This window comes from Podarcis gaigeae (genome assembly GCF_964106915.1).
Source record: "Podarcis gaigeae genome assembly, chromosome: 8".
In the NCBI taxonomy this organism is placed as follows: domain Eukaryota; kingdom Metazoa; phylum Chordata; class Lepidosauria; order Squamata; family Lacertidae; genus Podarcis; species Podarcis gaigeae.
In genome coordinates, this window is record NC_139684.1 from 86,454,273 (window position 1) to 86,524,673 (window position 70,401).

The window sequence follows — 70,401 nt, forward strand, 5'->3', positions numbered from 1 at the left end:
GGGCTGACCAGCAGACATTTCTGGAGGCTCTTCCTCAGCAGCCCCACCTACAGCGCCTTGCAGTAGCCAAGCCAAGAAGTTGCCTTTATCTATTTGCACTTTGACGTGCTTTTGAACTGCTAGGTTGGCAGGAGCAGGGACCGAGCAACGGGAGCTCACCCCGTCGCAGGTATTCGAACTGCCGACCTTCTGATCGGCAGGTCCTAGGCTCTGTGGTTTAACCCACAGTGCCAGTGGTCCACTAAGACCCCTAGATCCTTTTCACATGTACTGCTAGTAAGCCAGGTGTCCCCCATCCTATATTTCTGCATCTGGTTCTTCCTGCCTAAGTGCAGAACCTGACATGTTGAGCTCCTTCATGCCAGTGTATGGATTAGAGACATTCCTGGGATATAATAGAAACTCTGGGTGAGGTTTTATCCTCAGTTAACATGGGCTTAACTGGAACCTGAAGCCTTGCCCTTGTGGCAAGCCCCAGCTGCTACCCCGAGTTGCTGATCTCTAACACATACAACCAGGGCCAGCCCAAGACATTTGGGCACCTGAAGAAAACTGTGAAGTGGTGACTCCCCACTCCTGTCAGGGCCGGTTCAGCTGCAGGTCAGCGCAGAGACTCAGCGATGAGCAGCAAAGTGGATTCTCTCTATCTAAGGAAACAGAATGCAAAGAGAGAAACCTACAGATGACTGGATCCCAGTAATGAGGTTGTCAGAACTGATGATTGAAGTGGGTCTATGCTACATACTGAGTTGAATAGGATCCAAAATGCAGCAGTCTGATTGGTCCTAGAACAATAGGATTCAGAATGCAGCAGTCTGATTGGTCCTAGAACAATAGCGTCCAGAATGCAGCAGTCTGATTGGTCCACAGGAGCCACCCAATCCAGCTCCAGGTGGAAGTGAATCCGCAACCTGATTGGCCTGCAGGTGAATCCCGGAATTAGCCAATCACGTGGGGCCCATTGTGTAAATAATGTATATAAAGCAGACATTCTGGGGGAACTTCCATTCCCCATTACTATGAGCTGAATAAAGAGCATGAAATCCACACTCGACTCTGAGTATATTTAAGTCTAGAAAACCAGTTTCCTCCAAGAGCACCTGGATCTGGTCCACAAGCTCCTACTCAAGAACCTTGCCCAAGAAAGGCAATTTCCCAGGACTGGAGGAAGGTGGGATTGCTACACTTCAAGAAATAAAAATTCAGACACAAAAAGTTGTTTTCTTTGGGGAAATCACCCAAAGAAAGTTGTTGGCAACCCTACAGGAGGGACAGCCTGTGCCGTGTGGCCTTTACCCAACCTGACCCAGCCGCCTCTGCTTTTGTAGCTGGAGTCAGTCCAGGTTGTGCCCTCCCAGGTCAGGTGGAAAAGGCCTGTAAGCCAATAACAACAAGAACAAGAACAACAAGAACAAGAACAACAAGAACAAGAACAACAAGAACAACAACAACAACAAGAACAACAACAACAACAAGAACAAGAACAACAACAAGAACAACAACAACAACAATTTATTTATACCCCACCCATCTGGCTGGGTTTTCCCAGCCACTCTGGGTGGCTTCCAACAAAATATTAAAATACAGTAGTCTGTCAAACATCAAAAGCTTCCCTAAACAGGGCTGCCTTCAGATGTCTTCTAAAAGTCTGGTAGTTGTTTTTCTCTTTGACTTCTGGTGGGAGTGGAGTGGGTCATCCAGGACTCACAGCCAAGGTGGTCTACCTCCCCTCCTCCCCTCCTTCCCTCAGCTCCAACCTATTTCTCAAGAGAAGTTTGCTATTACATTACTTCATACATCAAACTCCAGGCAAAGGGGACATTTCTTGGCTTGGAAACCTGCTGTTGGTTTGGCATCACTGCCAAAGCTGATTCCAGATTTTCAAAAGATGCAAAACACAGAGGGAAGTTAAGCAAATAGATACCATTGAGAAGCAAATTCAGCTGAACAACTTATCAGGAGAGGAACAACATGCAGACCCGGCCAAATACTTAGCAGCTTCTCAGGGGCTCTGGGCCATGGGACAAGGGCCCAGCAGCGCCATGTGTCCCTCTGCCACGTGGCATTTCCCCAAACAGCCTTTTCTTTCACAAGGTGCAGTCAAAGAGGTTGCCACTCAACCCGGAGCAGAAGGCAGCCAGCTTCTGGGTTTTTCTACTAAACGTCTCCCTAGACACACATCTTTGATTTCCATTGCACAGGAGAAAACATAAGTATATTTAATTTCAGGTTCAAAAGCACGTCAAAGTGCAAGTAGATAAATAGGTACCGCTCCGGTGGGAAGGTAAACGGCGTTTCCGTCTGCTGCTCTGGTTTCTCCAGAAGCGGCTTAGTCCTGCTGGCCACATGACCCGGAAAAACTGTCTGCGGACAAATGCCAGTTCCCTCAGCCAGTAAAGTGAGATGAGCACCGCAACCCCAGAGTCATCCGCGACTGGACTTAACTGTCAGGGGTCCTTTACCTTTTTAAGGAAAAGTGGGACATTCTGGGATCAAATCAGAACCTGGGATGGCTTCTGTAAACTCAGAACTGTCCATGGAAAATAAGGACACTTGGAGGGTCTGCATGAAGTTGTTAATGTAAGTGCCGCACTTTTAGTGTGTTTTTTTGGGGGGAAGGTGCTAAGTACCCTTTTTATTTTTTATTTTGTTATTTTATTTTATTTTGTTAGAGCGTTTATTAATTTTCCAATAAAAACATCCAATTAACATTCAAATCATAATCATAATCCAATTTTTAAAAAAACAAACTAAAAAAAAATCCTATTGTCTTCCAAATTTGATTCTGGTTTTACGGCTTCCCACGGCCTGAACTTCAAAGCAACTCTGAATTCTCAGTCCTGCCTCTCATGATATTTCCGTATTTCCATATCCAATTTTATCTCTCCAAACTTCTTTGCCTCTGGCTCTGTGATCTTCAACGTGTCAAAAAACACGAATAATCTTTCCACCTCTGAGTGCAGACTTGTTTATACTATGTTCCCTTCAACTGCTTTTTTCTTCTTCCTCGTGCTGCTTCAGCTGACGGTACTAAGTACCCCTGAGTACCACCAGAAAAACACTGCAGCTGAGAGGTTATTTACTCCTTGGTGGTTTTTGTGTGTGTGTGTGTGTGGGGGGGGGGGTCTCCTCCCTTATACCTTTGCCTCCTCCTCCAGGGGGAAAATCTTCTACATGCAGAAGACATGTAGGGCATGAGGCAACCTGGCTGCAAAAGTCACAAGAGGAGGAATTCCTAACAGATTTCCTTCAAAGAGAATTTCTGTGGATTCTCTTCATGGAATCATGGAATCTTAGAGCCTCAAGGGACCCCAAGGGTCATCCAGCCCAACCCCCTGCAATGCAGGAATCTTAAGCGTCCATGACAGATGTCCACCCAACCTCTGCTTTAAAAAATCCACCCAAACTTCCTTTGAGCTCTTGCAGGGGTTTCCCTCCAGTTTGGGCCAGCAAAGGCTCACCCAAATTCTGTTTGTCTCGTGCATAGAAAACACAGGTCTGAGTTTTTCTTTTCTTCCCCCCCCCCCATCCACAAGATTGTTCTAAACCTAGTAATAAGAAGAGTTTGTTAAAAAAAATAAATCCCAAAGAAGACAGAAAAAGAAAAAAAGGAGGAAAGGCTTTCAGATAAATTCCTTTTCTTATTTTTGTATAAATCTATAAATGCCCCCAACCTAAAATAGTAATATACTGTATATTAATTTGTAAAAAATGTAAAAAAATCCCTTCCAGTAGCACCTTAAAGACCAACTAAGTTAGTTCTAGGTATGAGCTTTCGTGTGCATGCACACTTCTTCAGATACACGGCATGCACACGATAGCTCATACCTAGAACTAACTTAGTTGGTCTTTAAGGTGCTACTGGAAGGAATTTTTTTATTTTGTTTTGACTATGGCAGACCAACACGGCTACCTATCTGCAACTGTAAAAATGTGGAAAAGAAGATCGAGGCAGGAGAAGCAGAAAGGGCAAACTGACTTCTTAGATGGGTTACAGACAAATTTACCAGTTAGAAATATTATGCAGTTCCAAATTCTACGAACTCTCATTTTACATAACCAGACGAAACAAACCCTCCCCCCTCCTTATTGTTGCTACGTTTGATCTGGGGGTTTTTTGGGTTTGATTGCGTTCCAAAAGTAAAACGCTAAGAATAGTTGCGACTCTCCGCTGTGAGCTTAGCCTGCAGCCCCTTGTAGTTCGCCCGGCAAACAGCTCGAGCTTTGGACCCCCTCGGTGTGGAATTACGCAATTGCCACTCGGTTCTATTGTCGGCTGTGCCCGCCTCCTTCTCCATGGATCAGGTTTTGTGGGCACACCAGGAATGAGGCAAGCTGGCATCTGAGCCCAAGCCCGAGCAGGAGACTTCTTTTGAGTTGGGCAAGGAGGCTGGCATGGAGTTCAGCGCAGCCACGGCCGCCCTTCTGGCTATCTGCATCGCCTGCCTGCTGATGTTCTTCAAAGGGAGCAGGCAGGGGAAGAGGGGGCACCTTCCCCCAGGACCCCGGCCGCTCCCCATCGTGGGCAATCTGCTCCTCCTGGACATGAAGAACACGGCGAAGTCAATGTTGGAGGTAAGGTCAGCCCCTTGGGGTGGGGGGGTCAGCTAAATGCTGCTGCCATCCTTTAGGAAGACACCTGTTTGCAATTGAGAAGAGGCTAAGGGAGGGGCAAACCTGAGTTCGAATCCTGCTTGCTGGCCCCTGTGGGAACTGGACGCTGGACCAGCCGGGCCCCCTTGGGCCTGATCCAGCAGGCTCTTCTTACACCTGGACGTCCTTTCTGCACCCCGTGGTTCCGTCTCCCCTTTTCTCCCTCTGCCTCCAGCTCAGCCAGCGCTACGGATCTATCTACACCATCTACCTGGGCTCTCAGCCCTTTGTGGTTCTCTGCGGGTACCAAGTGGTGAAGGAGGCCCTGGTGGACCAAGCCGAGGAGTTCAGTGCCCGCGGAGACTTGCCGGTGATTTTCGACTTCACTCGAGGGGATGGTGAGCCTGTCTGCTTCCTCCGCTTGCAGGTGGGGCGGGTGTGTCTGACCGGGGAGGGGTGTGTGTGTGTGTGTGTGTGTGTGTGTTAATTCCTAAAAAGAGAGGTGCAGGGATGGAGAAGGGGCAGGAAAGGGCGATGAGAATCGAAGGAGGGTCTGAACACCTCTCTTGGAGAAAGCCTCTAATGTTTCTCAGTTTGGGCAAAAGCATAGGCGGCATGATCAGAGAGATAGAGTTGGGCATGTTCAACCTGGAGAAGAGGAGATTGACAGGTGACAGGAACAAGATAGCATCTTCACATCGAAAGGTTGTCCTGTGCAAGATGGAGGAAGTTTGTTATCTGCTGCAATTATTATTATTATTATTATTATTATTATTATTATTATTATTATTATTAATACCCTGCCCATCTGGCCGGGTCTCCCCAGCCACTCTGGGCAGCTTCCAACAGGATATTAAAAACACAATACAGCATTAAACATTAAAAACTTTCCTAAACAGGGCTGCCTTCAGATGTCTTCTTAAAGCCAGTTGTCTATCCAGCCCAATCACCTTATAAACCAGTCCTGGAATCAGCGTGTTTTTGCATGAGTAGAATGTGTCCTTTTATTTAAAATGCATCTCTGGGTTATTTGTGGGGCATAGGAAATCATTTATTATTTTTTCAAAATATAGTCCGGCCCCCCACAAGGTCTGAGGGACAGTGGACTGGCCCCCTGCTGAAAAAGTTTGCCCACCCCTGTGGTAGACTCTCCTTCCTCGGAGACTTTTAACCAAAGGTTGGATGGCCACCTGTCATGTATGATATAGTTGAGATTCCTGCATTGCAGGGGGCAGGACTAGATGTCCCCTTAGGGTCCCTTCCAACTATTGTTGTTGTTTAGTCGTTTAGTTGTGTCCGCCTCTTTGTGAACCCCTGGACCAGAGCACGCCAGGCACTCCTGTCTTCCATTGCCTCCCGCAGTTTGGTCAAACTCATTATTGTAGCTTCGAGAACACTGTCCCACCATCTCATCCTCCGTCGTCCCCTTCTCCTTGCGCCCTCCATCTTTCCCAACATCAGGGTCTTTTCCAGGGAGTCTTCTCTTCTCCTGAGGTGGCCAAAGTCTTGGAGCCTCAGCTTCAGGATCTGTCCTTCCAGTGAGCACTCAGGGCTGATTTCCTTCAGAATGGAGAGGTTTGATCTTCTTGCAGTCTATGGGACTCTCAAGAGTCTCCTCCAGCACCAGAATTCAATAGCATCAATTCTTTGGCGATCAGCCTTCTTTATGGTCCAGCTCTCACTTCCATACACCACTACTGGGAAAACCATAGCTTTAACTATATGGACCTTTGTTGGCAAGGTGATGTCTCTACTTTACTTCCAACTATAGTTCTATATAAAATGAAGGGGGAGGAGGGCAGAGTTTTTGGTTCCTCAGGACGCCCCAATATGTAGTGATGGCAAATAGCTTAGACCAGGGGCGTGCGGTCATTGGACTAAGAGGACTAGTCTATTCCCCTAAATTTCCCCCTGGTGCCTCCTTCCCAAAGCCCGGGAAGCTTCTGCCCAGTTTAGGGAGGGTGGAATGAGGCTCTGATGGGTCCAGAATCCATCCTGCCATCTTCCCAAATCCCCCCCCCCCCGGCTTTTGGACGGAGGCAGCAGGTCTCCAGCATCCTGCCAGAGCTTGGCACCTTCTTTACAAAGCCCAGGACGCTTCTGCCCAGCTTAGAGGGCGAGGCATGATGCTCAAGAGTGCGACGTCAGGACCTCACCACATCACACGCATGACATCTCACGCCCCTCGCAAGCTAGCGCTTAAATGTTCCCCTATGAAAAATTTCACCACGCGACACTGGCTTAGATGACTTCGGAAAAGGAATGGAGAAACTCAAGGTGGTGGAGTGGAGGCGTGATTGTGGGGACTCAGTGGCACCTCCATGTGTAGAGGCAGTCTACCTCTGCATGACATTTGCTTTGGAGAGCAACAGTGGGAGTGAGCTGTTGGCTTTGTGTGCTGCCTGAGGGCATCCTGGAGGTACCTACTGGGCTGGATGGGCTCACCTTGTCTTAAAATAATAATAATAATAATAATAATAATAATAATAATAATAATAATAATAATAATAATAATTGATCTGCTTCTGCCTCCCTGGTACCATACCTGTCAACCTTCCCTTTTTTTGCGGGAAATTCCCTTATTCCAGCGTCGTTTCCCGCTGCTTCCCGCTGCTATCCTGGATTGTTAGATATCCCGTAGACCAGTGTTCCCCAACCTTGGGCCTCCAGTTGTTTTTGGACTACAACTCCCATCATCCCTCGCTAGCAAGACCAGTGGTCAAGGATGATGGGAATTGTAGTCCAAAAACAGCTGGAGGCCCAAGGTTGGGGAACACTGCCGTAGACTGTCCCCAGGACAGGTGAGGCTGCTGATCCCTTATTTTCAAATCTGAAAGTTGACAGCTATGCCTGGCGCTGCCCACACTCTTAAGGGCTCCAGCCATTGCTATCTCTTTGAGCGACGTCTCTTGCCAATGTCTTCTCCCCCCCCCCAAAGGGATTTCCTTGTCTCAAGGGGAGAAATGGAAGGTCTTGCGCCGTTTTACGATACACACGCTGCGCAATTTTGGGATGGGGAAGCGCAGCATTGAGGAACGGATCCAGGAGGAGGCCCAGTACCTGGTGCAAGAGCTGGCGAAGACCAAAGGTGCGTTTGCCGTTCCTTGGGGCAGGTGGGGTTGGGCGGGGCTGCACACACCTGCAAAGTTCTGGCCTTTCCACCTGTCCCTTTTGCAGGGGAGCCCTGTGACCTCACCCTCACCTTCGGCCACGCCGTCTCCAATGTCATCTGCTCCATCATTTTCGGGGACCGGTTTGACTACGAGGACAAGAAATTCCTGACTTTGGTGGGACTGATGAATGACAACTTCCGCATCTTCAGCTCGCCTTGTACCCAGGTGAGTCCCGATCCCTTGGGAAGGCAGAAAGCCAGGTGAGCCTGTCAGCTGGATCAGGCCAAAGGGGCCCCCTCTAGCCTGGCGTCCCCACAGTGGCCAGCTGGGTGCACCGAGGGGAAGAAGTCCACAAGCAGGACTTGAGTGCGAGAGCCTCATTTTCTCCACTTGCAATGTCCAGATAGTGGCATTCAGAGGCAGACAGAGGCGGGTGAACATCCAGAGGACAGGATCACACTTCAAAACAACCTTGACAGATTAGAGAACTGGGCCAAAACAAACAAGATGAATTTTAACAGGGAGAAATGTAAAGTATTGCACTTGGAAAAAAAAATGAGAGGCACAAATGCAAGATGGGTGACACCTGGCTTGAGAGCAGTACATGTGAAAAGGATCTAGGAGTCTTGGTTGACCACAAACTTGACATGAGCCAACAGTGTGACGCGGCAGCTAAAAAGGCCGATGCAATTCTGGGCTGCATCAATAGGAGTATAGCATCTAGATCAAGGGAAGTAATAGTGCCACTGTATTCTGCTCTGGTCAGACCTCACCTGGAGTACTGTGTCCAGTTCTGGGCACCACAGTTCAAGAAGGACACTGACAAACTGGAACGTGTCCAGAGGAGGGCAACCAAAATGGTCAAAGGCCTTATGAGGAACGGCTAAGGGAGCTGGGCATGTTTAGCCTGGAGAAGAGGAGGTTAAGGGGTGATATGATAGCCATGTTCAAATATATAAAAGGATGTCACATAGAGGAGGGAGAAAGGTTGTTTTCTGCTGCTCCAGAGAAGCGGACACGGAGCAACGGATCCAAACTACAAGAAAGAAGATTCCACCTAAACGTTAGGAAGAACTTCCTGACAGTAAGAGCTGTTTGACAGTGGAATTTGCTGCCAAGGAGTGTGGTGGAGTCTCCTTCTTTGGAGGTCTTTAAGCAGAGGCTTGACAACCATATGTCAGGAGTGCTCTGATTGTGTTTCCTGCTTGGCAGGGGGTTGGACTCGATGGCCCTTGTGGTCTCTTCCAACTCTATGATTCTATGATTCTATGAACATAACCATTATGGCAGGGAACCCTTGATATTTCTTCTTTCTTTCTTTCTTTCTTTCTTTCTTTGGCGATCACTCGTAGCCAAGTATACACACCAGTGAATCTTGATGTCTGGTTCTGTTTATCATAAATATTCAAAGCTTGCAATGCAGAACTGGTTTGTGAAACTCTTTTTCTACATTTGTTGGCTGTGGATAGGTTGACCATTGCTCAAGGATGGAGAAATAGGCCACACTTTCCCCTTCACATTCACTTTCAGAAGGCTCTATGTATCACAATTTCAGAAATGTTTATTCATTCAAGGCTCCGCCCAGCCAATAGCCTATGTTGCCATGTACCATATTTTTCCGTGTATAACACGCCCCCATGTATACGACGTCCCCTTTTTGAGGGGACTCCAAATTAAGAAAGTGGGGGATACACTTCTTCTTCTTCTTCTTCTTCTTCTTCTTCTTCTTCTTCTTCTTCTTCTATCACTCATAGCTGAGTAAGATTGTCTTCCATAAGCATGGTTTTAACAATGAGTCCGTAAGTGTGGAGGCCAATTCTGGATCCACACATTCTTCCATGGTGGAGACATTGATTTCTGGGCGGGAGTTGATCACGGTATGGATTTGCCAAGCGTGCCTTCCTCTTAGCACGTTTCTCCCTTTTGTCTTGAGTTCGAGTGTCTTCAAAGCCCAGTTGGAGCGCTTGCAGGCCAGTGTTTCCCAGTTGTCGGTTTTTATATTACATTTTTAAAGATTTGCCTTTGAACCTCTTTTGTTGTCCACCAGCATTATGCTTTCCATTTTTTAGTTTGGAGTAGAGTAGTTTTTGTCTTGCCAGAGTGGAGCATGCTCTAGTTATCTCCCGCATGGAGTACTGCAATGCGCTCTACGTGGGGCTACCTTTGAAGGTGACCCGGAAACTAGAACTAATCCAGAATGCGGCAGCTAGACTGGTGACTGGGGGCGGCCACTGAGGCCACATAACACCGGTCTTGAAAGACCTACATTGGCTCCCAGTACGTTTCCGAGCACAATTCAAAGTGTTGGTGTTGACCTTTAAAGCCCTAAACGGCCTCAAAGGCCCAGTAGACCTGAAGGAGCATCTCCACTCCCATCATTCTGAGGTCCAGCGCCGAGGGCCTCCTGGCGTTTCCCTCACTGTGAGAGGCAAAGCTACAGGGAACCAGGCAGAGGGCCTTCTTGGTAGTGGCACCCGCCCTGTGGAATGCCCTCCCATCAGATGTCAAAGAGATAAACAACTACCTGTCATTTAGAAGACATCTGAAGGCAGCCCTGTTCAGGGAAGTTTTTAATGTGTGACATTTTAATGTATTTTTAATCTTTGTTGGAAGCCGCCCAGAGTGGCTGGGGAAACCCAGCCAGATGGGTGGGGTACAAATAATAAGAACAACTTCTTCTTCTTCTTCTTCTTCTTCTTCTTCTTCTTCTTCTTCTTCTTCTTCTTCTTCTTCTTCTTCTTCTCATTATTTTTATTTGGAAGACGATAATCAGGCATCCGCACAACATGACCAGCCCAATGAAGTTGATGTCGTAGCCCTTGATAGCCCCCTTCGCTATGAAGGGACACAGAGAGGGGGTGTCCTTCAGGGTTTGCAGATGGAGAAGTCCCGTCAATGCTTCCGAAAGAGCAATGGAGGCAGAGGGACAAAGTCTCCGTCCCTTGGAGCAAAGCAAAAGTGCAGAGGCAGAGGATCTAGTCTAGCAACCTCTTCCTCTCTCGGGGAGCAGCCAGATGCCTTCAAGGGAAATGCACAAGCAGAGCATGAACGCAAGAGTAGCTCTCGTGGTTTCCTGCAACCGAGATTCAGAAATACTGCTGTCTCCATTTGTGGAGGTGGCACAGCCTAGTTACCCTGGCTACCTGCCATCAACAGTTCTCTCTTTTTCCACGGATGTGTCTGATCCTCTTTTGAAGCCATGTGGGCTGGGGACCACCACTGATGCTTGGGGGACTTTCAGCATAAAACTGCTGTGTGCCCCCCCATGTGGGCTCCTTTTCATTTAAAGGGCGGCTTGGGTGAGAAGGGACTTTTTCAAAGAGCGTGTTTCATGTGGAGTTAGAGAATTCCTTTCCTCATGTTCCATGACCATTATAAAAGCAGCAGGTGGACTTAAGTCAGCCTGCACCCACCTGATGTCCTCCAGATGTTTGGAGCTCCTACTTCTGCCAAAACACCAGGTGTGTGAAGGCTGACTGAAAACACCTGGATGCTGTTCTGCCTGAGGTCCAGCACCGAGGGCCTTCTGGCGGTTCCTTCACTGTGAGAAGCCAAGTTACAGGGAACCAGGCAGAGGGCCTTCTCGGTGGTGGCGCCCGCCCTGTGGAACACCCTCCCACCAGATGTCAAAGAGAAAAATAACTACCTGACATTCAGAAGACATCTGAAGGCAGCCCTGTTTAGGGAAGCTTTTAATGTTTAACAGACTACTGTATTGTATTTTAATACTTTGTTGGAAGCCACCCAGAGTGGCTGGGGAAACCCAGCCAGATGGGTGGGGTATAAATAATAATAATAAAGAATAAGAATAATGCTGCTCATGTTCTGTCCTAAGGGGATGTAGACAGAATTCCTTTGGACTTCCTTCCTTCCTTCCTTCCTTCCTTCCTTCCTTCCTTCCTTCCTTCCTTCCTTCCTTCCCCTGAAGCCTAGTAAAGTCCTCCCTTGTGTATTTTCTCAGCAAAGTGGAAGCAAGTCTCTTCTGATGGAATGAGGTTTCTCGATTCATTCATTTGTTTCTCAAAAACATCTCTGCTTCCCCATTTTGACATGCCTGGGGATTTTGTTTTTAAGCTGGATTGTGGAAGGGAGACTCTCCCTGAAACACTTGCCCTCTCGCACAAGCGAGTACTTGCAGGGTGGGGGCCTTCCATCTTTCGTCTTCTCCTCCCTCCCTAGTTGTACAACACTTTCCCCCACATCCTGCGTTACCTGCCCGGACCTCACAAGCAACTTTTCGCCAATTTTGAGAAGTTGCGCCTCTTCATTCTGGAGATGGTCAAGGAGCACCAGGCAACCTTCGACCCCAGCTGCCCTCGCGACTTCATCGATAGCTTCCTGCTCAAAATGCAAGAGGTGAGCCCTTGGGCTTTGGGGGGTGGAGAAGGGGCTAAGTCCTTGTCTACATGCTTCTTCTCACCTGGGGCCGGCAGGGAAAGGGTGGGGGGGGGCGTTCCTGGCTGGGGGCATCAGGGCAGCTTCCTGGTAGCCTCATCAAGGGCGAGGCTGTGTTCTGCCATGGACAATGGAGGCCTCGCCTTGCTGCCTGTTTGCTCAGCTTGGAGATAATCTCCCCGTCTTTTGGTGCAGGCCAAGACAGGGGCAGGTGTGGGGTAACCTGAGCCCCGTCCCAGGTAAGCCCTGGATTTGGGACATGTCCAAAAAGGGGTGTTTGTATTGTGCAGCACCATTTGCAAAGCTCAGGTGCCACACCTGCCCTGAAATCCCTCTCTCGGGAAGGACGAACAGCAGGTAGGATCAATGTAATATCCAAGAGATGCAAATCTCCAAAGAAAATAAACCCTTAATGATCCGTGAAAAGCGTATTACGGTTGCAAAGATTAAAAGCCAACAAACAAGGACATAAGAAGAGCCTGGTGGGTCAGGGCAAGGGCCCCTCTAGCCCAGCCTTCTTTAGCAGATGCCCGAAAAGGGAGCCTACAAGCAGGATCCGACCACAAGAGCCTCTCCCCTCCGGTGGTTTCCAGCAACTGAGATTCTGTGGCTTTGCTGCCTCCAACTGCTCAAGCTCCTGGCTAGGAGCCGCAGACAGCCCTCTCTTCCTCCATGAATTGGTCCAGTCCTCTTTTAATGCCAAGCAAGTTAGTGGCCATCATTGCCTCCTGTGGCAAGGAGTTCCAGAGTTTAACTGTTCGCCACAACCTCTGCAAACTATCGCTTCAGAGGAATGTGTGTAACTCAGAAAGCCTTAGGCAAACTAGGATGAATAGCTTCCTTTGCAACACCACGTTCTTGCATAATGTGCTTATTTAAAATGTCTGGATACTGCCTTCCGTTAAAACTTCGAGGCAATACAAGATTGCCAGTACAATACAATACAATACAAGCAAAAGATTAAAAACCAGTTTATTCAACTATGACCAAACAATTATCCATGACCTTGGTGCCCCTGACCAGCGAAGGCCCTGGGGTGTGTGAATAAATACGCTTTCATAAAGTGTCAAAAGTTGGACACCGCTGGCACCTGTTTTTGTTAGACAGCTCACATATCTTTCAAGCTCATTTGCCAGGTATTATAGATCACAAACAAATTAGAGGTGCCTCCTGTCAAGTAAACAGAAATAATAAAGAATAATAAATAATACAGTTTTATTTATACCCCGCCCTTCCCGGTTCAAAAACCGGGCTCAGGGCGGCTAACAACAAATTTAAAACACTTAATTGATGCAACATAAAACACATTAAAATACAGTATAAACTGTGAATAACAATAAATTCAGAATTCAAAAATCAGTTTAGGGGGAATATCCATCCAATAAAGATTAGATGATCACCAGGGATAGCTGGCTAAATTAGTCCTATTTGGGCCAGTGAGGAGACCAGGGGAGAATTAGCTGTGGGATCCCAGAGCAGGTAATCTTCATAAAAAGGGGAGGGGGAGGGAAGGAAGGAGAATAAAAGATCAGGCTAAGTTCAGGTTGAAAGCCAGGCGGAATAGCTCTGTCTTACAGGCCCGGCGGAAGGAAATTAAATCCTGCAGGGCCCTAGTCTCATGGGACAGAGCATTCCACCAGGTCGGAGCCATCACTGAGAAGGCCCTGGCCCTGGTGGAGGATAGTCTGACTTCCTTTTAAAAAAAAAAATATTCAAATTTTAACGATTACAAAGAGAAAAAAGAGAAAAAATAAAAATAAAAAAGACAGAAAAAATACAAACAATTAAAAAAGAACAGATCAAACCTTTACATAGCTTTCTTTCCTTTGCTTATTTCCTTGACCTCCTCACACCTCCCATTTTTGTATTCTAATTCAATTTGTTATTTCAGCAAATCCTTCCAACCTTGTTTTTATCTTAATAATTTGTCTTAATATACTATAATTTTACATTCTCTCTTTCACCAATTCATTTTTACTTAATCCTTTATGTCATTTCTGCTAAAAGCACATAATTTTCTTTTCCCAACATCTTTCTAGCAATCCTTAATTTTGCAATATTTTTGAAGATAAACTTTAATTTTTTTTCCAATCTTCTTCCACCGACTCTTCTCCTTGGTCCTGGATTCTGCCAGTCATCTCAGCCAGTTCCATGTATTCCATCACCTTCATCTGCCATTCTTCCTGGGTGGGTAGATCTTGTGTCTTCCAATACTTTGCGATGAGTATTCTTGCTGCTGTTGTGGCATACATAAAAAAAGTTCTATCCTCCTTTCGCACCAATTGGCCGACCATGCCAATTGGCAGAAGGAGGTTAAATCCTGCAGGGCCCTGGTCTCGTGGGACAGAGCATTCCACCAGGTCGGAGCCATCACTGAAAAGGCCCTGGCCCTGGTGGAGGATAGTCTGACTTCCTTAGGGCCCAGGACCTCTAGACTATGGTTATTCACGGACCTTCAGGTCCTCTGCGGGGCAGACCAGGAGAGGCAGTCCCGTAAATACGAGGGCCCTAAGCTACAAAGGGCTTTAAAGGTCAAAACCAGCACCTTAAACCTGACCCGATACTCCATCGGGAGCCAGTGCAACTCGCAAAGCACTGGGTGAATATGCTCCCATGGCAGGGACTCTGTGAGGAGCCTCGCTGATTCTTTAAAATATTTTTTAAAATATTTTTTCATCTTTTTAAAGTCCGGAATGTTTTGGGTTGCGTGTGTGTTTGTTTGTTGCTAAATCAGCCTTAATTGTGCAACCTAAATTGGCTAAATCGGCTTTAATTGTGCAACCCGAATTTGCTGGTCTGTGACCTCCTCCCTCTTGGAAACAGCGAGGCTCCCTCCATCGCAGTCCATCCAGCCTTCCTCCCCAAGGCATCCCAAGAGGGAGAGGAACAGCCGTCAAAGAAGGCAAGACGGCCAGATTATGCCAGCTGCCAACCTATAATAATAATAATAATAATAATAATAATAATAATAATAATTTGTAGTTATACCCCGCCCTCCCCAGCCAAGACTGGGTTCAGGGCGGCTAACAATCAATAATAAAATGTTGCCTTGGCTGTTACTGTACCCTGTGCCTCCATGGAAAGGGAGGCGTCAAGGCTTACACCCAGACTCTTAACGGAAGGCAGTGGCAGTAATTGGGCCCCGGCAAGAGAAGGGAATTGGTCCCTCATCCCCATGCCATCCCAACCCAGCCAGAGGACCTCTGTCTTCGAAGGATTTAGTTTCAATCGGCTCCCACGAAACCATCCGGTCACAGCTTCCAAGCATCTGGTCAGTGTGTCCGGGGCCGAGTCGGTGTGGCCATCCATCAGCAGATAGAGCTGGGTGTCATCAGCATATTGGTGACAACCCAGCCCAAAGCTCTGGACAATCTGTGCAAGGGGGCAAATAAAGATCTAGCAGATTGAGTTTAATAAGAATTTCCTGCCATGGAGGAGGGTCCAAAGCCTGGGCGATTATATTTCACAGGAAATACGTGCAAGTCTAGCAGGGCGAGGTCACAACTCGATTGGCGAGGTCACAGAGAGCTGAAAAACACCTCTTTGTGTAAAGCTCATGTCCTGGGCATCTCCACCTCTCTCCGCAGGAAAAGAAGGACCCCCTCAGCCACTTCCACATCAACACGCTTGTCATGACCACCCACAACCTTTTCTTTGGGGGAACGGAGTCCGTCAGCACCACCCTTCGCTACGGGATCCTCATCCTCATGAAGCACCCGGAGGTCGCAGGTGAGCTGCGAAGGCCCATCAGCTGCGTTGCTCGTTGATGTCCATTGACCATGTTCACACCCCACCTTCTTTCAAGGTGGAAGAGCGCACGGTTGTCTTCCTCCCCAATTTATCCTCACAACAACCCTGTGAGGTAGGCTAGTGTGCTGGGCCCGGGGGTAACCCGTGAAACACGGTCCAGGACCGGTCCAGAATCCGAAGGTTCTGCTGGGAGTCAGTCCGACAGGGCCAAGGCAGGAAACCAGGCAAGGACAGGTACAGAATCTCAGGCAGGATCTGGCACACAGCAATGTTGCTCCCGCAACCTGGGGCGGGGTCCGACAGCCTTCTATCTTTGTCGGGGTCCTGATCCCCCGGCGACTCACCTCCCTGTTTCGCCCGAAAGTGAACACTCCTTCTGCAAGTACAGTGGTACTTCGGGTTACATACGCTTCAGGTTACAGATGCTTTGGGTTACAGACTCTGCTAACTCAGAAATAGTACCTCGGGTTAAGAACCTTGCTTCAGGATGAGAACAGAAATCGTGCTCTGGTGGCGCGGCGGCAGCAGGAGGTGCTTCAGGTTAAGAACAGTTTCAGGTTAAGAACGGACCTCTGGAACGAATTAAGTACTTAACCCAAGGTACTACTGTACTCAGGTCTATCCTTCTCTCAGACCTTTGTCTCTGCAGCTCGGGAGACTTTGGTGGGTGACTAGACCCAGAGACCACCTCAGCCTCCCCTGACCCAACCGGTAGTGGAGCAGCTGTAAGGGATGGCCCAGCTGATGGCAACGAGGTCATCCCCACATCTGGAGCCAGGGCAGGCTCAGGCCCCTGACTCGGCCCAGCTGGTGTTTGTTGCAAGGGAACCTGTGCAGACTGGGATTCTTCAGGATCAGGCCCCAGGCTTGGTTCAGATGATGCCTGAGGCACAGGATCTGGTGCAGACTGAGTCTCCTCTGGTTCCGAGTCCGAGTCCCAGGCCATCGCAACTAGGCCGAGAGGCAGTGACTGGCAGCCAAGGTCACCCAGGGAAGGGGTGGGAATTTGAACCTTGGTCTCTCCCAGGTCCTAGTCCAACACTCGAACCATTATGCCACGCTGCCTATCACACACCACATGCATGATGCTGATAATATACATACACATAAGCCTAACCCAACACGCACACAGTATTAGGTTTTCTAAGATCTCGAGTGCTGTATGGAAGTGAGAGCTGGACCATAAAGAAGGCTGATCGCCGAAGAATTGATGCTTTTGAATTCTGGTGCTGGAGGAGACTCTTGAGAGTCCCACGGACTGCAAGAAGATCAAACCTCTCCATTCTGAAGGAAATCAGCCCTGAGTGCTCACTGGAAGGACAGATCCTGAAGCTGAGGCTCCAAGACTTTGGCCACCTCAGGAGAAGAGAAGACTCCCTGGAAAAGACCCTGATGCTGGGAAAGATGGAGGGCACAAAGAGAAGGGGAGGACAGAGGACGAGATGGTGGGACAGTGTTCTCGAAGCTACCAGCCTGAGTTTGACCAAACTGCGGGAGGCAGTGGAAGACAGGAGTGCCTGGCGTGCTCTAGTCCATGGGGTCATGAAAAGTTGGACACAACTAAACGACTAAAAAACAACAAAAACAACAACAAAAAAGATCTCGAGGCCCAGAGATGCCTTTTCCATCACCATCTGCTACCAAAATTGAACTGGGATCCTGAGCCCAGGAAGCAAATGCTCTCTGTCACCATGCAAACACACTGGAACCTGCCTTCTACTTCATCATCATTTTTTATTTGTGTGCCGCCTTCCCACAGTTAAAAACAATGCTCAAGGCGGCTTTCAACATGACAAGATTTACACAATTTCCAAAGTCATAAACAATAAACAAAGCACATCAAAAAATACACAACCAAATGGAAAACCATTTCCACATAAATCAAAATCTAAAAGTAAGAATACAGCATTAATATCACAGTTTAACATGATATAGGTAAAAAATAACAGCAATTTAAACTAAAAACAAAAATAAAACAGAACTGAGACCTCTCTGACAAGCAGCGGCGGCGGCAGCGGTCCTTTATAGAGCCCATTATAGAGCCCTAGTCCAGGTGGTGAGTGGCAGGACTGGGGCCTCAGGCGCTGAGCAGGGGAGCCTTACGATGAGCCGGACAATGGGTCCATCTCTCTCAGTGTTGCTGACACCGATTTGATGGATTTGATGAATTATGTTTCCGTGCTGCTTTTCATTCAAATGAATCCTACTAAAGCAGCTTGTTGTTGTTGTTTAGTCATTTAGTCGTGTCCGACTATTCGTGACCCCCTGGACCAGACCATGCCAGGCACTCCTGTCTTCCACTGCCTCCTGCAGTTTGGTCAGACTCATGTTCGTAGCTTCAAGAACACTGTCCCACCATCTCGTCCTCTGTCGTCCCCTTCTCCTTGTGCCCTCCATCTTTCCCAACACCAGGGTCTTTTCCAGGGAGTCTTCTCTTCTCATGAGGTGGCCAAAGTCTTGGAGCCTCAGCTTCAGGATCTGTCCTTCCAGTGAGCACTCAGGGCTGATTTCCTTAAGAATGGATACGTTTGATCTTCTTGCAGTCCATGGGACTCTCAAGAGTCTCCTCCAGCACCATAATTCAAAAGCATCAATTCTTCGGCGATCAGCCTTCTTGATGGTCCAGCTCTCACTTCCCTACATCACTACTGGGAAAACCATGGCTTTACCTATACGGACCTTTGTTGGCAAGGTGATGTCTCTGCTTTTTAAGATGCTGCCTAGGTTTGCCATCGTCTTTCTCCCAAGGAGCAGGCGTCTTTTAATCTCGTGACTGCTGTCACCACCTGCAGTGATCATGGAGCCCAAGAAAGTAAAATCTCTCACTGCCTCCATTTCTTCCCCTTCTATTTGCCAGGAGGTGATGGGACCAGTGGCCATGATCTTTGTTTTTTTGATGTTGAGCTTCAGACCATATTTTGCGCTCTCCTCTTTCACCCTCATTAAAAGGTTCTTTAATTCCTCCTCACTTTCTGCCATCAAGGTTGTGTCATCTGCATATCTGAGGTTATTGATATTTCTTCCGGCAATCTTAATTCCGGCTTGGGATTCATCCAGCCCAGCCTTTCGCATGATGAATTCTGCATATAAGTTAAATAAGCAGGGAGACAATATACAGGCTTGCCACACTCCTTTCCCAATTTTGAACCAATCAGTTGTTCCATATCCAGTTCTAACTGTAGCTTCTTGTCCCACATAAAGATTTCTCAGGAGACAGATGAGGTGATCAGGCACTCCCATTTCTTTAAGAACTTGCCATAGTAGTTTGCTGTGGTCGACACAGTCAAAGGCTTTTGCATAGTCAATGAAGCAGAAGTAGACGTCTTTCTGGAACTCTCTAGCTTTCTCCATAATCCAGCGCATGTTTGCAATTTGGTCTCTGGTTCCTCTGCCTCTTCTAAATCCAGCTTGCACTTCTGGGAGTTCTCGGTCCACATACTGCTTAAGCCTGCCTTGTACAATTTTAAGCATAACCTTGCTAGCATGTGAAATGAGTGCAATTGTGCGGTAGTTGGAGCATTCTTTGGCACTGCCCTTCTTTGGGATTGGGATGTAGACTGATCTTCTCCAATCCTCCGGCCACTGCTGAGTTTTCCAAATTTGCTGGCATATCGAGTGTAGCACCTTAACAGCATCATCTTTTAAAATTTTTAATAGTTCAGCTGGAATATCATCACTTCCACTGGCCTTGTTATTAGCAGTGCTTTCTAAAGCAGCTCACAAGCAATAAATAGCAGTAACACGACCGGACATAATAGAACATCACAAATACAGCATAAATCATATAAAATAATGAACAAACCATTGGTGAAACAGTTGCTATCTTAACAAAGGGGAGCTATTGGGTTGTTTTCATTTTCATTATGTATTTCGTGTTTTTATATTGTGATTTTATCCTGTGGACCTCCCTGAGACCTGTAGGTAGAGGGCAGTATACAAATGAAATTGATGATAATGATAATGATGATAATATTAACAACAACAATAATGATAATGATGCAACAGTAGAGCTAGGGAGGCTTCAGGTAGGTTGGCAGGGCAGCCCCAATTTAGTCTTCAGTTTTATGGTTAAGCTTTACTGTTTTACAGCTTGGTTTTAGTGTTACTTTTGCCAATGCGATTGCCTTCATCGCAGCTCAATGGTTTATGACTTAACATTTCACTGCCAATTCCAGATGCGCAAGTTATAGAATCATAGAATCATAGAATCATAGAGTTGGAAGAGACCACAAGGGCCACCGAGTCCAACCCCCTGCCAAGCAGGAAACACCATCAGAGCACTCCTGACATATGGTTGTCAAGCCTCTGCTTAAAGACCTCCAAAGAAGGAGACTCCACCACACTCCTGGGCAGCAATTTCCACTGTCGAGCAGCTCTTACTGTCAGGAAGTTCTTCCTAATGTTTAGGTGGAATCTTCTTTCTTGTAGTTTGGAACCATTGCTCCGTGTCCGCTTCTCTGGAGCAGCAGAAAACAACCTTTCTCCCTCCTCTATGTGACATCCTTTTATATATTTGAACATGGCTATCATATCACCCCTTAACCTCCTCTTCTCCAGGCTAAACATGCCCAGCTCCCTTAGCCGTTCCTCATAAGGCATCGTTTCCAGGCCTTTGACCATTTTGGTTGCCCTCCTCTGGACACGTTCCAGTTTGTCAGTGTCCTTCTTGAATTGTGGTGCCCAGAACTGGACACAGTACTCCAGGTGAGGTCTGACCAGAGCAGAATACAGTGGCACTATTACTTCCCTTGATCTAGATGCAATACTCCTATTGATGCAGCCCAGAATTGCATCGGCTTTTTTAGCTGCCGCGTCACACTGTTGGCTCATGTCAAGTTTGTGGTCAACCAAGACTCCTAGATCCTTTTCACATGTACTGCTCTCAAGCCAGGTGTCACCCATCTTGTATTTGTGCCTCTCATTTTTTTTGCCCAAGTGCAATACTTTACATTTCTCCCTGTTAAAATTCATCTTGTTTGTTTTGGCCCAGTTCCCTAATCTGTCAAGGTCGTTTTGCAGTGTGATCCTGTCCTCTGGGGTGTTAGCCACCCCTCCCAGTTTGGTGTCATCTGCAAATTTGATCAGGATGCCCTTGAGTCCATCATCCAAGTCGTTGATAAAGATGTTGAATATGACCAGGCCCAAGACAGAACCCTGTGGCACCCCACTAGTCACTCTTATATAATATAAATATATAAATATATAAATATATTATTATTATTATTATTATTATTATTATTATTATTATGATGTCCACAGCCAAGGTCCAAGAAGAGATCAGCAAGGTCATTGGTCCTCACCGCAACCCATCGACTGAGGACCGGGCGAAGATGCCATACACGGACGCCGTGATCCACGAGATCCAGAGATTCGTTGATCTCATCCCCCTGGGGGTCCCCCACGCTGTGACCAAGGACACTCACTTCCGTGGCTTTGTGCTCCCAAAGGTGCTTGGGAATAAAAAATCCCACCTTCCCAAGGGATGAGAAGTTTATCTTTGGGCTGCTGATGGTGGGATGGGGAACAAACGCTTTCTGATTGGTTCTGGCTGTGTTCACGCAAAGTCCGACATCCTTCTGTTCCTGTCTCAGGTCACGGTTGTGGCTTGGAGATGGTTCTGCATGGCGCTGCTGTTTCATGAGAGGATGAGGAGAACCCCCCCCTTTCTAAAGAATGTGCTCTCGTTTTGAACTCTGTTTCCCATCTTGAGTAGGGTGAAATTCTGAGCCTTTGTGCCACTCCAGGGTAGCTCCTGGAGAGAAAAACCTCTCCTCTAGAGAAAGGCGGTGGAGAACTCTGGTAGCAGCAGCAGCAGCAGCAGCAGCAGCAGGGCCTCCCAAGGCAGGGGTAATATGTGAAGGAAATAAGCAGCTATCTTATCTTTAAAAGACATCTGAAGGCAGCCCTGTTTAGGGAAGTTTTTAATAATTAATGCTGTACTGCTTTTTAACATTTGATTGGGAGCTGCCTAGAGTGGCTGGGGAAACTCAACCAGATGGGCGGGGTATAAATAATAAATTAAGAACGTAAGAACAGGCTGCTTGCAGTGGTGTAGCGTGGTGGGTGCAGGGGGGGCCGGCCGCACCGGCCGCAACATCTGGGGGTTAGGGTTAGGGGGCGCAAATCCACGGGTTAGGGGGCGCAAATTACTTGCCTTGCCCCGGGTGCTGACAACCCACGCTATGCCACTGGCTGCTTGGATCAGCATTACCTTCCAACATTTCTCTGATGAAAACAGGGACGTCCCGTTCCATACTAACAATTTTACTATTTATACTCCAAGCATCTGATTGGGTTGCCCCAGATATTAACACATAAAACATGAAACATTAAAAAAACTTCCCTATACAGGATTGCCTTCAGATGGCTTGGGGGTTGGATAACTCCACACCTTCCGACGGAAATAGGGACATCCTAAGGAAAAGGGACGCAGGTGGCGCTGTGGGTTAAAGCCTCAGCGCCTAGGACTTGCCGATCGAAAGGTTGGCGGTTCGAATCCCTGCGGCGGGGTGCGCTCCCGCTGCTCGGTCCCAGCGCCTGCCAACCTAGCAGTTCGAAAGCACCTCCGGGTGCAAGTAGATAAATAGGGATCGCTTACCAGCGGGAAGGTAAACGGCGTTTCTGTGTGCGGCTCTGGCTCGCCAGAGCAGCGATGTCACACTGGCCACGTGACCTGGAAGTGTCTCCGGACAGCGCTGGCCCCTGGCCTCTTAAGTGAGATGGGCGCACAACCCCAGAGTCTGTCAAGACTGGCCCGTATGGGCAGGGGTACCTTTACCTTTACCTTTAAGGAAAAGTGGGACATTCCGGGATCAAATCAGAAACTGGGATGGCCTCTCTAAATCAGGGACGTCCCTAGAAAATAGGGACACTTGGAGGGTCTGGATCCGGCCAGTGGCTCTCACAATGGCAACCAGATGTCTGATATGGGAAAACCAGCAATGGATTTTCAGAAGCATTTTCCATCTCTGTAGTCCTTTTCAGGGGAGGCGACCAGAGCAGCAGTCAAAGTGGTATGAGGGTACTTTCAGCGCCTGGCTGGATGGGAGCCCACATTCTGGGGCGTTTCTGGCCTCGCCAACTTGCTTCTCTCCTTTCCCCCCAACAGGGCACCAACATCATGCCTCTTCTTCACTCTGTCCACAAAGATCCCACCCAGTTCAAGAACCCGGAAGCTTTTGACCCTACCCACTTCCTGGACGAGAAAGGCGGCTTCCGCCGAAGCGATGCCTTCATGCCCTTTTCTGCTGGTGAGTTCCTAGTCGGGGGGTGGCAAGATAGGCAGTGGGGAGCAGGGAGGTGTAAGGAATGGGCCCTCGTCTTGCCCCCCTGGATTGTGTTGTAGACAAAAACTGCCCTTTTCCCCTTATGGGGTATCCAAGAGCCCGTTAGAATTCCTGCTCCGTGGTGGCTGGCTTCAGGAGCTGCCCGCTGCCATGGCGCCCGCCATTTTGCCTCACCGGAAATCCCCATATGATGTGTCTTGTGCCGTTGAACCCATCACGCAACATTCATTCCCTACTAATAAATCTACAACACTTCAAATATAAATCCAGGGACATTAAATGAAATCCGGGGACATTCCGGGGACGGATTTTGTCCGGGGACAGATTTGTAAATCGGGGGACTGTCCCTGGGAAACGGGGACGTCTGGTAACCATGCTCCAACATTTCTCTAATGATAGTAGGGGCGTCCCATTCCATAATGATAATCTCACTATTTATACCCCACACATCTTACTGGGTTGCCCCAGCCACCCTGGGTGACATCACAACAACTTTCTAGTGCTGCCAAAACAGGGTGAAATCTGGAAGAGAAGGGTGAGTCTGTATATTCCGAGAAGAAGTATTACCTTGAGCAATTAGGGTTGAGCAACAGAAGCTTCTGGGCCAAGAAATGTGATCTGGGCCTTTCGTTAAAGATTAATGAAATCCGAGGACATTCCGGAGATGGAATTTGTCCAGGGACATATTTGTAAATCCGGGGACTGTCCCCAGAAAACGGGGACGTCTGGTAACCATACGCTAGAGAGCAGTTTATGTACAGAAATTTAGCTGCTGAAACTCTTGCTGACAAATGCAAAGCCTCAAAGGAACTGTTGACTGGTTTGTTTGTTTTTTCTCTTCAGGGAAACGCTTGTGCCTGGGAGAAGGTTTGGCGCGCATGGAGCTGTTCCTGTATCTCACCAAACTTCTCCAGCGCTTCACCTTCCAGCCCACCTGCCCCCGCGAGGAGCTGGACCTCTCGCCCCTGTCCAGCGGCACAGGGAACGTCCCTCGCCCCTACAGATGCCGCATTGTCCCCCGCTGAGCTGCCCCTCTTGCCGCTCGCCCCCCATCTCCCCAGAACAGCCTTCCCCGGTGGGGTGAGGCTCTCCCGGTGTTTCTGGGGGCGCCACCTTGGGGAAGGCTCTGTCCTCCTTGCCAACCGTAGCCCAGGTGACTTTCTTTAACTATAGCTGGAACCTGGCTGGATCTTTTGCAGGGGGGGGGGGAGGGCTGGGCATTTTCTTAGCACAATGCAAGATGCAGAAGGGGGTGGAGGGTTCTGAATGTGCCCACCCCCATGCAGGAAAAGAGAGACTTGGACTAGATGCTCCATTGACCTGACTCAGTGGCAGGCAGTTCCAGGGGTGCCAATGCAGCTTTGCATGCCTGAGGTGGGGCAGGCACAAGTCGGGGCGTGGGCGGCTTTCATTTTCAAAATGGTGGGGTTAATCTGGTGTAGGCCCACTTTACGCAACCCAGCTTGCCAGGGGCTCACCCAGGCAGCGACATTTTAAAGGGACAGCGCCAATCTTGAGAAAAGCACCCCAGAACCCTCTGTAATGTGACAACGGCTCCCGGGACCCTCTGCCCAAATACTGCTCTGGGGTACGAATTCCTTCCCTCAGAGAGCCATGATTGCTTTCTGGAAACTGCAGATCGTGCCCAGATTCCCCTTGCTCCTCCACATTCTTGCCCTGCTCAGCAGAAATATTAGGTCGGGTAATCTCAGGTGTGCTCTTTCTCAAGAAGTCGGTGTAAGCATTTACTAATAAAGGACTCCCTCCCTCCAAGGTCTGAGAGCTGGGTTGGTCCTTGCAATTGTCTCCTCCAGGCCGAGACGGGCATGTCTTCAGCAGCAGGAGGGCTGTGGCAGGAGCGCAGGAGCTCACCAGCAGGAAAGGGCAGGTTTTGCTCCCAGATGACCTGCTGGTCTGGTGTTTGCTGCCCCAGCGATGGGCTGGCGGTGACATTTAGTGCTGTGCCTTATAAGGGGCCAGCCAGTGGTGTAGCATGGGGGGGGGTGCACAGGGGCATTTGCCCCAGGCGCAGAATGGCTAGCGGCTGCAAAATTTCAACACCCAGCAGGGCCTCACTACAGCTGCGCTATTCCTTCCCTGTTCTCAGTTGAAACAGCTTCTCCATGTGAGCCTGGAAGTGGCCTCTCTAGACAACAACTCTTCTTTTCTTACCTTGGTGGCTGCAATCTCCTGGGCGACTTGGACACCGTTAGGCAGTTGAATGCGTGGTCCCTGGTACTGGCAACCCACGCTATGCCACTGGGACCGGCTTCTGCCAGCTGTGGACCAACTCCCTTTCTGTATCTTGGTATTCAGGGCACTTCCAGGTGGCCTGTTTGTGGAACACTCATTCTGATTTGGGGGTGGGGCGGGGGTGTGTGCTAGATGCTGTTAAGGACACAAGAACGTAAAGACGTAAGGAAAGGCTGCTGGGTTGGGCCATTTAGTCCAGCCACCTCTTCTCGCAGTAACCTGGGAATCTTGATAGACTGCCTCTGCAACTGGAGGTTCCATAAGAAGACCCTGGCTGCTGGATCAGGCTAATTGCACCGTGAATTTGTCCCATCCTATTTTAAAGACATCTAAACTGGTGGCCATCTAAACTGGTGGCTAAGGGACGCGGGTGGCGCTGTGGGTTAAACCACAGAGCCTAGGACTTGCCAATCAGAAGGTCAGTGGTTCGAATCCCCACGACGGGGTGAGCTCCCGTTACTCGGTCCCTGCTCCTGCCAACCTAGCAGTTTGAAAGCACATCAAAGTGCAAGTAGATAAATAGGTAGTGCTCCGGCGGGAAGGAAAACGGCGTTTCCGTGCGCTGCACTGGTTCACCAGAAGCGGCTTAGTCATGCTGGCCACATGACCCGGAAGCTGTACGCCGGCTCCCTCGGCCAATAAAGTGAGATGAGCGCTGCAACCCCAGAGTTGGTCATGACTGGACCTAATGGTCAAAGGTTCTTTTACCTTTACCTTAAACTGGTGGCTACGTTGCATCAAAGCAAGGAATATTCCACACTTCCCAGTGGATTTCCCCGTCTCTTTCCTTACGGCAAAAAGTCAGGTCTTTGAGGGAAGAGGGGTTAGTGGCTCAAGACCCCTGTAAACATTGCCTCACCTGAATCTGCCGGCATGTGACTGAATCCTAACCCACAACAGTTGTGGCATCTGGAAGCAGCCTTTGTTGAAGCTGGGACTGAAATGTCTGAGTCATTTTCAAGCAACCCTTTGCAGAGCAAATATTTTATTTGTAAAAAAAACCCCAGAGTGCCATGACAACCTGGCCTTTCATGGTTGTGTAGGGCGTAGATGAGATAACTGAGATGTTGACATTCTCAGCTGAGGCCTTGGAGGGGTACGCAAGTTTCATAGCTGTCAACTTACAGATTTGAAAATAAGGGACCAGCAGCCTTGAAAATAAGGGATCAGCAGCCAAAATAAGGGATTTTCAGAGCACTGGTATGTTCAACTTCTGAGCCCCTCCGAGCCAAAGGCAGAAAGTCCAGCCAGCAGCCAAACGAAGCCTCAAGCGGTGGTTCCCACAGCGCAGCAACCCGGCAAAGGGGATGCAGCAAGGAAAACCACCGCTGGGAAGCGCTGGGCAAAGGCGAGTCCCCAGGCAACGTGGCCGATTTGATTGGCACAAGGCATGCAAGCTCCACCTCCCAGTCATTCTTAGACTCCTTATTGGGTGAGCAACGCAGCCAAGCAACACAGTTGGAGCCTCACTCCTCCCTGGCCGGCAGGGAGGGAGGGAGAGGAGCTGCTTCCTTTGAAACCCGGGAAATTTAAGGGACATCATCAATAAGGGACAGCAGCGGGACACGGCGCTGGGATAAGGGACTTTCCTGCCAAATAAGGGACAGTTGACAGCTATGGCAAGTTTATTGACCTCAATGCTGACCCCGGAGTGTTGGTCAGGGAGAACAGATGACAGACTGCAGGGTGACTGCAGGACAACAGACAAGCAAGAGGGTGGAGAGAGAGAAAGAGATAGATGAGAAAAGAGATAGATGAAAGAGAGGGAGAGGGAGGGAGAGGCCCCTCCATAAATGGATTGCCACAGCCATTCAGAAAAAAAACAAAGTTTGCTGTTTGACAGTAGAACAGACTCCCTCAGAAGGTGATGGCTCTTCTTCCGTGGAGGTTTCCAAGCAGAGGTTGGATGGTCCTCTGTCATGGACGCTTTAGTTGAGGTTCCTGCCTTACAGGGGGTTGGACTAGATGACCCTTGGGGTCCCTTCTGACTCTACACTTCCATGATTCTATGTCTGGCTGCAGGCGGGTGAGCAGCCTGGCCTTTGAGCGCAGTGTCCTTTTACCGGGGGATGAGGCAGAACTGGTAGGGCCGAGGGATGCTTCCCAGCCCCGTGGACTCGGGTGTGATGTCAATGTCCTCGGGTTTCATCAAGGGCTTCAGCTTGAAGTTCTGCAGGATGGTGGTGAGGAAGATGAAGAGCTCCATGACAGCCAGGCTTTCTCCCAGGCACACCCGCTTCCCTGCAAAAGTGAGAAGGAAGAGGGACAGAAATGCCTCTGTGCCTTTGAGGGTCAGGCAAAGGAGGCTCTAATTTCTCCCTCCTCGCTCGAAGCATGTCCAAAACCTAAACCCAATTTTTCATCTTAAGAAATCGAACTTGATTCGCTCATGGAGACAGCATCCAGGAGAGCCAGACTCTCTCGGGGGCTTTCCATCCAGTGCCCCCAGCCCCTCCCTCCTTCCGAATTTGGGGCTGGTTTGTTGGGCATCCACGGATGAGACTGTGTTTTTCCGTACCCCTTTGAAGATTTTGGGAGGCTGATTACTCCCATCTCAGCCTCTAATTGCCCCATGGGAGCCGGAGCGATGGAATTTTCAGCCATCTTCCATGGCATCTCAAGTGGAAGTCGCTCTGACATCATTTGAAGGTGGGCTTAGGGATGGAGTCCCCAGGTTGCCCACAGTGGAGCAGACCTTCGTAGGGAATAGAGGAACCTTTGGATCCCTTCCAAGGGGCGCTTAATCTCCCCTCTAGGTAAAAGTAAAGGGACCCCTGACCATTAGGTCCAGTCGTGGCCGACTCTGGGTTTGCGGCGCTCATCTCACTTTATTGGCTGATGGAGCCGGCGTACAGCTTCCGGGTCATGTGGCCAGCATGACTAAGCCACTTCTGGCGAACCAGAGCAGCACATGGAAACACCGTTTACCTTCTTGCCAGAGCAGTACCTATTTATCTACTTGCACTTTGTCATGCTTTCGAACTGCTAGATTGGCAGGAGCAGGGACTGAGCAACGGGAGCACACCCCGTCATGGGGATTCAAACCACCGACCTTCTGATCGGCAAGCCCTAGGCTCTGTGGTTTAACCCACAGTGCCACCAGCATCCTGCCTTAATAGCCATAGGCCTGGAGCCAGGCGAGCCTCTCTGGGGAGTGCATTCCACAAATGGGGAGCCACCACCGAAAAGGCCCATAAGAAGAGTGGACCAGATGCGGGGCTAGATGTTCCCTTCCAACTCCACAGTTCTGTGATTTACGAGTGATCTCCCTGGGGAGGTTGTAGATTTTCCTTCCTTGGAGGTTTCAAAGCAGAGGTTGGGTGACCACCATGGATGCTTGAGTTGGGATTCCTGCACTGAATTGGGGTTCCTCCCAATTCTACAGTTCCATGATTCTCAGAGCCTGATGGATCCGGCCAAAGGAGGCCCACCTAGCCGGGCATCCTGTTCTCACAGTGGCCAACAAGATGCCCATGATGGGAAACCCACAGGCAGGAGCTGAACCCCTGTCCTGCCCTTACCTGCCGAGAAAGCCATGAAGGCATCGTTCTTCTTGAATCGCCCACTCTCGTCCAGGAAATGAGTCGGGTCAAAGGAGGTTGGATTCTTGAAGTGCGTGGGATCAAACTGAGATGTGCAGATCAGGGGGATGATGTTGAGGTCCTGTGGGTTGGAGGGAGAGGAGCAGGAGGAAGGCATGGTTGAGAACCAAGGGCAAGACAGGTGTTGAGTGATGGGGGTGGGGCTTAGCTCTAGGAGCACCTGTGCTACCTGCAGAAGGTCCCCATTTCCATAGGAATAGGAGAGCCACTGCTGGACAACACTGCCAATGTGGACAACACTGAGGTAGGTAGACCAGATGGTCCAACTTGCTGTGGCAGTCAATTACTATGTGTGAGTGACGTACTGTATTTTTTGCTCCATAAGATGCACTTTTTTCTTCCAAAAAAGTAGGGGGAAATGTCTGTGCGTCTTATGGAGCGAATATGTGGTCCCTGGAGCTGAATTGCCCAGGGGCAAGTAGCAGATCATGCTATTTTTTTGAAAAAGGGAAGTGGGTGTTGAAACAAAGCCACTGATCGTTTGCCAATTGGGGAGAGAGATAAGGGATGCTAGAGATAAAGGAGGCTGCCTGGGAGGGGGGAGGTAAAAGCCCATGGATCCTCAGGATTTTTGCATTGGTCACCCCAAATTCACCATCAGATCACATAGCATGTCCACGGCCACAGCATGAACCACAAAAATCACACACCCACTGTTGCCAGGGTCCGCAATGGTGCAAAAACGTGGCTACAAAGCACGGATCCACATGGATCCTCAGGATTTTTGCATTGGGCTACCCCAAACTCACCATCAAATCACATGTCTGTGGTCACAGCATGAACCACAAAAATCATACATCCACTGTTTCGTTCAGAATATTTCCCCACCTTGTTTTCCTCCTCTAAAAACTAGGTGTGTCTTATGGTCAGGTGCATCTTATGGAGCGAAAAATACGGGACCTTCAGTTGAGGGAAAGCTCTTCTGAGCTTAGCTCGGTGTGGCACAATGGCGAGAACGGTGGGCTCTGACCTGGGGAACCTGGGTTCGAATCCCCACTCAGTCATGAAGCCTAGTAGTGACCTTGGTTGAGTCAGTCACCACCTCTTCGCCTTGACCTACCTCCTAGGGTTGTTGTATGGGTGAAATGCGGAGGGGGAGGAGAACCCTTTGCACCAGCTTGAGCTCTTTGGAAGAAAAAGCTGGCATATAAATAAGGGCTGTCCCATGGAAGAGGGAAGAAGCTTGTCTCCTGCCGCTCTGGAGGGTAGGACTCGAACCCACAGCTTCAAGGAGATTCCGACTCAACATATGGAAAACCTTTCTGATGGAAAGAGCTCTTCAACAGTGGACTCTCCTTCCTTGGAGGTTTTCAAGCAGAGGTTGGATGTCCACCTGCCATGGATGCTTGAGTTGAGATTCCTGCATTGGGGGGGGGGGCTGGATGACCTTTGGGTGCCCCTGCCACGATTCTATGAAATGCCCTGTTTCCAATTCCACACCACAATGTAAAGGGAATGAGTGCGGAGTGCCTTCTGCTAAAAGGATGCATGGCCAGGTCTTGCACATCTAGGCTCAGAGGACAGATATCTTCCTAGCAGGCTTCAGGACAGCAGCCTATCGGGTGTCAAGGCAGAGTGCTGCCAATGGGGTCCATACAGAAGGAGACGGTTGCTGTCCCCCATGGGGTGCACTCCCCCCTTTCCCCACAAACCTTGGGGAGGGTGTATCCACGGAACTCGACATCTCGTGTGACGGTGTGGGGCACCGCCATGGGGACAATGTCGGCATAACGCTGGATCTCGTGGATGACGGCGTCCGTGTAGGGCATACGGCTCCTGTCCTCCATGCAGGGGCTGCGGTTCACCCCGATGACCCGGTCAATCTCTTCGTGGAGCTTCTCTGCGGCAAGGAAGGAGGGCGGGGAAAGCTGTAAAGGGGTCCCAGATGCGGTGATGGACAGGGAAATGGGCCGTGGTGGTCTGCAAGGGGTTAACGATGGGAAGAGCCCGTGTTGAGGGGGGTTGGCTGGGAGCAGAAAGGGAGGGGGCGCAGGGGTTTGGGAAGGCGAAAGCAGACGAAGATGCCCTAGAACAGGCACAAATACAAGATGGGTGACACCTGGCTTGAGAGCAGTGCATGTGAAAAGGATCTAGGAGTCTTGGTTGACCACAAACTTGACATGAGCCAACAGTGTGACGCGGCAGCTAAAAAAGCCGATGCAATTCTGGGCTGCATCAATAGGAGTATAGCATCTAGATCAAGGGAAGTAATAGTGCCACTGCATTCTGCTCTGGTCAGACCTCACCTGGAGTACTGTGTCCAGTTCTGGGCACCACAGTTCAAGAAGGACACTGACAAACTGGAACGTGTCCAGAGGAGGGCAACCAAAATGGTCAAAGGCCTGGAAACGATGCCTTATGAGGAACGGCTAAGGGAGCTGGGCATGTTTAGCCTGGAGAAGAGGAGGTTAAGGGGTGATATGATAGCCATGTTCAAATATATAAAAGGATGTCACATAGAGGAGGGAGAAAGGTTGTTTTCTGCTGCTCCAGAGAAGCGGACACGGAGCAATGGTTCCAAACTACAAGAAAGAAGATTCCACCTAAACATTAGGAAGAACTTCCTGACAGTAAGAGCTGTTCGACAGTGGAATTTGCTGCCAAGGAGTGTGGTGGAGTCTCCTTCTTTGGAGGTCTTTAAGCAGAGGCTTGACAACCATATGTCAGGAGTGCTCTGATGGTGTTTGCTGCTTGGCAGGGGGTTGGACTCGATGGCCCTTGTGGTCTCTTCCAACTCTATGATTCTATGATTCTAGACCCCCTTTGACCCATTGATTTCAATGAGCTTATTGAGCGTGATTCCAGCATGGCCCTGGGGGGTTGGGCTGGATGACCCTCGGGGTCCCTTCCAACTGCAATTCTATGAGCCTATGAAACCCGGGGTTCTAGCTCTTCCTTGGCATTTCTCTAGGTGAGACTTGGGCAGTTCAGAGCAACCTCAGAATGGACTAGAACAGGGGCCAAAAAACCTTTTCAGCAGGGGGCAAGTTCACTGTCCCTCAGACCATGTGGGGGGCTGGACCATATATTTTTTTGGGGGGAAATGAACAAATTCCTATGCCCCACAAATAACCCAGAGAGGCATTTTAAATAAAAGGACACATTCTACTCATGGATGCTGACCTTCCACCTCAGGGTGCCTCATGAGAATTCGGAGCCCGTATCTCAAAGTCGAGCTGACTGTCTCCGTCCCGGCAAAGAAGAGGTTCACTGTGGTCTTCGACATGGTGTCTTCGTTGAAGTGTGTGTCCGGGTTGTTTTTTTCCTGCAACAGGGATATGGGAGGGGCTGAGAAACCTTGACACTTTCAATGCAACTTGTGAAGAATACAGTGCAGGATCCCATCGTCTAACAAGGCCCCTCCGGGCATAATTTTCATTCTGCATCTGTGATGATTTGTGGCTATGATGATATTGCTCATTATGCAAACACACTTTCCACATCACACTGTTGGCGCCTGCAAAAGCGTTTTCTGCTTTGTTTCTGACCGGCGCACAAAGAACCGTAGCTTCCTGCTGAAATCCTGCAACTTTTTACCCACAAGAGTTGCCCCTCCGGGTGGCAATAGTCTGGGAACAGTTGGTCCCTTACCTTTCCTTCCCCGACCTGGCCACAGTGATCCATGCAACGGTCACCTCCAGGCTTGACTACTGTAATTCTCTCTATGTGGGGCTGCCCTTGAAGTTGTCCCAGAAACTCTAGCGGGTGCAGAATGCTGCAGCGAGGCTCCTCACGGGGTCTCTGCCATGGGAGCATATTCACCCAGTGCTTTTCCAGCTGCACTGGCTCCCGGTGGAGTACAGGGTCAGGTTCAAGCTGCTGGTCTTGACCTTTAAAGCCCTTTGTGGCTTAGGGCCCTCGTGTCTACGTGACCGCCTCTCCCTGTATGCCCCGTGGAGGACCCTAAGGTCCATAAACAGCAACACCCTAGAGGTCCCGGGCCCTAAGGAAGTCAGATTAGCCTCAACCAGAGCCAGGGCCTTTTCAACACTGGCCCCAGCCTGGTGGGACACTCTGTCTCATGAGACCAGGGCCCTGCGGGATCTGATTTCTTTCCACAGGGCCTGTAAGACAGAGTTGTTCCACCTGGCCTTTGGCTTGGAATCAACTTGATCCCCTCCCCCTCTTTCCTCTTTCCTTCTGTGATGGAACTCCTATTTGGGGACTTCCCTGGCTTTTTTCTGGCCCATGTAGGACCAGTCTGGATAGTTGGCCTTGGTGAAGATTTGACTTTTCATCCCCAAAAAGTTTCTACTGAAATGAGGCTGCATTTTAATGTTGTATTTTAATCTTGTTTTTAAGTTGTATTTTAATCAATTGTTTTATACCTGGTGTTAGCCGCCCTGAGCCCAGTCTTGGCTGGGGAGGGCGGGGTATAAATAAAATTTATTATTATTATTATTATTATTATTATTATTATTATTTGATTTGGAATTTGTATCCCACTTTTCCAACTGTAAATGTCAAGCGCAAAGCAGTTCACAATAATCGCAATGGCATTCCAAAACAACGAATGCTACAATTATTATAATATCAAACATGACATCATATAAATAAAGTAAACAACAGCAGTGAATTCATCAAAATAATTAATATAATTCAAGAGTAACCAATGCGAAGCAGGGGGCTGGATTAGATGACCTCTGGGGTGCCTTTCAACTCTACAGTTCTATGATTCTGAGACAGACTGGCTGCAATGTGCTTTTTGCTGGGCTTCCCTTGTGCTTGGTTTGGAAGCTGTAGTCTGTGCAGAATGCTGCAGCGTGGACCGAAGGATTACAAATTTGATCAAGGTGGAAGTCGGAGCTCTGGGGACATTTGGACTTGAAAGGAGTATGTTGGAGTACCCCATAGGCTCTTTTTTCAAGTATGGAGGGCTGGCTGGAAAAAATATGGATTCTGTTGGGCCGAAGCCTCTTCGAAATCTGGGGTTCAACATTAAGGACTATCAAAAAGGCCCGCAGAGAGGAACTGAAAGAGATTTAAAAGCCTCGGACGTGAGATCTCCAGGCTAGACAAGATATTGAGTTGATGAACACTTGTTGGGGACTGAAACCGGGAAAGGGGTGGGTGGAGTCTGGGAATCCAAAGGGTATATAACTATAACTTGCTTTGTTTTTATTTTGCTTTGCTATTTGTTTGGAACTGGGGAAAGTCGTGGAAGGGAAATTTTGGTCGACTTTAGGAAAAATGTTTAAGAATGAGCAACGATGTTCAAGTATTGATGTTTAAATTTGGATAATAAGGATTTGCTGAATTAATAATTTAAATTGGAATACAAGAAGGGGAGGTGTGAGGAGGTCTGAGAAATAAGTTAAATTAAAATAAGTAATTGGAATTATATGTGTTTCTAACTGTTTTTTTATACTTTTAAAATTTGGATTTTTGGATTTTTGTTATTTTTTGTTTAATTGTTGTTTTTGTGTGTGTTTTTTCCTGAAAATGCCAATAAATATTATTTTTTTAAAAAAACAGAATGCTGCAGCGTGATTGCTGACAGGAGCGAGCCCTTGTCAGCATATAACTCCTGTGTTGGAGTACTACAATATATCCAAAACAATGGGAGAAATTGGAAGGATCTCATAAGAGAAGATAGACAGGGATTGGAAGGTGTTTAAAGGATACTTGCAAAACCATATTGAAAAATCAGAACTCCTATTGGAATAAACAAGTTCCCTTTTAAATACTGGAATACCAAATAAGATGGATAACAATGTGTAATAGAAAAAGAAGCATGAAATTAGGTTAAAGGTGTGTGAAAGAAAGTAATAGAAGTGGAAAGAAATTGCAATTGAGTAGATGGGAATTCTAACACAAAGGTGGGGTGAGGGGTGGTGGGAAAAGGAATTATTTGTGGGATTGAGTGTAGGTATGTTTGAATATTTTTAAGGATTGTATGAAATGTATGTTTGTATATTCACAATATGTGTGCATCAATTTTATTACAATAAAAACGAATGATTGATTGCTGACAGGAGAGAGTCCTTGTCAGCATATAACTCCTGTGTTCAGAGATTCACTACAGGGCCAAGTTCAAGGTATTACTGTTAGTAACAACTTGGAACCAGTTTACCTGTGAGACTGCCTTGTTCCAAATAAGCCTGCTCAACCACTTCGAACGGTGGATCTGGCCCTGTTCCAGGTGCCAAACAACCCCCCTTCTGCATTTGTAAGATCTCAATATTTTATTGTGGCAGCACCTGCACTTTGGAACTCCCTGCCACTTGATACCAAGCAGGCGCCTTTGCCGTCCTTTTTTCGACGCCCCCTAAAAACATGTTTGTTTAAACAAACCTACCCAGATGCTTAGAAAGTTTGTGCGTGTCTTAATCCATTTTTAGTCTATTGCTATTTTTCCTTTTCAAAAGAAATCCCTGATTTTCCCCTTACTGATAATCTTATAGTTTCATCTTTTTTTGGTAGACCACTTTGAGGTTGTTGCTGCTGCTTTACAGTCGAGTAGTATATAAATTAGGTGATGTAAAATACTGTACTTTTTGCTCTATAAGACTCACTTTCTCCCTCCTAAAAAGTCAGGGGAAATGTGTGTGCGTCTTATGGAGCGAATGCAGGGTGCGCAGCTATCCCAGAAGCCAGAACAGCAAGAGGGATTGCTGCTTTCGCTGCGCAGCGATCCCTCTTGTTGTTCTGGCTTCTGAGATTCAGATTTTTTTTTCTTGTTTTCCTCCTCCAAAAACTAGGTGCGTCTTGTGGTCTGGTGCGTCTTATAGAGCGAAAAATACGGTAGCTAAACTGTAGTCGGTTGAGAAACCACTGCTATAGAAGCCTCCTCCTGCTCACAAAACTGGAATTTTCCTGGCTTCTTGGCAAAGAGGGAAGGAATATGGAATTAACGGCAGTTTCTTGGGACACTGAGGATACCTGCTGGATTTTGATGAGGAAGCAGTCGATGAAATCCCGGGGGTTGTTGACATCCAGAGTTTGCCGGTTCATCTCCAGCCGCTCGCCTACAAACTTGGCCAGCTTCAGGTAGTTTTTGTAGATCTGACGGTGAGGCCCAGGGACGTACTTCATGATCTTTGGGAAGCTGAAGAGCATCTAATAATAATAATAATAATAACAATAATTATTAATACCCCGCTCTTCTCGGTTCAAAAACTGGGCTCAAGGCGGCTAACAACAAATCTAAAACACTTTAAAACACTTAATTATAAACTTATAAAACAGCATAATTATAATTAATTATAAAAACAGCATAAAATACAGTAGAAAAACATGAATACAGTGGTACCTCGGGTTAAGTACTTAATTCGTTCCGAAGGTCCGTACTTAACCTGAAACTGTTCTTAACCTGAAGCACCACTTTAGCTAATGGGGCCTCCTGCTGCTGCCACGCCGCCGGAGCACGATTTTTGTTCTCAACCTGAAGCAAAGTTCTTAACCTGAAGCACTATTTCTGGGCTAGCGGAGTCTGTAACCTGAAGCGTATGTAACCTGAGGTACCACTGTAACAATAAAATTCAAAATCAAAAATCAATTTGATAATCCATAGGGCTAGATGGCTGAATTGGTCCTACTTGGGCCAGCGAGGAGACCAGGGGAGAATTAGCTGTGGGGTCTCAGAGCAGGTGATCTTCATAAAAGGGGAGGGGGAGGGAAGAGAAGGGAAATAAAAGATCAGGCTGAATTCAAATTAAAGGCCAGGGGAAATAGCTTTGTCTTACAGTCCTGACAGAAGGAGATTAAATCCTGCAGGGCCCTGGTCTCATGGGACAGAGCATTCGACCAGGTCGGAGCCATCACTGAGAAGGCTCTGGCCCTGGCGGAGGATAGTCTGACTTCCTTAGGGCCTGGGACCTCTAAACTATGGTTATTCATGGACCTTAAGGTCCTCTGCGGGGCAGACCAGGAGAGACGGTCCCGTAGATACGAGGGCCCTAAGAAGAGCCCTAGAAGAGGAGAAGAAGACCTCAGTTTGCGCACACCGCCCAGTGCATTCTCCATATCTGTCTTTTGATTGTGCCCATAAGAGGAGCCAGGCTGCCGTTTTGGACCAAAGTTCTACCTCGTCTAACTAACACCCCCAGCCCCAGTTCCCCTTCTCCCCATAGCTGTCAACTTACAGATTTGAAAATAAGGGACCAGCAGCCTCGAAAATAAGGGACCAGCAGCCAAAATAAGGGATTTTTCAAGGGGCACAGGTATGTTCAACTTCTGAGCCCCTCCGAGCCAAAGGCAGAAAGCCCAGCCAGCAGCCAAACGAAGCCTCAAGCGGTGGTTCCCACAGCACAGCAACCCGGCAAAGGGGATGCAGCAAGGAAAACCACCGTCACCTCTCCGCTGGGAAGCGCTGAGCAAAGGCGAGTCCCCAGGCAACGTGGCCGATTTGGTTGGCACAAGGCATGCAAGCTCCACCCCCCAGTCGTTCTGAGACTCCTTATTGGGTGAGCAACGCAGCCAAGCAACACAGTTGGAGCCTCCCTCCTCCCTGGCCGGCAGGGAGGGAGGGAGAGAGAGGAGCTGCTTCCTTTGAAACCCGGGAAATTTAAGGGACATCATCAATAAGGGACAGCAGCGGGACACAGTGCTGGGATAAGGGACTTTCCCGCCAAATAAGGGACAGTTGACAGCTATGCTTTTCCCCCGCTGGCTCGGGCTCACCTGTCCCCAGGTAGAGCTCATGAGCTTCCAGTTGCTGTTGATGAGGTCCAGCAACATGAGGAATTTCTTGTCTGTGTATTCAAAGCGGTCCCCAAAAACTAAGGTGCAGATGATGTTGGAGCCGGCGCAACTCAGGAAGAAGGTGGGATCAAAGGGTTTGCCTGGGAATAAAGAAAGAGGAAGCAGATCTATTGTTTTCAAAAGCATCTTTCACAGACTTCTAGTAACAGCCCCAACAGTCACCCTTCTCTTTTAATGGACTACCTGGGAAGGCGGTGGACTCTCCGATGAAGGCCAATGCTCAGGGACTTTTTAGCCATGATTCCTGCATTGAAGGGGGTTTGGCTAGATGACCCCTGGGGAGCCCTCCTACAGGTCTATGATTCCAACCTCTTGCTCTCCTGATGTTTACAGATGTTTGCAGTTTCTACAATGGTTGTGCTGGCCTGGGTTGATGGGCTTTGTAGCCCAAGACATCCAGAGAGCAACAGGTTTGTGAAGACTGAAATGGAATAATAATAATAATAATACTTATTTTATTTATTATTTATACTCCGCCCATCTGGATATCCCTAAACTAAGGAGCCCTGTTCGCATCCTGAGTAGAACGTAACATGCGACTGCGCATGCGTGGGTCGCGTTTCGCCGCTTCCGTGCATGCACGTGACGTCATTTTGAGCGTCTGCGCATGTGCGAGCGGTGAAACCCGGAAGTAATGTGCTCCGTTACTTCTGGGTCGCCGTGGAGTGTAACTTGAAAACACTCAACCTGAAGCATATTTAACCCGAGGTATGACTGTATGAGCTAAGGCCACCTGTCATGGATTCCTTAGTTGAGATTCCTGCATTGCAGGGGGGTTGGACTAAATGACCCCTGGGTGTACCTTCCAGCTCTATGATCCTATGATTTCATCATAATTTAAATCACAGAAAGTCTTTTCATCAGTTTGTTTTCAGTAGGGGGAAAGAGCCCAACATTACTGAAGAAGAAGAGGAAGAAGAGTTTGGATTTGATATCCCGCCTTTCACTTCCTTTAAGGAGTCTCAAAGCGGCTAACATTCTCCTTTCCCTTCCTCCCCCACAACAAACACTCTGTGGGGTGAGTGGGGCTGAGAGACTTCAGAGAAGTGTGACTGGCCCAAGGTCACCCAGCAGCTGCAGATGGAGGAGCAGGGAAGCGAACCCGGTTCACCAGATTACATGACTACTGCTCTTAACCACTACACCACACTGGCTCTGAAGGATCCATTAATAAACACACTCCTTTATTTTCTGCTTCTTTTCTCTCTCTCGGACCAGATTTTAATATAATAATATTTATTTATGTGCTTGTATCCCAGCTTTTCCTCCGAGGAGCTTGAAGTGAGCGGTATACACGGCTCTCTTCCTCGTTTAACCCCCACAACAACCCTATTCCAGAAAATGTTGGGAAATCCCTTTCCTCCCTTCCCCTGCCCCTGGGCAGCCCCTTCCCCATCAACCTTCAGTTTTGTGGAACTCAGCCACCAGGAACTGAGCCTCTTCCTTGATCCGCTCCTCAATGGATCTCTTCCCCATCCCAAAGTTCTTGAAGGTGCTGATGGCAAACCTGCGCAGCTGCCTCCAGCGCTCCCCAGTGCCGTACACGATCCCTGAGGGAAAAGAAAAGGATAAGCCCAGAGCCATCCAGTGGCATGAACCCCCAGTGAGAAGCCCCTAACTCAGGTGTTCCATTACTTTTTCAAGCCCACAGCCCCCTTGGTCCCATAAACTCATCCCCAGCATATCCACCCTACTCTGTCGAAAGCCTTATTCAAAATACTGGTCTACACAGCCCACTAAGGGAGATAATGATCCATTAACATTCAAAACAGTCTCAATTGCTTGCACTTTTATTTAAATTCCAGCTAAAACTATTTAGTGGATTCAACAAAAAATGATGAACTTGATACAGGCTTTTCAATGATACAGGCTTTTCAAAGTCTGATAGTCATTTAACCAATTCATTTAACGCTTTTTTAGGGATATCCAAATCTGTGATTCCTAGTAGGTAAGCTTCTGGTTTTTTGCTGAAAGATGTTTTAAACATATTTTCCAATTCTGTTCCAATGTCTGATCCCTTTTCAAAGCCATCCAACTTGGTGGCCACCCCTGCATCCTGTGGCAGTGAGTTCCGTAGTTTAACTCTGTTGCTGCGTGACTTTCTTTTATGTGTACTTGTAACATTTAACTTCGCCAGATGCCCATGAATCCTAGTGTTACCAAAGAGGGAGGAAAGCCTTTTCTCAAGCCACTTTCTCCATGCCAAGCATCATTTTATAGCCTGCTATGGTGGCGCTGCGGTCTAAACCACTGAGCCTTTTGAGTTTGCCGATCGGAAGGTCAGTGGTTCAAATCCCCGCGACGGGGCGAGCTCCCATTGCTCTGTCCCAGCTCCTGCCTGCCTAGCAGTTCAAAAGCATACCGGTGCAGGTTGATACAGTGATACCTCTAGTTACAGACTCGATCCGTTCCGGGGTACTGTTTGCACCCCAAAAAGTCTGCAACTAGAATGCACGTGCGTGGTGCCATAGAGCGCTTCTGCGCATGCATGAGGTGCACAGAGCGCTTCTGTGCATGCACGCGGGGCGAAACCTGGAAGTATACACTTCCGGGTTTGCATCCTTCGTATCCTGAAAAAACACAGCTGGAGACTGACGTAACAAGAGGTACGACTATAAATAGGTACTGCTGCAGCGGGAAAGTAAACGGTGTTTCCACGCACTCTGGCACTCGTCACGGTCCTCCGTTTAGTCATGCTGGTCACATGACCCGGAAAACTGTCTGTGGACAAACGCCAGCTCCCCCGGCCTGAAAGCGAGATGAGCGCTACAACCCCACAGTCGCCTTTGACTGGGCTTAACCGTCCAGGGGTCCTCTAACTTTACCTTTTTATCATATAGCCTCTGACTTGCCTTTCCATTGGGAGGCCAGCTTTCCAATACCTGGTTTGAAGTCACTTAAAAAGGTAAAGGTAAAGGGACCCCTGCCCATTAGGTCCAGTCGTGGCCAACTCTGGGGTTGCGGCGCTCATCTCGCTTTATTGGCCGAGGGAGCCGGCGTACAGCTTCCGGGTCATGTGGCCAGCATGACTAAGCCGCTTCTGGCGAACCAGAGCAGCACATGGAAACACTGTTTACCTTCCCGCTGGAGCGATACCTATTTATCTACTTGCACTTTTGACGTGCTTTCGAACTGCTAGGTTGGCAGGAGCAGGGACTGAGCAACAGGAGCTCACCCCGTCACGGGGATTCGAACCACAGACCGTCCTTGACTCTGTGGTTTAACCCAAAGCGCTACCTGCGTCCCATAAAGTCACTTAGCAGGAGTCTTAAACCACCAGTTCCGGGGCTCCCCTGCTGCCCCCTTGCCTCTTAGCACCCCCTCGGTAATCTCACCCCCTACTTGGGGAGCCACTGCAACGCTTCCTTTTCGAAATCAGCACCCCCCCATTTCCTCACCGTTCCCTTTGCTCCACATCTGGACGGCAGGGAAGTCTCCTCGGCCGCTGAACTCCTCTGCCTTGTCAATCAAAGCCTCCTTGAGCACTTGGTAGCCAGAGAGGACCACGCAAGGCCGGGAGCCCAGGTGGAAGGTGTACATTGGCCCGTAGGTCTTGCTAAGCTGCAAAGAGGAAAGGAAGCAGGAAGTTGTTTAGGATAGGGTCACCATATTTGAAAAAGTGAAAATCTGGACACAAAAGATGTTGAGCTTTTCTTAGTTTTGCCTAAAGTTGTTGAGCTTTTCGGTTTGCAAACTTTCAAAAAAAAAAAAAATGAATTTTTTAAGCTATTTTTAAGGAAATTTGCCAAAATCCACACTGCTGATAACATCTTAAAAAGTAGAGACATCACCTTGCCGACAAAGGTCCGTATAGTCAAAGCTATGGTTTTCCCAGTAGTGATGTATGGAAGTGAAAGCTGGACCATAAAGAAGGCTGATCGCTGAATAATTGATGCTTTTGAATTATGGAGCTGGAGGAGACTCTTGAGAGTCCCATGGACTGCAAGAAGATCAAACCTCTCCATTCTGAAGGAAATCAGCCCTGAGTGCTCACTGGAAGGACAGATCCTGAAGCTGAGGCTCCAAGACTTTGGCCACCTCATGAGAAGAGAAGACTCCCTGGAAAAGACCCTGATGTTGGGAAAGATGGAGGGCGCAAGGAGAAGGGGACGGCAGAGGACGAGATGGTGGGACAGTGTTCTTGAAGCTACCAGCATGTTTGACCAAACTGCGGGAGGCCGTGGAAGACAGGAGTGCCTGGCGTGCTCTGGTCCAGGGGGTCACAAAGAGTCGGACACAACTAAATGAATAAACAATAACAACACTGCTGACATGGGTGCCATAAATCTGGGTTTTCCTGGACATTTCAGCATTTTCCGCCTGGACACTGTTTCCTCTGGCTCTATCTGGGAAATTCTGGTTGTATGGCAGCCCTAATTTAGGACAGCCGTGGCTTCATCTTCTGGGTCTTCTTGAGGCAAGAGGAGAGTAACAGAAACCAAAAAACACCCTTAAAACCTGTTTTTTAGGGAAGGCTGCTTGAAATTGCACCACACATGGCATCACAGTCCTTTGCAAATGTAACAAAAATGCTTTCTTCTCTATTGCCTAATAGCCTGAGAGGTTGAGATAAACTTGCCACATATGATCACTTATGGTGGGAATGTAGATTGGCGCGAGAAATTTGGAATTTAATTTTGATGGGAATGATACTACTAAACAGACCGTTTCTTGTTGTCCAAAATTAATGATACCAAATATTTTTTGATGATGCCAATATATTGTCAAAATGATTCATCTTATGCATGATCTTGGCCGCTCAATGGAAAGTAGCCCCAAGATGTCCCCCACAAAGAAAAATATGCATAATTTGAGGTTTTGACAAGGCCTGGGACCTCCAAATGATTTTTATGTGACTTGGCATTCCTTTATTGCATATACAGCAGAGGCATCATTTTCAAGTCAGCTCTTGTCACAAGCCTGGCAAATCTGGAACTAGATTCCATGATCACACTGATATTTTATATTTGGATTTTGTTATTTTAATCCATGCAACTGTACTCATTATGTGTGACTATTTAATAGTTTTGTTTTTCATCTTGTCATTTTCATTTGCTGTTGTAACTGTTCTCTATGTTTTATGTACATTATGAATATATATATATATCAATCAAATGAAATCAGCATCTTAAAAAGCAGAGACATCACCTTGCCAACAAAGGTCTGTATATAGATAGGTAGCCGTGTTGGTCTGCCATAGTCAAAACAAAATAAAAAAATTCCTTCCAGTAGCACCTTAAAGACCAACTAAGTTAGTTCTAGGTATGAGCTTTCGTGTGCATGCACACTTCTTCAGATATCTGAAGAAGTGTGCATGCACACGAAAGCTCATACCTAGAACTAACTTAGTTAGTCTTTAAGGTGCTACTGGAAGGAATTTTTTTAATTTGAAAGGTCTGTATAGTTAAAGCCATGGTTTTCCCAGTAGTGATGTATGGAAGTGAAAGCTGGACCATAAAGAAGGCTGATTGCCGAAGAATGGATGCTTTTGAATTCTGGTGCTGGAGGAGACTCTTGAGAATCCCATGGACTGCAAGACGATCAAACCCATCCATTCTGAAGGAAATCAGCCCTGAGTGCTCACTGGAAGGACAGATCCTGAAGCTGAGGCTCCAATTCTTTGGCCACCTCATGAGAAGAGAAGACTTCCTGGAAAAGAGCCTGATGTTGGGAAAGATGGAGGGCACAAGGAGAAGGGGACGACAGAGGACAAGGTGGTTGGACAGTGTTCTCGAAGCTACCAGCATGAGTTTGATCAAACTGCGGGAGGCAGTGGAAGACAGGAGTGCCTGGCGTGCTCTGGCCCAGGGGGCCATGAAGTGTCGGACACAACTAAATGACTAAACAACAACAACATGAAATCAAATCACTAATCCAGCCTTCCACAGCCTGGTTTCACTCCACATCAGCATGCTTTAAAAAAATAAAGAAAAAGAAAGAAAATACCTGCTGAGAATCCTTCAGCATTTTACTGCAAATTTCTCCTACTGTGGACATTTTTGCAGTTCTGCCTAATAAGCACAATTTGGCAATTTCCCCTAATGCGTCTGTGCATGTCATTTGCACTATTATTTGTCTTTTAGCACACAGTTCACCCTCTGTCCCCAGACATGCATTTTTTTTTGCACCCATTGCTCGGCCAGGGAACTTTACTGCAAAATTCAGAGAAGTGCAAATTTCAGAGAACAGCCGTGATTCGGTACATAGCTTCTTCTGGAAAGCACAGATCTGGATGTTTCATCTTTAAATGTGATCAAATAAAATTCCTCCCCACCCCACCCCTAGTCGACACTTAATTGCTTGCATATTGACTGCTGACTAGTTTTACCGCTGAGCAAACTACACACGAAAGCATGACACTTGGCCGGTTTCAAATTTGTGGAGATAGAAAGTCCCAGGTCCTCTTTCTCTGGGCTCCTCCAGATATGCTCTTGTGCTGCATAATAATAATAATAATTTATTTGTACCCCGCCCATCTGGCTGGGTTTCCCCAGCCACTCTTGGCAGCTTCCACAAAGACCAAAAATACACTAATATGTCATACATTAAAAACTTCCCTGAACAGGGCTGCCTTAAGATGTCTTCTGAATGTCAGGTAGTTGCTTATCTCTTTGACATCTGGTGGGAGGGCGTTCCATAGGGCAGGCACCACTACCGAGAAGGCCCTCTGCCTGGTTCCCTGTAGCTTTGCTTCTCACAATGAGTGAACTGCCAGAAGGCCCTCGGTGCTGGATCTCAGCGTCCGGGCAGGCCAATGGGAGTGGAGATGCTCCTTCAGGTATACTGGGCCGAGGCCATTTAGGGCTTTAAAGGTCAGCACCAACACTTTGAATTGTGCTCGGAAACGTACTGGGAAACAATGTAGGTGTTTCAAGACCGGTGTTATGTGGTCTTGGCGGCCGCTCCCAGTCACCAGTGTAGCTGCTGCATTCTGGATTAGTTGTAGTTTCCGGGTCACCTTCAAAGGTAGCCCCACGTAGAGCACATTGCAGTAGTCCAAGTGGGAGATAACTAGAGCATGCACCACTCTGACGAGACAGTTCGCAGGCAGGTAGGGTCTCAGCCTGCGTACCAGGTGGAGCTGGTAAACAGCTGCCCTGGATACAGAATTGACCTGCGCCTCCATGGACAGCTGTGAGTCCAAAATGACTCCCAGGCTGCACACCTGGTCCTTCAGGGGCACAGTTACCCCATTCAGGACCAGGGAGTCCTCCACACCAGCCCGCCCCCGTCCCCCCAAAACAGTACTGTCTTGTCAGGATTCAACCCCAATCCATTAGCTGCCATCTATCCTCCAACCGGCACTCACACAGGACCTGCACTGCCTTCGCTGGTTCTGATTCAGGCACAAATCTGAGTTTCAAAGTTCCAAAGTGGATTTTTTTGCCCCTCATTTCCCCTGTGAAAACCCACCAACTCACGGAAAACTGGAATTGCCATTTGTTTCTGTTCATCATTAAAGAGCAGGTTTTCCTAGGCTGTGCCTAGAAAGTGCAGGGCAAAACGTAATTATGGGCAAGTCCTCTGTCTCGCTCCCCTCCTTGTCCTACAGGCAGAAAGCCGAGGCTTACAGCTTCTCCCTTACCCCATTCTCCCCCTGGGCTAAGACCCCAAAGTTGGTCCCCATGCAATGCAGAAAAAGAGGGTGCCCCCTTCGACGGGAAACCTGAGCCCCTTCTAACTCCAGCCTCTTCTTGCTTGAACTGAATGGCAACTGAGGCAGAAAGAGCTCATTTTCAAATACTGGGGCTCAAGACTGCTTAAAATTATTATTATTATTATTATTATTATTATTATTATTATTATTATCATCATTAAAATCTGTATACCACCCTATACCTATAGATCACAGGGCACTCAACAACATAAAATTACAATATAAAATGATGAACTGAAGAACAACAACCGCAGCAACAACAACAAACCCTAGTCCCTAGTACTCAAGGAGCTGCTACTAGCTCTGAAGATCATAAAGCGACAGAATGATGCTTTGTGCATCCCCAGAGGCACTTTCATTGCTCTTTCTCAGTTTCTCTGGCTGAAGCCCCCCTTTTATGCTTCTCCTGCCCTCAAAATCCTGGCACTGTAGGTGAGGATATAAACAGAAAGGATTGTAAGTTATTTTTATATGCAGCGACGGCAGCAAGAATATTATTGGCACAAAAGTGGAAGCAAGAAGAATTACCGACGAAAGAAGAATGGAGAACGAAATTGATGGACTATGCAGAATTAGATACACTAACAGGAAGGATTCGAAACCTGCGAGATCAGAGATTCTCAGAAGACTGGAGTAAATTTACAGACTATTTGAAAAGTAATTGTGATGGACAGATTATGCTAGTAGGTTTGCAAGACGTTTCGTAAGGTGAATTATTTGAAATATTGCAAAAAAAGACGATGAGGAGAACTATTCGTTAAAGATAATTAAAGGTAATATGAAATTAAGAAATGCATAATAAGCGATAAGAATGGAAAATCATCAGAGGTGTTGACGGAAGTCCCAAAAAAATATTGTACAGTGGTACCTCAGGTTACATATGCTTCAGGTTACATACACTTCAGGTTACACACTCCGCTAACCCAGAAATATTACCTCGGGTTAAGAACTTTGCTTCAGGATGAGAACAGAAATCGTGCTCCGGCAGTGTGACAGCAGCAGGAGCTAAAATGGTGCTTCAGGTTAAGAACAGTTTCAGGTTAAGAACAGACCTTCGGAACGAATTAAATACTTAACCAGAGGTACCACTGTATCAGATGTGAAGTTCTGTTGTATGAATGTTAATTAATACGTTAAAAATGAATAAAAATGTATTTTTTAAAAAAGAACCAAAATCCGTCCTGCTTTCCTGCCTGATGTGGACATTGTAAAATCACTCCCCCGACACACACCCCCCAACATGGCTGTCGTGGTCTCACTTCTTTCAGGGAATTTATCAGCTCCTTGATGTCCACTTGGTGCATGTTTCCGATGAAGGGGAGCGGGGCTGGCCCCGGAGGAAGGGTCCTGAACTTCTTTCTCGACGAGAAGTGGAGGAAGAGGAGGCACGAGACGACCATGGCCAGGAGGATGCCAAAGACCCCGCCAAAATCTATCCTGGAGAGAAAGAGCTCCATTTCGCCGTCCGCGGTCTGCAGAGTCACAGTGTCTGTGATTTCGCCTGGAGGGGGATGTTATATAGATGCCCGAGAGACCAGCTTCTAACTGGCTGGAACAAGCTCCCCTTGGCAAACAATGCCTGCCCTCAGCTGTCATTTGCTAACCTCATGTTTGCCGTTGGAGGAATCTTTCTGGCAGAGACGCGGAATGAAAACAAGCTGGTTCTGCTTAGCCCTCAATGAAGACCAGATGCAGGCCCATTTTGCTCTGCGTTCAGTGGCTTGAGAAACAGCATATATACAACGGTAACGAGATCCAACCTCTTATTTCTTACGAAATGCTGCATTTTCATACCTAAGAACATAAGATGCTGCATTTTAATGTTGTACTTTAATCTTGTTTTTAAGTTGCATTTTAATCAATTGTTTTATACTTGGTGATACTTTCATGGGCTCCATGATTACTGCAGATGGTGACAGCAGCCATGAAATTAAAAGACGCCTGCTTCTTGGGAGAAAAGCAATGGCAAACCTAGACAGCATCTTAAAAAGTAGAGACATCATCTTGCCAACAAAGGTCCGTATAGTAAAAGCTATGGTTTTCCCAGTAGTGATGTATGGAAGTGAGAACTGGACCATAAAGAAGGCTGATTGCCGAAGAATGGATGCTTTTGAATTCTGGTGCTGGATGAGACTCTTGAGAGTCCCATGGACTGCAAGAAGATCAAACCTCTCCATTCTTAAGGAACTCAGCCCTGAGTGCTCACTGGAAGGACAGATCCTGAAGCTGAGGCTCCAATACTTTGGCCACCTCATGAGAAGAGAAGACTCCCTGGAAAAGACCCTGATGTTGGGAAAGATGGAGGCCACAAGGAGAAGGGGAAGACAGAGGACGAGATGGTTGGACAGTGTTCTCGAAGCTACCAGCATGAGTTTGACCAAAGTGCGGGAGGCAGTGGAAGACAGGAGTGCCTGGCGTGCTCTGGTCCAAGGGGTCACAAAGAGGCGGACACGACTAAACAACTAAACAACAACAACATACTTGGTGATAGCCGCCCTGAGCCCGGCTTGGCTGGCGAGGGCGGGGTATAAATGATTAATAATAATAATAATTACAGTGGTACCTTGGGTTACATATGCTTCAGGTTACATACGCTTCAGGTTACACACTCCACTAACCCAGAAATAGTGCTTCAGGTTAAGAACTTTGCTTCAGCATGGGAAGAGAAATCGTGCTCTGGCGGTGCGGTGGCAGCAGGAGGCCCCATTAGCTAAAGTGGTGCTTCAGGTTAAGAACAGTTTCAGGTTAAGTATGGACCTATGGAATGAATTAAGTACTTAACCTGAGGTACCACTGTATTGTTATTATTAGATGGGATTGCTGGATCAAGCCAATGGCCAATCTAAGGCCAGCATCCTGTTTCCGCAGTGGCCAAATACCTCTAAGAATCTAGGAATCTAGATAAACTGCCTCGGGACCTGGAGGTGCCATAAGAAGAGCCTGCCTGTTGGATCAGGTCAAAGGTTTTTCATTCAGTCCGGCATCCTGTTACTCACAGTGGCCAACCAGGTGCCCATTATGGGAAACCCACAATCAGGATTTGAGTGGAAGAGCTTAGCCATTGTTGCTAACAACCATTGATGACAGCCAGTGGTGTAGCGTGGGGGGTGCATGGGGGCTGGCCACACCGGGCGCAACATCTGGGAGAGGCGCGCTCACCGCCTCCGGAGTCGCCGAAGAGCCTCGGGTGCAGGCTGTAGCAGAGCCCCATGTCTCGCGGAACCGACGAGCTGTGCACGCGTCCGGCAGGCAGCGGCTCTCAGTGGTCCCCGCGCATCAGGGCCGCGGAGGGCGCGCCAGGCAGCCCCTCCTCACAGCCCCACCGCCGCCACTGCTGCTGCAGCTGCTGGGCCATGTTGCATTTTCCTCGCCTCTCTGTCCTCCTCCGGGCAAGCGGCGTCGTTTGGGCGGCAGCGTCAGCGGCAACTTGCCTCAGATCACCTAACACGGACCCGCCGCCGCCACCGTGGCTACCTTACCGTAAATACCCCAGCCCAGGCAGCAGCAAGAAGAAGCTGGCAGCGGCGGCAGGTTAGGGGTTAGGGGTGCAAATTACTTGCCTTGCCCTGGGTTAGGGGGCGCAAATTATTTGCCTTGCCCCGGGTTAGGGGGTGCAAATTACTTGCCTTGCCCAGGTGCTGACAACCCATGCTACACCGCTGATGACAGCCCTCTTCTTTGTAAATGTAGGAATTTGTCTTCAATGCCCGTGGATCAATCTTTGGGATGGGCTTTAATGATTCAGTGGTACCTCGGTTTAAGAACTTAATTCGTTCCGGAGGTCTGTTCTTAACCTGAAGCACCACTTTAGCTAATGGGGCCTCCTGCTGCCGCCGAGCGATTTCTGTTCTCATCCTGAAGCAAAGTTCTTAACCCGAGGTACTATTTCTGGGTTAGTGGAAGTCTGTAACCTGAAGCGTCCGTAACCTGAGGAACCACTGTACTGTGGTCCAGGGAGTCAGGATAGTAAGGCAACAAGAATTCAATATGTGGGCAGGAGTTCAAATCTCCCTGCTTTGGGTTTTCAAAAGCTGTTCGGTATGACAGAGGGCCAAAGAGACTTCTTCTGTCTGCTCCTTGTTTTCTGGCTGCCTCTGGCATCGTGGCCTGGCGTCTTGGCTTCGACTGCCTCCTGCTCGGACCTTGGAGCTCCTTGGATCTTTGGGCAGGGCGCAGGACTGGCAGAACATTATTTATGTATGCTACAACAGCGGCAAGAATCTTTATTGCACAATATTGGAAGATGGAAGAAATACCATCAAAGGAACAATGGCAAGAAAAGCTGATGAACTACAGTGGTGCCCCGCAAGACGAACGCCTCGCAAGACGGAAAACCCGCTAGACGAAAGGGTTTTCCGTTTTGGAGGCGCTTCGCAAAAAGAATTTCCCTATGGGCTTGCTTCGCAAGACGAAAATGTATTGCGAGTTCCTGCGGGTTTTTTCCCCTCCCCCCCTTTTCCTAAGCCGCTAAGCCGCTTATCAGCTGATCTGCTGATAAGCCGCTTAACAGCTGATCGCTAAAAACTGCTAAACCGCTAATAGCGCTAATCCGCTAAGCTGTCAATGGGCTTGCTTTGCAAGACGAAAAAACCGCTATACGAAGAGACTCGCGGAACAGATTAATTTCGTCTTGCGAGGCACCACTGTATGCAAAATTGGCTAAGCTAACAGACAAACTAAGAGAGAAGGACAAAAAGGACTTCCAAAGAGTCCGGGTTCCATTTACAGTTTATTTGCAGAAACAACAGAATGGACTGGATTCTTTGGCAGGATTTGAATAAACTTTCACAACTTCTTTTGAGCAACAGATATTTCAGAGAACTGATAAGGGATTTTATTTCTGCGTAGGAAAAGCAGGATACGATAAATAAAACTAAATAACTCAGCAGAGGGGGAGTTGAAGGAAGTCCAGAGCAGGAGAGGAAGAATAATTGTAAATAACACAATGAATGAGATTTGTATCAATAATTGTTATAAAATTCAAAAAATATTCAAAAAAGGACTGGCAAAAGTTCCGGCTGGCCCCATCTGGGGACTCTTTTCCCAATGACCCTCCATCGGACTTGGCCTCCTCCAGCCCCTTGGCAGCCAGAAGAGTGGCTGGTCAAAGATTGACGGAGATGGACCCCGGCTGACATCTATCGATTATTTTCCCCACCTTTAAGCTGGATGATTAAAGGTAAAGGGATCCCTGACCATTAGGCCCAGTCGTGGCCGTTTCTGGGGTTGCGGCGCTCATCTCACTTTATTGGCCGAGGGAGCCGGCATACAGCTTCCGGGTCATGTGCCCAGCATGACTAAGCTGCTTCTGGTGAACCAGAGCAGTGCATGGAAACGTCATTTACCTTCCCGCTGGAGCGGTACCTATTTATCTACTTGCACTTTGATGTGCTTTCAAACTGCTAGGTGGGCAGGAGCAGGGACCGAGCAACGGGAGCTCACCCCGTTGCGGGGATTCGAACCGCCGACCTTCTGATCGGCAAGTCCTAGGCTCTGTGGTTTAACCCACAGCGCCACCTGTGTCCCTAAGCTGGATGATTAGCCATCCATAAATTGCACAAGGCATTGTAGCTTCAAGGACTCAGTTGCTTGGCAAATAAAGGAACTCATAGAATCATAGAACTGTGGAATTGGAAGGGACACCTAGAGTCATCTAGTCCAGCCCTCTGTATGCAGGAATCACAGAATCCCTGACAGATGGCCATCCAAGCTCTGCTTAAGAACCTCCAAGGAAGGAAAGTCCGCCACCTTCCGAGTGTCAGGAGCCAAGGAGTTGGTCAGCAATGAAGAAAACACAGTGTCAGTGATGTTAATTCTTTATTCAGAGAAACCCAAGCCTAGTGTTACAACAACTCTTCCTAGTAGGTCTTGCCCCAGTGAGCTCCCTTAGACTCCTCCTCCCCTGGTTCCTTCCCAAACAATCTGAGACTTCTCCACCTTGCCTACCTTCATACCTCTTCGTGTTCTGGGAGACCAGATGACTCTTGGTGTCCCTTCCAACTCAACGGTTCTATGATTCTATGAGTTTTACTTGCCAAGCAACTGAGCCCTTGAATCTACAATGCCTTGTGCAATTTATGGATGGCTAATCATCCAGCTTAAAGGTTGTTTCGGGGGAAAGAATCAATAGATGTCAACCGGGGTCCATCTCTGTCAATCTTTGACCAGCCTCACCAGGGAGCAGAGCCCAGCTGCTCTTCTGGCTGCCAAGGGGCTGGAGGAAGCCAAGTCAGATGGAGGGTCATTGGGAAATAGGCCCAGACGGGGCCTGCTGGAACTTTTGCCAGTCCTGCACACTGCCCAAAAGTCACATGCTGTGCTTTAAAAGAAAACAAAACAAAACAAAAATAGTCATCTTGCGACTTGCTGCTATAGATCCATGTTTGGATACAACATTAAAACATGGGGAGGTACAATCTGAAATCAGACTAGAAAACAAGATTATTCCTCTCGCAGGACCAGAGATGGCTAGTAATAGTGGATATCAGGTTATAATCAGTGCCAGATTTGGTAGGAACCTGCCAACCCTGAGTTTGTTTCTTAAAATATGTCAGAAATATACATGGCAGCATAGGTCATTGGCTGGGCGGTGCCTCAAAGGAATAAACATTTCTGAAATTGTGATACATAGAGCCTTCTGAAAGCGAATGTGAAGGGGAAAGTCTGGCGTATTTCTCCATACTTGAGCAATGGTCAACCTATCCACAGCCAACAAATCTAGAAAAAGAGTTTTACAAACTAGTTCTGCAGTGCAAGCTTTGAATATTTATGATAAAGAGAAACAGACATCAAGATTCACTGGTGTGCCTACAAACTCTGAAATTTCTTGTGCAACTTGTTTCCAAAACATGAATATTTTTGTTTTTTTTTTTAAACATTTTTTATTGCTTTTTTAAAGATACAGAAATACAGAAAAAAGAATAAAGAGTAGTTATATGAAAGATAAATATAAATAACAAATTTCCATATTCTTTTTCCATCTAACCTATAGGACTTCCTCACATCCTCCGAACCCTGCGTTCTCTGTCTTATAAAGCATCAGCAATTTGTTAACTTATTTCAAAACTTATTGTAACTTCCATTTTATCATGTTCCCTGTTTTCAATTTTACTGTCACTCAATTCTTATATGCTTTGTATTAAACACAATAAAGTTGTTTCATTATTTTACCTCTAAATTCTTGTGTCTTAATTTTCATTTCATTAACTTACATTTGCTGAAGCTAGTGCTTCCTGAAAGGTGCATTTTTTTAACATTCATACAGCTTATAGTGTTTTTTCAAATAGTCCTTAAACTTTTCCCAGTCCTCCTCAATTGTTTCTTCTCCCACGTCTCGAATTCTGCCAGTCATTTCAGCCAATTCCATATAGTCCATCAACTGCGATTGCCATTCCTCCAGCGTGGGTAAATCTTGTGTCTTCCAATATTTTGCAATCAGGATCCTAGCTGCTGTGGTAGCATACATGAAAAAGGTTCTGTCCTTCTTAAGCACTCTCTGGTCCACCATGCCCAGAAGGAAGGCCTCTGGTTTCTTAGGTAAGGTAAATCTCAGTACCTTTTTTAGTTCATTATGGATCATTTCCCAGAAGGCCTTCACTTTCGGGCAGGTCCACCAGAGATGAAGGAATGTCCCTTCCGCCTCTCCACATTTCCAACATTTGTTGTCAGACAGATGATATATCTTAGCTAACTTGACTGGGGTCATGTACCACCGGTATACCATTTTCATAATATTTTCCTTCAAGGCAGTGCATGCCGTAAATTTCAAACCGGTGTTCCATAACCTTTCCCAGTCTGCAAACATAATGTTATGCCCCACATCCTGAGCCCATTTTATCATAGCGGATTTGACTGTCTCATCCTGTGTATTCCACTTAAGCAGCAAGTTATACATTCTCGAAAGTAGTTTACTTTTTGGCTCTAACAATTCAGTCTCTAGTTTCGATTTTTCCACCTGGAATCCAACTTTTTTATCTGTTTTAAATACCTCTTGAATTTGCGCATAGTGCAACCAATCTCGTACTTTAGTTTTCAATTTCTCCAAACTTAGCAACCTCCAATTGTCTCCAGTTTTTTCAATTATTTCCCAATATTTAGGCCAATGGGCCTCCATGTTGGGTCTCTTACGAGCCTTGGCCTCCACCGGTGAGAGCCACCTCGGAGTTTTACTCTCCAATAAGTCTTTGTATTTTATCCAGACCCTCCAAATTGCTCTTCTGACAATATGGTTTTTAAACAATTTGTGCACTTTAACCTTGTCATACCACAAATATGCATGCCACCCAAACGCATTGTCAAACCCTTCCAGATCCAGGACATCAGTGTTCTCCAATAAAATCCAATCTTTCAACCAGCAGAAGGCTGCAGATTCATAATATAGCCTCAAGTCTGGCAGGGCAAATCCCCCTCTTTCTTTCACATCAGTTAATATTTTAAACTTTATTCGGGGCTTTTTGCCCTGCCAAACAAACTTAGAGATATCCTTCTGCCACTTTCCAAAACATTCCACCTTGTCCACGATCTGTAGGGCCTGAAACAAAAATAACATTTTCGGCAATACATTCATCTTTACAGCAGCTATTCGGCCTAACAAGGAAAGTTTCAGTCTTGACCATATGTCCAAATCTCTTTTGATTTCTGACCAGCATTTCTCATAATTATCTTTAAACAAATTCAAATTTTTGGAGGTCAAGTACACCCCAAGGTATTTTACTTTTTTAACCACATTCAGCTCCGTTTCTTTAGAGAACTCATCTGTTTCTGTAACTGTCAAATTTTTTGCTAAAACCTTGGTTTTTTGCTTATTTAACTTAAACCCCGCCACCCGACCAAAATCAGAAATTAATTCCAGCACTCTTTTAGTGCTGGAGACTGGTTCCTGAAGTGTTAATACCAAGTCATCTGCAAATGCTTTCAATTTATATTGTTTCACTCCGACCTCAATTCCCCGAACCAACCGGTCCTTTCTAATCATATTTAGCAACACCTCCAGGACCGAAATAAACAATAGGGGGGATAGGGGGCACCCCTGGCGTGTCCCTTTTTCAATTTTAAACTCCTCTGTCACCACATTGTTTACTATCAATTTAGCTTTTTGTTCTGTGTAGATTGCTTCTATACCATTTTCGAACCCCCGCCCCACTCCCATCCCTTCCAAATTTTTCTTCATAAACATCCAAGAAATATTATCAAAGGCCTTCTCTGCATCGACGAAGATCAAAACCGCCCTAGTATTCAGATTTGTTTGTAGAAGTTCCAAAATGTCAATAATGTTTCTTGTGTTGTCAAACAAATGCCTACCAGGGAGAAAGCCAGCCTGGTCTTTATGAATCACTTCATTTAGTACTTTTTTAAGTCTATTTGCCAAAATATCTGCAAAAAGTTTGTAATCCACATTTAGGAGTGAGATGGGGCGGTAGTTCTTAAGTTGGGTCTTTTCAGTCTCTGATTTAGGTACCAATGTGATGAAAGCTTCTTTCCACGTTTCCGGTGCCCTCCCTCCCTCCATTATCTGGTTGCAAACCTCCATCAAAGGTTGTATCAAATAGTCCTTTAAAACTTTATAATATTTGGAGGTTAAGCCGTCCGGGCCTGGGGACTTGCCAAGTTGAAGATTTTGAATGGCACTTTCAATTTCTTGCTGTGTAATATTACAGTTCAGGTTTGTTCTCATTTCCAGGGGTATTTTTTGTAAACATGAATATTTTTGATGGTACCAATGCAGATACATTGCCAAAGGAATTGGTCTCATGTATGATCTTGGCGGATCAAATGTTGTTGTTTAGTCGTTTAGTCGTGTCCGATTCTTCGTGACCCCCTGGACCAGAGCATGCCAGGCACTCCTGTCTTCCTCTGCCTCCCGCAGTTTGGTCAAACTCATGACCAAATAGTCATTACAAAATCTTACACTTGGTGCTTGGCAACGCTCACTGTGGAATGTAGCGATAATGAAGAAAGCTGTGAATCATTTGAGAGTTTTGACAAGGCATATGACTTGGCATTCCTTTATTGCATTCAGGGAAGTTTTTAATCTGTGACATTTTAATGTATTTTTAATCTTTGTTGGAAGCCGCCCAGAGTGGCTGGGGAAACCCAACCAGATGGGCAGGGTACAAATAATAAGTTGTTGTTGTTGTTGTTGTTGTTGTTGTTGTTGTTATACAAAGGAAGCCTCTTTCTCAAGATAACCCTTCTCCCCAGCCCGGCAGATCTGGAACTAGCCTTGAAAGTCAGTCTTTTTTGCTTGGACTTTGTTATGCTGACCCATGTGCCTCTCTTAAAATTTTGTTTTTCATCTTTTCATTCCCATCTCCTGTTATAACTGTCCCCTGTGTTTTATGTACATTATAAAATGAATTTTTTAAAAGGAAAATCAAATCCCCAATCCAGCCTTCCACAACCTGGTGCCCTCCATATCAGTTTTCTGAAAATTCATCAACCATTTATTGCAAATTTCTCCTAACATTGCCTTTTCCGTATGCACAATTGCCTAAGAAGCACATTTTTGCAAATCAGTTCAAGTCCACCAGGTGAGTTGGGTTCTTCCTCCTCCTCCTTGCACGGACAGGCCTTCAAAGAGAGGACTTGTCTACTTTACGGCCAATCTCTCAGGAGTGCAGAGGTACTGAGAGAGAAACGCAGATCTTCTTGCTCCGCAACACAGGAAGGGAGAGATCAGCGTTGGCGCCAGGACGCTGACAGCTGGTATTTTGGGGGCACCTTCCCAAGGCCCACGGCCGCCGGTGCGAGGCTGATCTGGCTGGGGGGCACAGGGGACTGGAGGGTGAAGGCCTGCAGGATGGTGGTGAAGAAGAGGAACAGCTCCATGCGGGCCAACCCTTCGCCCATGCAGATACGCTTCCCTGCCAAGAGAGAAACGCAAAATCTGTCGGGCAGGTGGAAGGAGCCCTCTGACAAAACCCACCCTCAAATTTATTCCCCCGTGAAAGAGGTTTCCGTTCTTCTGCCTCATTCTTGGGGTGCTTTAGGAATTTCCTTTAGAAACAAGTATTAATTAAGGAATGAAGGATTTATATCTAGATGTTAGGATAGAGATGATAAAGAAAACAGGAAAACAGGAAGACACAATGAGAGATAAAGGAGGTGCTGTGGGATTGGTGGAAGTCAATGTCTTGTCATTGTTGTTTTAGTGTTTATAATGTTAACTTGTAAGATATGGATTTGTTGTTGTTGTTGTTGTTGTTGTTGCTTTCTTTAGTTTTCAAATGCTGATTTTTGTGTGTTGTGTATTGTTATTTTTTGATATCTTTCGTGGTGTTGTTGTTTGGAAAATACTAATAAAATTTATTTTTTAAAAAATCAATAAAAAGAAGAAGAAGAAGAAAGGAATGAACCATGGTATGTTTTTATTCCGTCTTTAACATCTATGGATTATTTCTGTTGTACAGTTTTAAAACCAATAAAGCATTTTTTTAAATTAAAAAAAAAAAGAAATTCGGTGGACGCAAAATTTAGTGGGAACAATTATTCATAGGTACGTTGATCAACAGCTTATGATGCACAAGCAGTAAAAGAAAGTGTTAAATGGCTGATAGGTGAAACGATGCTCTGGAAGAGTCACGGTTGAAACAGTACCTCCTCCATGAGAGGTCCAGAGGGTTGCAACATGGGAACGGACCTTTTCTGCAGTGGCTCCCCGTTTCTGGGATGCTCACACAGGGAGGCTCACACGGTGCCTTCATTATAAATCTTTAGGTGCCGGGCAAAAATGTTCCTCTTTGGCCTCTATCTGTGGCCCCTTGCATTGGGTGGGGTGTTTGTAATATAGTCTTTCCGGAAATGACTGGCAGAATCCGAGACCAGGGAGGAGAGTTGGTGGAAGAAGATTGGAAGAAATTTAAAATTTATTTAGAGAAATATTGTAAAAATTTTGAATGCTAACGGCATTGAAATGAACTGAAGGGGTTCTAGCAACGAGGCTAAAAACAAGATTGGACGGATAGTTAGACAAATTAATTGGATATGAATTTGCTGAATTAACTTTGAACAGGGATACAAAAAAGGGAGATGCGAGGAAGTCAAGAAAATAAGTGAATCAAAGATGAGAAGTAAAAAGAGGGATTTTTTTGTTTTTTTGTTTTTTCTTCTTCTTTTTAAATGTGTTTTTTCTTTTTTTTAAAAATTCTTCTTCTTTTTTTATGTATTGTATGTATTTTATAATTTTGTATTTTTGTGTATTTGTTTTTCCTTTTCTTGTTTGTTGTTATCTTTAAAACTTAATAAAAATATTTATAATAATAATAATAATAATAATTAAAAAAATGTAATGTAGTCTTTCAATGGGGTGTGCAGCAACAGGTTGCTAAGTGGTCAACCCAGCTCCTCTCCCACGCTGTCCTTGGCAGGTACAATGCAGGAGAGCCCTGCAGGATCAGCCCCCCCCCCAGCCCTGCATCCTGTTCTCCCAGTGGCCCCCAGATGCCTGCAAGAAGCCAAGACAAGTAGGACCAGAACAGAGGTTCCTTTCTCTGACCCTCCTGAGAAGGACCGCCTGGAAATGAATCTCATAGGAGAGAGACCACCCACCAACCCGACTCCCCTCCCAATGGAATGGAAGGAGCCCCCTCCCCCCCCCCACGTACCTGCTGAGAAAGGCATGAACGCCTCCACCTTCTTGAAGCAGCCTTGGCTATCCAAGAATCTCCCTGGGTCAAACTCTTGAGGGTTGGAGTGCTCCTCTGTGTCATAGTGAACGCTGCTCAGCAAAGGATAGATGTAGGTCCCCTAGGAGAATCATATACAGTGGTACCTCAGTTACAGACGCTTCAGTTTACAGACGCTTCAGGTTACAGACTCTGCTAACCCAGAAATAGTACCTCGGGTTAAGAACTTTGCTTCAGGATGAGAACAGAAATCGTGCTCCGGTGGTGCGGCGGCCCCATTAGCTAAAGTGGTACCTCAGGTTAAGAACAGTTTCAGGTCAACCAATGAAATTTTATTAATATTCTCATATTGAGATATTTGTAGAATATCTTCTTTTCTCTCTCTATTTCTTCTTCTTCTTCTTCTTCTTCTTCTTCTTCTTCTTCTTCTTCTTCTTCTTCTTCTTCTTCTTCTTCTTCTTCTTTCTTCTCTTTTTTATAAATGTGTCCTTATTTAAAATATGTATGTATGTATTTGCAATATTTTGCTTACATTTTGTAATAATTACCGTATGTTAAATAAATTAATAATACACACACACACACACACACACACACACACACACACACACACATATATATATGAACAGTTTCAGGTTAATGACGTACCTCCAGAACGAATTAAGTTCTTAACCCGAGGTACCACTGTAGTTATTTATTTCCTTCACATCTGATGGTAGGGTGTTCCACAGGGTGGGTGCCACCATCGAGAAGGCCCTCTGCCTGGTTCCCTGTAACCTCACTTCTTTCAGTGAGGGAACCACCAGAAGGCGCTCAGAGCTGGACCTCAGTGTCCAGCCAGAACAATGGGGGTGGAGACGCTCCTTCAGGTATACTGGACCGAGGCCGTTTAGGGCTTTAAAGGTCAGCACCAACACTGAATTGTACTCGGAAACGTACTGGGAGCTAGCGAAGATCCTTTAGGCCTGGTGTTATATGCTCCTGGCAGCCTTTCTCAGTCACCAGTCTAGCTGCCGCATTCTGGATTAGTCACCTTCAAAGTTAGCCGCCCATAGACCTCATTCCACTAATTCATTGCAGGTGGTTGAACACGGTGACCCTTTGGGTCCCTTCCAACTCTTTAATTCTATGATTATTGGCTTGTCAGCAGCAGCATTCCAACTCTAGAGAAACCCAGTGTTGATTTTGTTTCAAAATCTTCCCTGCACTTTACATCATTTAGTAGTATTAAAAAGATCCAGATGGACAAGCAGCCTGGCAGACAGATAAGACAGCTTCCTGGGAGCTTTGAAATATACCCATTTCACAGGTGGAGAACTGACTCCTGTGGATAAATGCCTTTCCAAGGCAAGTCCATGTGTGACATGGAAGGCACTGAGCTCAAATCCTGTCCCCGCCCTGACCCAGGAGTTTCAGACCAGTTGCATGGAGGGCCCAAAGGCTGGATCCTGATCCCTCCACCCCTGCTGGGAATCTTACCTTGGGGATGACATAGCCCCTGAAGTGGATATCTTTCCTGGCCATGCGGGGAAGATTCATGGGTATGATATCGCTGAATCGCTGGATCTCGTGCACTACAGCCTCCATATAGGGCATTTTGTTCCTGTCCTCACTGGCTGGGATCCGGTCCCTCCCAATCACTCGGTCGATTTCCTCGTGGAGTTTTTCTTGGGGAAAAGAGAGCAATTCCCGTGTCACAGGGAGCTGAGCAAGATGACCTTTTGGGTCCCTGACAACTGTACAATTCCATCATTCTATGACTGAGCACCTGTTCACAATCAGGATAGCACTGTGAATTTCTCTCTTGACACCCTTTCACTGGGACATTTTTGGGGATGGAGGGAGGACAAGACGGAGGGGCCATGGGCACAAATCCATCTCGTCTGGGAACTGTGTGTATACCGTATTTTTTGCTCCATGTTGTTGTTTAGTCGTTTAGTCGTGTCCGGCTCTTTGTGAGTCTTATGAGGAACGGCTAAGGGAGCTGGGCATGTTTAGCCTGGAGAAGAGGAGGTTAAGGGGTGATATGATAGCCATGTTCAAATATATAAAAGGATGTCACATAGAGGAGGGAGAAAGGTTGTTTTCTGCTGCTCCAGAGAAGCGGACACGGAGCAATGGATCCAAACTACAAGAAAGAAGATTCCACCTAAACATTAGGAAGAACTTCCTGACAGTAAGAGCTGTTCAACAGTGGAATTTGCTGCCAAGGAGTGTGGTGGAGTCTCCTTCTTTGGAGGTCTTTAAGCAGAGGCTTGACAACCATATGTCAGGAGTGCTCTGATGGTGTTTCCTGCTTGGCAGGGGGTTGGACTCGGTGGCCCTTGTGGTCTCTTCCAACTCTATGATTCTATGATTCCATGATTCTGTGACCCCATGGACCAGAGCATGCTCTATAAGACTGACTTTTTCCTTCCTAAAAAGTAAGGGGAAATGTGTGTGCGTCTTATGGAGCGAATGCAGGCTGTGCAGCTATCCGAGAAGCCAGAACAGCAAGAGGGATTGCTGCTTTCACTGTGCAGCGATCCCTCTTGCTGTTCTGGCTTCTGAGATTCAGAATATATATATTTTTTCTTGTTTTCCTCCTCCAAAAACTAGGTGCGTCTTGTGGTCTGTTGCGTCTTATAGAGCGAAAAATACGGTAACCTTTTTCTAGATGATGTTACTCCCGCCAGGACGGAACTACATGTCCCGTTAATCTCACATCTTGACTACTACAGTCACTTCTATTTGGGGCTTCCCTTGAGGGTGGAAATTGCCTGTTTCTTTATCTTACTGCATTCATAGATCACCTTTTTCTCCATGGAAATCAAGGTGGAGAAAATCAAGGTTCTCCACACAGCCCTCCATGGAGAAAAGTGCACGTAAGTTTGGGCTGTTGCCTTCCATCATCAGCTTGATCTGTTCTTGGCATCTGACTGTCTTGAGAGACAATGGAGTGTGCCACCAGGGGTGAAGTCAAACGGCTGTGTTAGGAGCACCAAAATGACCTCCCCAGGGCGTAAGCCTGGGCAGTGTGTATGGAGGTCCTGGGCTGCTCAGATGATAAGACCCCCCTTTCGGCCTTCCTGATGTGGTCCAAAGGAAAGCAGAGCACGATGTTTGGTACCAGCTGGGCTGCAAGAGTTGCAGGAAGGTGGCGTACAAGGTCCCATCCAACCATCTTAGGGACCTCAGTCCTGATTTGTGTAGGGCAGGAATGTCCAACTTCAAGTAGGCTGTGAGCTACTATCCAATAACAAAAGCTGTCATTCTTCAGCAAGCATTCCATTCTCTCACCCTTCGGAAGTCATTTAAATGCGCCTTAAAGGTGAAGGGTGTTAGAAAAGATGGCGCCCAGTACATTTCTGCTGCACCGATGGACGTCTGTGCCGATAGAAAACTTGAACTCCCTTAGCTCTCTTAGCAAAGTCCTTAGCAGAGTTTTGCAGCGGCAGAAACTGTTGCCTTGTGTGTGGATAATAAATCAGACTGAATGCAGGCTTCTTGCTAATCTCCAACAGTCTTTTAATGAGTAGAAAAACATCATAAATCAGCCCGGCGAAAGAGCAGACATCCTTTCGCCTCTCAGCCAAAAACGAAAGGAAGCTCACACACAAAGAAAGATTCCCGTATGTGAATATAACCACGCCTCAGAATGTGAGACGTCACACTGAACTGTTTAACCCTATAAGTTCTGATTTTCCTCACAAAAGGGACCCCTGGCCATTATGTCCAGTCATGGCCGACGCTGGGGTTGTGGCACTCATCTCGTTTTATTGGCTGAGGGAGCCGGCGTACAGCTTCCAGGTCATGTGGCCAGCATGACTGAGCTGCTTCTGGCAAACCAGAGCAGCGCACGGAAACGCCATTTACCTTCCCACCGGAGCAGTACCTATTTATCTACTTGCACTTTGACATGCTTTCGAACTGCTAGGTTGGCAGGAGCAGGGACCGAGCAACAGGAGCTCACCCTGTCACAGGGATACGAACCACCGACCTTCTGATCGGCGAGTCCTATACTCTGTGGTTTAACCCACAGTGCCACCCGCGTCCCCTCAATGTCCCTTGGTTCCCTTTAAAGCACATGCAGAAACTGCCTATTGGACCGTTGAACCCACTTTGGATCTCGTCCGCTCCAGCTGCCAGAGCCTGCCTTCGCTTGCAGGGGAAGCTGCTAACTCACCGAGGGTTTGAGACTCAAAGGCTACCGTCACTTGGCTTAGCCAGCCAATCAAAGTCATACTACCCTGAACACACCCAACCGTGTCTGAGCTTGGAAGCTAAGCAGGGTCAGGCCTGGTTAGCATTTGGATGGGAGACCATTTGGAGATACCAGATGTCCTAGGCTTTTCCTCCTTTTGGGCGCATGGAGTGATAGGGGAGTGGTAGTACCTTTGGTTCCCCAACACGTCCTACTCCTGCTGGGGTACTTTGTCCAGCTCTGTTCCCTACCCAACACTCTTCTCTCACCTGCGGCTCCCAGAGGCTGTCAGCATGCGACAATGGACACACCCTCGGAGCAGCCTGGTCTGTAGCTGTAGAAGCTCAGGTGATTCTCATAGGTTTCCTCCTTCTGCCCTCACCTTGAATCTGTGGGTACTCCCAACAACTTTGTCCAGCTCTGTTCCCTACCCAACACTCTTCTCTCACCTGCGGCTCCCAGAAGCTGTCAGCATGCGACAATGGACACACCCTCAGAACAGCCTGGTCTGTAGCTGTAGAAGCTCAGGTGATTCTCATAGGTTCCCTCCTTCTGCCCTCACCTTGAATCTGTGGGTACTTCAGCATGGTGAGGAATCCATATCTCAGGGTGGTGCCGATCGTCTCCGTCCCAGCGAAGAACAAGTTGAAGCTGGACGCGATCAAATTCTCCATGCAAAATTCAGAAGCCGGGTTATTCTTTTCCTGCCAAGAGACTGAGGTCAGTTATGATGCCTGCACTGAAAGGGGGGATCAGACTAGATGACACTTGGGGTCCCTTCCAATTCCACAATTCTCTGAAACCTGCAGACAGCACGTTTTAGGGGGGGGCAGATGATGGAGATGAGGAAGTTCATTACCTGATCCATCTTAACTAAGAAGCAGTCAATGTAGTTGTGGGGGTCGGAGGGATCCAGTGAGGCCTGCTGCATCTTGACCTTCTCCTCTATGAAGCGGATGATCCCCTGGGAACATTTGCTGCCCGCGTGGTGGGATCCGGGGATCTTCTCCATGATCTCCGGGAAAATATTGTACAGCTGCGGGGGAAGAAGATGGGGAGCAATGGAAGGGCGTTACCACATTTGGCTGACCTTAGTATGTGTCTCCTGCAAACTCAGATTCCCCCCAAAAAGGCACGTGTGCTGAGAAGAAGAAGAAGAGTTTGGATTTGATATCTCGCTTTATCACTACCCGAAGGAGTCTCAAAGCGGCTAACATTCTCCTTTCCCTTCCTCCCTGACAACACTCTGTGAGGTGAGTGGGGCTGAGAGACATCCGAGAAGTGTGACTGGCCCAAGGTCACCCAGCAGCTGCAGGTGGAGGAGCGGAGACGCGAACCCAGTTCACCAGATTACGAGTCCACTGCTCTTAACCACTACACCACACTGAGGCTTATGGCTGCCTGGAAAATTGACCCTAGACTCTTTGCACATGCTCATGGGTCCTTGGGCTCTCCTTTCCAAAAGCCTCCCTTCGCTTCAGAAATTCCAGCGCTGCCTTCTGCCCTGCAAGGCCCACGAGTGAGAACACTCTACACCAGTGTTTCCCAACCTTGGGCCTCCAGCTGTTTTTTGGACTACAACTCCCATCATCCCTAGCTTGCAAGACCAGTGGTCAGGGATGATGGGAATTGTAGTTCAAAAACAGCTGGAGGCCCAAGGTTGGGAAACACTGCTCTACACAAACTGGAGAGACGGATTCAGCCCATTGCTGTGGTTGCTTAGCATAAGCCGGTCAGGTGGGGGGCAAATTGAGCCCCCTAGGCAACAAATCGCTCCTTCCTGCCACAGATTTATGAACCCTGACCTAATAATCTGGATTTCTGGTATTCAGGGCTTTGGCAAATTGCTCTCCTGGAAGGGATATTCCATAAGCAAAAATATCTAGGGCAGAGCTTGAAGGACTAGATAGGCAGACAGATAGATGGCATGATTTTAATTCTTATACAAGAATTGAGACACGTGGTCACTCAGTGCAGCCTGCCTTTGCAAATGTCTGTCTCATTTAAGACTAGAGAGAACTTTGAGCGTCCATAATGATGGATCTTGGCCTCTGTTTATTTCCTTGATACACCAGGAATATTGTGCTGGAAAACCACCTCAGAAACATTGGACTCTATAGAGGGACCCATTTGAATAAAATATGTTAATTGAATCAAACTTCCAAACTCTTATGGAAAGACGCTGAAATTCTTAAAGTGACCTTAACAGAAAAGCCAAACCATTGCTTTTGTTTTCTTTTGTTGTTTATGGCTTGTTTGTTGCCATATATGTGTTTTTTGACCCAACTGCGGGAGGCAGTGGAAGACAGGAGTGCCTGGCGTGCTCTGGTCCATGGGGTCACGAAGAGTCAGACACGACTAAACGACTAAACAACAACAACAATGTATTTTTCAGATTGCTATAATTCAAAATGATGGATTAAAAATTAATGATGGTGATGATGTAATTCAAAGGGGAATACTGTGTCTATTAAATAGTCTTTATTTGCAAATATAAGCTTTATACGCATTAATGCTTTGGAACTGGGCTGCATCTTTGCTCTTTTGCCCTTTGATGCTGTGACACACTATTGTTTAACTTTTCAGTTCTTTGCTTTAAAAAAAACACCACGATAATAAGTAAAGGGTAGTGTCAGGGAACTGCCATCGTAGCCAGAGGCAGAGGGAAGGCTCCAGAGGGATGCCGGAGAGGGTCCCAGTAAGGAGAGAGGCAGCCCATCCACTGGGGAAGGAAATCAGCGTAGCACCAGTGGAGGAGGGGGGCAGATGGGGGAATCGGAGAGGAGGCTCCAGGACTCTTTGACGGAGACCAGCGGGGAGAGCACGGGTCCTCCGCTGCCCACACCCTCCATGCGCAGAAGACTTCCGCGCAGGGAGAGTAGGAGGAGACTGGGCGTCAAAGAACTTCTTTGCTGGAAGAAGTTCAAGAAACGCCCACTGACGGATTCTGCCAGTGACTGAGACAGCCACGGATGGGTGGCTGTCCGGACAGAAAGGGTTCACCCAGGTAACTCAGCCAGGTGTGGCGCCAACCTATGCACGAGCAACCCCCTAGAACCATTACAGGTAGATATATTGGGGGGGGGGTTGCAGTCCGTCCGCCCTCACCTGAGATGGGGGCAGGCTGGCCACACGGAACCGTTCTGTGATCAGCTCACTCAGGGTGATGAATTTCTCATCGTCATACAGGAACCTGTTCCCAAATACGATGGAACAGATGATGTTGGAGACGGCTCGGCTGATGACGACAGTGGGGTCAAAGGGCGTCCCTAGTGGGGAGAGACGGAAGGCAGGAGGAGGGAAGGAAAGGTCTGTCTTTGGCAAGAGCACACAATGGCTACACTTGTGGACCAAGCACCAAAGAGTCTTCTAGAGGCGACCAATCCTTTAATTATGAATTTCTCCAGAGGCCTACCTTGAAACTTACGGAACTCCTTTGCCAGGCACTGAGCCTCCTCCTGGATCCGCTCCTCGATGGACCTCTTCCCCATCCCAAAATTCCTCAAGGTGGTGAGGCTGAACCTCCGAAGCTGCCTCCACCGATCGCCGTTGGAAAAGGTCACCCCTGGCCAAGCAATATTATGATTATTGCAATATTTTTGTGTATATCCCCCCCTTCTTCCTTGACAGGGACAGATTGTCTCTTTGATACTCCTCCTTTTAAACCTTGGCCGATTCATGTGTTATGTTTCCCAGAGACATCTCCCACAACCTCCCATTTCCTGACCTCCAGTTTGCTGCATAAATTTCTCCTAACCTTTCTACTGCTGAGATAAACAGTGGTTGTGAAGGGTATTGTTTATGTGCCAGTCGAATGTTGCCAAGTACATTGCTTTCAAGAAAAAACCAGGGTGGGTAAAACCAGCCTTTGCCAACCTGGTGCCCTCCAGCTGTTTTGGGGATGAGAACTTGCATCTCTCCCAGGAACATCTGGCCCAGTTGGCTGGCGAGGGGGAGAAAAAATCAGTTCTGTTTGAATTTACGAGATGTGCCAAGAACTGGAACACAGCTGCGAATCCATGCGTTTCTGAATCTTGCAACGCAGTTCTTCAGCCAAGTCAAGTGCCGCAAAAATAAAGCATGCATAAGAATTGAGCGGACTGAGCAAATAGGACCAAGGGTGAGTCCAATGGTCAAGAAGGCAGTTTCTGCATGTGCTGTAGAGGGGCAAGTGGGACTCATCCACTGGGAAGGGAGCCCATCAAGGAGAAGGAAAACTCTGGTCCTAAAACCCTGCTGCCTTGTGGGATATCTTCAGGAGAAGTCAAGGCAAAGGATTAAACCCTACACAAATCCCTAAGATGATCCAATGGTGCCTTGTACGCCTCCTTCTGGCCACTCCTGCAGCCAAGCTGGTGCCAAACGTCTTGCTCTGCTTTCCTTGGGACCACATCAGTGGGACCAAGAGGGGTCTTGTCCTCTGGGGAGCCCAGGACTCCCATGTACACTGCCCAGGCTTCCGCCCTGGAGAGGTCACTTTGGTGCTGCCAACACAATGGTTTGCCTTCACCCCAGAGGCACACTCCATTGTCTCTAGAGACGGAGAGATGCCCATATCTAAACATTCATTATCCACCCTTTGCCCTAAGGTCCCAGCGTAGGGCTGGGGGTTGCAACATTAAAGCACAAGGTTAAAAACAGCTTACGGTAACTTGCAGTCACAGAAATAAGGAGGCTCAAATGCGTTTTGTTTTTGGGGGAATTGCTTTGCAATGTTGTACATCTTATGATAAATGTTAGGAGAATCTTGCACTCAAAAGTGGATGAATAATTTGCAAACCAATGTGGATATGTGGGGAATTGAAATTAAGACTGGGGAAGATGAGAAACTGATGGAAACCAAAATTGACAGACCATAGAATTGTAGAGTTGGAACGGAGCCCAAGGCTCACCTGGTCCAATCCCCTGCAATGTAAGTATCTCAAGTAAAGCATCTGGGACATCCGACCTCTGTTTGAAAGCCAGTGTGGTGTAGTGGTTAAGAGCAGTGGACTCGTAATCTGGTGAACCGGGTTTGATTCCCCACTCCTCCACATGTAGCTGCTGGGTGACCTTGGGCTAGTCACACTTCTGTGACGTCTCTCAGCCCCACTCACCTCACAGAGTGTTTTTTGTGGGGGAGGAAGAGAAAGGAGATTGTGAGCTGCTTCGAGACTCCTTAAGGTAGTGAAAAAGTGGGATATCTAATCCAAACTCTTCTTCTTCAAGGAAGGAGAGTTCACCACCTCTGGGGGAGACTGTTCCACTAACAGCTCTTCCTATCAGTTTGTCCTTCCTAATGTTTAGTCAGAATCACCTTTCTTGTAACTTGAAGCCATGGGTTCGAGTCCTATCGGCCTATCCCTAGCTGGCACTGATTGGAATTGTAGTCCAAACCAGATGGAGGGCACCAGGTTGGCACTCTACCCTCCAACATGTCAGATGAGTGACAGAAGGATGGGCTGAGCTGCGCCCCAAGCCCCCTGTCCCCACAGGGATGGACCTCTCACCGTGCTCATTGAAATCCTTGGAGAAGGACGGCAACTGCCCTCTCGCGTTGAAGTCCTCTGCCTGGTCCACCAGGGCCTCCTTCACCACCTTGTAGCTGCTCAAGACCACGACTCGCCGCAGCCCCAGGTAGACGGTGAAGACCGAGCCGTAGACCTCGCTCAGCTGCCGGGAGAAGAGCCTCAGGTTGGCCTAGGTGTGGACAGGTGAGGGGAATAACTGGACAGGAAGGGAGCCCAGTGGGGAGGGAAGTGAGGCCTGGGGAGGGGAGGGCAGATGGAAGATTCAGGGCAGATGGAGGACATATTTGGGGCAAAGAGTTAAACTATGGAACTTGCTTCCACAGGAGGAAGTGATGGCCACCAAATTGGATGGCTTTGAAAGACAACTTCAGGGAGGAGAGGGCTCTCGTTGGCTTCTGGCCAGGATGGCTCTGCTCTGTCTTCACAGCTGGAGACAGCAAGACTTCCAAATCCTAGTCGCTGGAATCCACAGGAGGAGAGACGCCTCTTGTGCTTGCTCGCAGGTTTCCCATTAGGGCATCTGACTGACCGCTGCGAGACGAGGATGCTGGACTAGATGGGACACTGGCCTGATCCAGCAGGCTTTACTGACCCATCTCTCCCATATCTGACCCTCTCCCATTAATGTGCGAGGTGGAATTACTGTTAGGCTCATCATTAGTCAGGCCAACGTCACCCGTGCAAGAGTGTGCCGTGACCACAAGACAGACTATTAAAGTGAAAAGTGCAAGGAGGGTTCTGAAACATGGGTTGAGTAATTTGTATTTCATGGACTGTGATTTAATGAGAGATGTGAAGCGTCAGAAGGTGCTTGGTTAGAGGAGGAATGGCAAAGGTGACATAGATTTGCCTATTGTCCTAATGCAGGCATGGCCGAACTTGGCCTTCCAGCTGTTTTGGGACTACAACTCCCATCATCCCTAGCTAACAGGACCAGTGGTCAGGGATGATGGGAATTGTAGTCCCAAAACAGCTGGAGGGCCAGGTTCAGCCATGCCTGTAATGAAATGCTCCCCCTATCTCTGTGGACTCTGTCCTGCTACGGAATAAAGTCTGACTGATTGGGAATTGAGGGTGAGCCTCCATACCTCAACCCCCAATGGTGAGTGGGGCAGGGACAGGAACAACTAATGGAGAAACTCCAGGTTGAGAGGCAGAAGGAGTGGCAGCTTGGCCCCCAAACTGTGGGGTGCATGGCCCTGGCATCGAAATTTGTGGGTGCTCGGCCCCTTCACGGGGGATTTTGTGGGCCCCAGGGAGTTGGCACGTATGAGAGGCAGTCTAACTGTGAACAGCTGTGTGTGAATCTGAACTTACAATGAGGTTGATCTCTGTAGATCATGGCACGGGTATAAGATTGACGTAACTTAAATATGACATGAGATTCTTCTTCCTGGACCTTGTACCGGCCTCATCTCAGGAAAAACTTCACACCTTGAAATGGTCAACACATGCAAATCCAGAAATCCGTTCAAACTCCAGAATGCATGACTTCAAGATAATGATGGCACAGCCAAGATATAGCCAGGTCCAGTTAACTGCTCGCTATATCTCCCTTTGGTTAAGCAAAACGCAGATAGAGTGATAAGCAAGCAGATAAGGCCAGTTTTCAGTCCTTTTCTCACTCAGATGGCCATGGGATGGAGCTGGGTGTGTGTGTGTGACAGGGGACGGGAATCACTCATCTCAATGCCCCTCCCTTCCTTACAAGGAGGCATTAGCCAAGACCCCGGCTCCTCCGACTCTAACAGGACAGCACTTAACCCAGCGCTCTCCAGGACTCAGCACACTTCTGCTTTGCTTTAAAGACAGGTATACTTTCCTCCCCTGCCCCTACTGAGCCAGTGTGGTGCAGTGGTTAAGAGCGGTGGACTCATAATCTGGGGAACCGGGTTCGCTTCCCCGCTCCTCCACATGCAGCTGCTGGGTGACCTTGGGCCAGTCACACTTCTCTGAAGTCTCTCAGCCCCACTCACCCCACAGAGTGTTTGTTGTGGGGGAGGAAGGGAAAGGAGAATGTTAGCCGCTTTGAGACTCCTTAAAGGTAGTGAAAGGCGGGATATCAAATCCAAACTCTTCTTCTTCTAAAAGTCCTGTAGTTGTTTATTTCCTTGACATCCGCTGGGAGGGCTTTCCACGTGGCGGGCACCACCACCGAGAAGGCCCTCTGCCTGGTTCCCTGTACCCTTACTTCTGGCAGGGAGGGAACCTCCAGAAGGCCCTCGGAGCAGGACCTGAGTGTCCGGGGCTGGACGATGTGGGTGGGGACACTCCTTCAGGTATACATATTGTGACACTTCTATTTCGTGTAATAAAATAGCTTTCTATATTCCTTTGGTGTGAGAAGTTCTTAAGGGGTAACACATACACATAAGAATAGATCATGTTACAACTCCAGCAAAAGATCCCAAACCTCTCAGCAGTGTGTATATGAACATGCATGAGTGCTGGCTGTGCAAATGTGAGTTCAAGTACACACTTGAATTATCAGGTTCTGGAGAAATGTTGTGAGGAGGGCTATTGCCTTCATCTCTGACTGTGGGCGTCACAGAGGTACTTGGCTGGCCCCTGTGGTGGGCTAGAGAACCCCCTTTGGACAGATCCAGCAGCCCTCACTTTCCTACAGAGATAAGTCCCCAACTGCAGACCCTCCAATTTTTCAGGGACATCCCTGATTTAGAGAAGCCGTCCCAGTTTCTGATTTGATCCTGGAATGTCCCACTTTTCGTTGGA

General features: G+C 47.6%; 3 protein-coding genes across 4 annotated transcripts in view; 1 reads left to right on the top strand and 2 right to left on the bottom strand.

Moving 5' to 3' along the window:
* Positions 1-4,061: 4,061 nt before the first annotated feature.
* Positions 4,062-24,910, top strand: LOC310851509 (cytochrome P450 2F5-like). The gene is made up of 9 exons (XM_083754010.1): positions 4,062-4,575; positions 4,829-4,991; positions 7,532-7,681; positions 7,771-7,931; positions 11,886-12,062; positions 15,689-15,830; positions 21,111-21,298; positions 22,960-23,101; positions 23,981-24,910. The coding sequence occupies exons 1-9, from the start codon at positions 4,396-4,398 to the stop codon at positions 24,160-24,162; spliced, it is 1,485 nt and encodes a 494-aa protein (XP_083610136.1). The 5' UTR covers positions 4,062-4,395; the 3' UTR covers positions 24,163-24,910.
* A 2,087-nt stretch (positions 24,911-26,997) lies between these two features.
* Positions 26,998-46,852, bottom strand: LOC310851496 (cytochrome P450 2F3-like). Its single transcript, XM_083753989.1, has 9 exons — positions 46,612-46,852; positions 41,094-41,256; positions 39,096-39,245; positions 37,615-37,775; positions 35,875-36,051; positions 32,116-32,257; positions 30,645-30,832; positions 28,912-29,053; positions 26,998-27,631 (listed from the first exon to the last, which is right to left on the bottom strand). The coding sequence occupies exons 1-9, from the start codon at positions 46,807-46,809 to the stop codon at positions 27,450-27,452; spliced, it is 1,503 nt and encodes a 500-aa protein (XP_083610115.1). The 5' UTR covers positions 46,810-46,852; the 3' UTR covers positions 26,998-27,449.
* Positions 46,853-55,050: 8,198 nt separating this feature from the next.
* LOC310851505 (cytochrome P450 2F3-like) overlaps positions 55,051-70,401 on the bottom strand; it is a gene marked incomplete at its 5' end in the record, with an annotated part of 16,164 nt that continues 813 nt past the window's right edge. Inside the window, 8 exons of one of the 2 annotated variants that reach the window (XM_083754005.1) lie at positions 55,051-56,214; positions 57,955-58,096; positions 59,455-59,642; positions 62,721-62,862; positions 63,018-63,194; positions 65,267-65,427; positions 65,574-65,723; positions 67,648-67,810. In XM_083754005.1, the coding sequence (XP_083610131.1) occupies positions 56,027-56,214; positions 57,955-58,096; positions 59,455-59,642; positions 62,721-62,862; positions 63,018-63,194; positions 65,267-65,427; positions 65,574-65,723; positions 67,648-67,810 (1,311 nt within the window). In that variant the 3' untranslated portion in view covers positions 55,051-56,026. Of the gene's footprint in view, positions 56,215-57,954; positions 58,097-59,454; positions 59,643-62,720; positions 62,863-63,017; positions 63,195-65,266; positions 65,428-65,573; positions 65,724-66,141; positions 66,320-67,647; positions 67,811-70,401 lie in introns of those variants that run through there. The other variant, XM_083754006.1, reaches the window with a different exon arrangement.

Bases quoted from the DNA above. Each gene is read 5' to 3' on its own strand.
- LOC310851509 (XM_083754010.1), top strand. From the start codon at position 4,396: ATGGAGTTCAGCGCAGCCACGGCCGCCCTTCTGGCTATCTGCATCGCC. The intron at 4,992-7,531 runs GTGAGCCTGTCT...CCCCCCCCAAAG, and splicing joins CGACTTCACTCGAGGGGATG to GGATTTCCTTGTCTCAAGGG. The intron at 21,299-22,959 runs GTGCTTGGGAAT...TCCCCCCAACAG, and splicing joins GTGGCTTTGTGCTCCCAAAG to GGCACCAACATCATGCCTCT.
- LOC310851496 (XM_083753989.1), bottom strand. From the start codon at position 46,809: ATGGAGCTCTTTCTCTCCAGGATAGATTTTGGCGGGGTCTTTGGCATC. The intron at 41,257-46,611 runs GTGAGACCACGA...TCCTCTTTGCAG, and splicing joins TGATAAATTCCCTGAAAGAA to CTTAGCAAGACCTACGGGCC. The intron at 27,632-28,911 runs GTAAGGGCAGGA...TCACTTTTGCAG, and splicing joins CTTCATGGCTTTCTCGGCAG to GGAAGCGGGTGTGCCTGGGA.